This window comes from Ailuropoda melanoleuca, chromosome 9, assembly GCF_002007445.2.
Source record: "Ailuropoda melanoleuca isolate Jingjing chromosome 9, ASM200744v2, whole genome shotgun sequence".
Classification (NCBI taxonomy): Eukaryota; Metazoa; Chordata; class Mammalia; order Carnivora; family Ursidae; genus Ailuropoda; species Ailuropoda melanoleuca.
The window spans coordinates 22,988,538-23,053,002 of record NC_048226.1 but is presented as its reverse complement, the minus strand read 5'-3'; the positions used below and the strand labels follow the sequence as shown (position 1 = coordinate 23,053,002).

General features: G+C 37.0%; 2 protein-coding genes and 3 non-coding genes across 7 annotated transcripts; all 5 read right to left on the bottom strand.

Moving 5' to 3' along the window:
* Positions 1–16,754: 16,754 nt before the first annotated feature.
* Positions 16,755–16,825, bottom strand: LOC117803903. Its single transcript, XR_004628024.1, has one exon. It is a non-coding gene; the product is annotated as a small nucleolar RNA SNORD108 (small nucleolar RNA).
* A 1,861-nt stretch (positions 16,826–18,686) lies between these two features.
* On the bottom strand, positions 18,687–18,753 carry LOC117803902. The gene has a single exon (XR_004628023.1). It is a non-coding gene; the product is annotated as a small nucleolar RNA SNORD64 (small nucleolar RNA).
* Positions 18,754–21,467: 2,714 nt separating this feature from the next.
* On the bottom strand, positions 21,468–21,540 carry LOC117803905. The gene has a single exon (XR_004628026.1). It is a non-coding gene; the product is annotated as a small nucleolar RNA SNORD107 (small nucleolar RNA).
* A 3,502-nt stretch (positions 21,541–25,042) lies between these two features.
* On the bottom strand, positions 25,043–30,648 carry SNRPN (small nuclear ribonucleoprotein polypeptide N). The gene is made up of 7 exons (XM_019793106.2): positions 30,502–30,648; positions 29,125–29,276; positions 27,117–27,228; positions 26,539–26,691; positions 25,958–26,096; positions 25,325–25,450; positions 25,043–25,219 (listed from the first exon to the last, which is right to left on the bottom strand). The coding sequence occupies exons 1-7, from the start codon at positions 30,502–30,504 to the stop codon at positions 25,182–25,184; spliced, it is 723 nt and encodes a 240-aa protein (XP_019648665.1). The 5' UTR covers positions 30,505–30,648; the 3' UTR covers positions 25,043–25,181.
* On the bottom strand, positions 30,513–51,016 carry SNURF (SNRPN upstream reading frame). Of its 3 annotated transcripts, none has more exons than XM_019793109.2 (4): positions 50,875–51,016; positions 42,513–42,608; positions 37,018–37,143; positions 30,513–30,648 (listed from the first exon to the last, which is right to left on the bottom strand). In XM_019793109.2, exons 1-3 carry the CDS (start codon positions 50,886–50,888, stop codon positions 37,038–37,040), a joined length of 216 nt encoding a protein of 71 aa, XP_019648668.1. In that variant the 5' UTR covers positions 50,889–51,016; the 3' UTR covers positions 30,513–30,648; positions 37,018–37,037. The 3 variants fall into 3 exon arrangements, with proteins under 3 accessions (XP_019648668.1, XP_011215348.1, XP_019648667.1); XM_011217046.3 differs by lacking the exon at positions 30,513–30,648 and adding an exon at positions 36,199–36,274 and having other exon boundaries at positions 36,991–37,143; XM_019793108.2 differs by lacking the exon at positions 30,513–30,648 and adding an exon at positions 36,199–36,274.
* Positions 51,017–64,465: the final 13,449 nt, after the last annotated feature.

Here is a 64,465-nt window from a genome sequence, read left to right as displayed (position 1 = left end):
TTAGCCATCAGGGAAATTCAAATCAAAACCACACTAAGATACCACCTTACGCCAATTAGAATGGCAAAAATCAACAAGGCAGGAAACAGCAATTGCTGTNCCTTACGCCAATTAGAATGGCAAAAATCAACAAGGCAGGAAACAGCAATTGCTGTGAGAGGATGTGGAGAAAGGGGATCCCTCCTACATTGTTGGTGGGAATGCAGGTTGGTGCAGCCACTCTGGAAAACAGTGTGGAGGTCCCTTAAAAAGTTAAAAATTGAGCTACCTATGACCCAGCCATTGCACTACTGGGTATTTACCCCAAAGATACAGTCGTAGTGAAGAGAAGGGCCATATGCACCCCAATGTTCATAGCAGCATTATCCACAATATTTAAATCATGGAAGGAACAGAGATGCCCTTCAACGGATGACTGGATTAAGCTGTGGGACATATATACAATGGAATATTACTCTGCTATCAGAAAGAACAAGTTTCAACATCTGCTGCAACATGGGACGGCACTGGAGGAGATAATGCTAAGTGAAATAAGTTAAGCTTAGAAAGACAATTATCATATGATTTCAGTCATCTATGGAACATAAGAACTAGGAAGATCGGTAGGGGAAGAAAGGGATAAAGAATGGGGGTAATCAGAAGGGGGAGTGAAGCACGGGAGACTATGGACTCTGAGAAACAAACTGAGGGCTTCGGAGGGGAGGGGGGTGGGGGAATGGGATAGACTGGTGATGGGTAGTAAGGAGGGCACGTATTGCATGGTGCACTGGGTGTTATAGGCAACTAATGAATCATCGAACCTTACATCAGAAACCAGGGATGTACTGTACGGTGACTAATACAATGTAATAAAAAAAAATTAAAAAAAAAATTCCAGCTAGTCAACATACAGTGTACTACTAGTTTCAGATGTACAATTTAGTGATTCAACACTTCCATACAACACCCCTTTTTCATCACAAGTGCCTTCCTTAATTCCCATCACTTTTTTCATCCATTCCCCTCATACCTACCTCCCCCCTGGTAACCACCAGTTTTTTCTCTGTAGTTAAGACTGTTTCTTGGTTTGCCTCTGCCTCTTTCTTCCCTTTGGTAGTTTGTTTTGTTTCTTAAATTTCACCTGAGTGAAATCATATGGTATTAGCCTTTCTTTATTGACAAATATATGACTGCAATCCACTTCATTGTAAATGGTAAGGTCTCATTCTTACTTTTCGGCTGGGTAGCATTCCATTTTTTATTTATGACTTCTTCCTTCCATTCATCAGTTGATGGACACTTAGGCTATTTCCATAGTTTGGCTATTGTAGATAATGCTGCTATAAACATGGGGGGGCATGTATCTCTTTGAATTAGTATTTTTGTAGTCTCTAAGTAAATGTCTCAAGGCTGAATCATATTTTTAACTTTTTGAGGAACCTCCACACACTTTTCCACAGTGGCTGTACCAGTTTGCATTCCCACCAACAGGACAAGAAGGTTCCCTTTATTTTCCGTTTCCATGAACTTCTCCCTTTATCACACTATATACTTGCAAAAATTCTTTCTGTCCAACTAATGAATAATTGACCACTTCCTTTATTACATTATTTCACATCTGATTATAAATAAGGTAATTAATTGAAAGAATACACAAATAATTTCTCACATTCTACATATACTCCACATCTCTATTTCAGTAAAATTATCTTTGGAAATAATTAATTTTCTCACTAATTATCAAACATTGTAGAATATTCCAAAGTCTGCACCAGTGATATTTTCCTTAGCCTAGCCAAAGCATTGTCCTAAAAAAGCACTTGATCCAGAACCTTCTTACCTGTGGTTCTCAGTTAAGACTTTTAAATTAAGGAAGTCCACAGCATGAGGAATGTTCCTGATATCAGCTGTCCTCAGGTTATCTATAAATTTCTTCTTTTCATCATGTACATCTGATAAGTAAGTATACAATATAGCCAGTTACAAATGAGAGACACTAGGACACACAAGTTAGAATGACTTCAGAATTATCAGGAATAGTGAATGGAGATAAACAAGTAGTTAACAGCACAGTACCTTCTTAAAAATTTTCTCCCCTTTCAGTGAACGTTCACCACAAATTTATTGAAAGATTTTGCACGCTTATTCTGAATAATATTTAAAAAAATGTAAAGACCTTCCTGAAATCCTTCTGACAGACTCAACTACCATAGAAAGTAAAGAATCCATTCTCCAATTACTACCATTAAGAGTAACTTCCAACTTACTCCAACAAAGTCTCCCTCAGACAATGTGATCTAGTCAGTAACCACAAATATGGCAGTGCATTATGAAAATTTACCCTTTATAGAAAGTTCCAATGACTTATTTTAATCATTCATGTGTTTGTAAACCCAAATATAATTGTTTAGCACTTACCTCAAATCCCATCTTCTCCCATATTCTTTTCTTGGATCCCACAATATTGTTTCAGTGTGTAAAACTCTCAGCTGTACTAGAGTCTCTAAATCACACGTTCTTCTGATCACTCACAAACTATTCATAATGGCCACTGGGAATACAAAATTGGATGTAACAGCCCAATACTCCCAAGATGTCAATAAGCAATGATACAGAGAGGCACAAATTGGTTGTATCCTTAAAATCTCCTTTTGTTATTTAAATGTTCCTTTTGAAATATCTTTAAAATTTCAAATGCAGAATGTAGAAGCAGAAGCCGTCCTTCCACTCCCAACTCTTTACACAATGTTAAATTTTTGCCATATGATTTTCCAGACAACTTTCTATTCAACAATTCATATATTCATTTCAGATTGTCAAGTAGCAATATACAGATAATCAGCAATGTTTTGCCATTTAACTTACACGTACGAAAACCTTTAGAAGAATGCTAAAATAGTTCACCATTATAATAACACTGATGAGGAAGCATTATTTAACTCTATAATCACATCAGAATTACATTCCTCAAGAATAGTGAACATTAACATTTCCATTAGAACAACTAGAGGCATATGGACACACCTCTGTAAACACACTATCAGTTGATGTTTGTTCCAAAATGACATAATTTAAAATATCCATTTAAAACACCCTTTCATATCAGAATATCTTCCAGTGTTTATATTATATTCATATGATGAATAAGATATAATCATTATGACCTTTTACGGATGTATATTTCACATGCTCCAATTATTTGATACTCAATGTATAACATACTTTCTTCTTTGTAAATTTGAGACTAGGATAGATAAAATCCCAGCAACAAGTTATACCACTTCAAATGTTTACACACTTGAATTTCAACTTTTATTGCCAAACTGCTGTTCAAAAAATATACTAATTTATGTCTTCATTTATACTTTTTATTTTGCTCTAAGAAATTTTCATAATTTATTACAGTCTACTAAGATGGAACACTTTTGACATTTGACTATCACATAACATATAAATGTAATTATACACTGGGCACTTTCAAAAAGCTCTTAGAAAAATAAAATAAATATTCATAATCACAGAAATTCTGTTTTCAGTTAGATGTATATATACAGGGTAACAGAAGAGAAAACAAACATATAGAGCTAATTATCCATTTTATATTAAAAACAACATATATTACCATAAGTGGGATTATAGAAATGTTTTAAGCTTAGATTTGAAATACTCTTTCCATAATTTTCAAAAAAATAAAATGCAAAGCAATAAGCTAATAAATGATAAAGAGAATACTATCAGATTTATACTCCTAAAACTAATTTTACTATATACAGGTGCTTAACATTTATTTTATATATGTATATGCACATACACATAAAAATTTGCCACAAGTAGATCTATATAACATAATAAAATAACAATTACTTAGCAATACAATTAACTATGAACATATCTGTGATTTTAAACCACAATTCTCTTTCTCAAGTCTCCCTTCTTCTTTCTAAGGATAAAATACACCCTGGGTATTTTCGTTTGTTTTCTAAGTATAAAATCTAATCTTTTCTTGCACATGAGAACCTAACAATCTGAACAAAAAGGAAGCAATTTATCTCTCTGACCCAAAACCCACCTAACAAACATCAAAATGTTACATAACCCTAAAAGAACAATTATTAGTTACTTCTTACACTGACAAAATATTTAGAAAAAACAATTTATGGTATTTGACAATGAAATATTTATAAATGTATACATTGTGAAATTCCATGCATCTGGAAAAACTAGTTATTTATAAATAATATATTCATCTGTTATTTACAAAGTTGTCTTGAATGTTGTCATGCTGTTCAGTTAAATACAAAACTGAATAGCTCGAAGAGGGAGAATAAAATTTCTTATATAACATATTTCCTATGACTAAAAAACATAATGCCCTATTAGCAATACAGCTATAACATTAGGACTTAGGATTTTTAATGTATAATAAATAAAAAGACTAAACAGTGATTAAAATATAAAATTTTCTTTTAGAGAATGCAAGAGTGGAAGTACACCCTTTTAACTTTCTCTTTCCCCTAACAACTCAATAAACAGATACCAAAATATGTATAGCTCAAGAAACCCATAACTGATATCAATTGCAATGTTATTACAACACTTGATAACAATGACTATGAAATTTTACAATGAATTATTTACAAAATTATACTTTGTGAGACTCTACACATCTAGAAAGACTAGATGTTAAAAATTTAAAAAATTGTATCTGCCTATTATTTACAAAGATGTCTTGAATATTGTCATGCAACCAAAGGAACACATACAGAACTGTGTATTGTTCCAAGAGGTAGTATAAAATTTTTTTAAGGACGTCATTTTTATCTCCAATGTAAACAATAACAATAAAAGTAAAATGCGGGAGGGATGAATAGGTGGAGCACAGAGAATTTTTAGGAGATTTAACCATAACAAGCCATGGACTTCAGCTTATGAAGATATGTCAATGAAAATTCATCTGTAGTAACAAATGTACTGGTCCAGTAAGGGATGTTGATAATGGGGGTGACTACGCATGTGTTGGGCAGGGGCTATATGGCAAATCTCTGTACCTTGCCCTCAATTTTGCTGTGAACCTAAATCTGCTCCAAAAAATAATCTCCACAAAAAATGACAAAAGAAGATCCTAATGAAATGCATTATAATACATTCAGAAACATCAAATGAATTCACATGGTATAAGATTTTTAATATACAATTTGTACTTATAAAATGGCATATACTATTCTACTATGAGAATGGGAAAACGCACAATCTTTTCTATTTCTCCTCTTAAGAACCAAACTAATATGATAAATGTTGCACTGCTCCAAGAGCCTGTATATCAGTGATCAATTTCTTTGTCATGCTGATTTTAAAAGACAATAATCCTAACACATTTACAAGGTAAATATTTACAATATACTGTGACATTCAATACATCTAGAAATATTAGATGTTGAAAAATAAATATTTCACTTGCCATTACGAAGTTGTCTTATTGTCATATAACAGATGAACATAGAATTTTGTAATTTAGATTCTATAACCTGTTCTTCAGAAAAATTAATTTCATCAAAAACCTCAGTACATCTGAGAAAATAAGATATACCTATGTCCCCTAAGTAGGCAGAAATATTTTTATATAAAATGGGTAAAATTTAATTATTGCAGTCTAATTTTTCTTCTAAATGAAATTTTGAGACAAAAAACTTTTAAGCACTATGTCCTCCCTGATTATATACATGTGTGTGCATGTGTATAAACGCACACAAATGTTAACAAAAATATAGCTCAGAATCTTTTAAATCAATTTTCAAGTCATTTGTCTTTAACAATCCCATCAATCCATGTAATCCTATACAAGGGTGAACAGTATCAAAAGAAAACTGTTTCTAACCTCTACCATTATGTTCATCAACTATTCTATATACTTCGTAAGTCAATGTTATAAAGTAACTATTATAAATACTACTGTTTAATAACAAACCACAAGGAGCCATCCATACAGAATTTAGAATAATTTGCAAATGTTAAACATGTCAAACATATGGTTTATCAATAGCATGACTGCAACATACACATGACATTCACCATCTCTTTAAACCAAAAATAGTTAAGAAGCAAAAGAATCAAACATTTTTATAGACAATATTGGAAAACATACATCCTTATATCCATATTCCTCACAGCAAGCCATAACATGCAGAGAAATTAATTACTATATTGATTTTTTAAAGTAAGATTATTTAAAAGTATGTTTGTCAGCAATGTCTATATTGAAGTAAGCGTTTTTATGAATAATTACATACACAGCATTCTAGGAATCATACTTAACAACAGAGGCTCATTTTACCATTTCAAATGGTAAAATATATTCAAATATATTCAAATATAAAACAAAAATGTCTGCACATCTGTAACGTTTTATGGTATAAAAACAAAGAGCTGATCACATGTGCATTACTACCTAATAACCCCACACACACCAAGTGAAAACACACAGGTGTGGTCTTGAAACACTTCTATTGGTAATATATTATTTTTTGCCATAGCTTTTCAATGTTAATAGATTTACTGTGTGTGCATGCATGCTGTGTGTGTGTGTGCGCGTGTGTGTAGGGAATATTTCTACATACCTAGGAAATTAAGATTTAATATAAGTTTGTGTATTACATATGTAGCAGTGAAAGGCTTCCTGCTCTGTTCTCAACATTTAACATCCAAAATTTATACTGAAATAAGTAATTATTCAATTTTCATATTTAAAAATATGAATGGCAATAATTTCTGTACTTTAACAAAAAATGTCTAACTAAAAAAATCTCAATAACACAAAGAGAGAAAGAGAAAGGCAAACCAAGAAACAGACTCTTAACTATAAAGAAACTGAGGGTTACCAGAGGGGAGGTGCAGGGGGGCAGAGATTAACTAAGTGATTGATACTAAGGAGTACACTTGTGATGAGCACTGAGTGTTGTATGGAAGTGCTGAACACTATATTGTACATCTGAAACTATTATTACACTGCATGTTAACTAACCGAAATTTAAATAAAAACTTTTTAAAAAGGACAGAAAAATAAATTTAAAAAAACATCAAAATCAAGCCTAACTCATGAAGGTGCTCACTATCTATACTCAATGTTTCTACCTTTAACATTTCAATGAAAATGTATTTCCAAAATTATTGACAGAAATCATATATCCAACGTTTTCTAAAATGACACTGATCTTCTATATCCAGAAAAATAATAATAATACAATCTCCATCACAACCCAAATAGACATGGTATAGTGATTCAATTTAACAAAATAAAATGTTTTCACACTGTCTCAGATTGGTATTCATAAAATATGTGCCTATCAGCAAAACCTATGCAGATGTTTTGAAACAAAAACTAACATCGGTCTATAATTTAGGTAGCAATCTAACAATATCTTCAGCAGCTAAAGCTCAAACTGAAACTCCCTGTATCATGAACCACAAAACAACACAAACAACAGACTAAAGCTGAGTGATAATTACTTGGCCAAAAAGTGTTTGCTATGATTTTTAATAAACACTTACTTTATAGACATTTATACAATACACCTGTGTGTCTATATACAGGCATACATGAAAGAAACCCCTACAAGGATTAAAAGTTTAAAGCAAAACTATTATATATTCTAACGATTATACACAGAACAATCTAACAAAATACCCTGAACTTCAGCTGCCCAATTATTTACTAAGCAATAATCTGACAACTGTTACGGTAATTTTCACTCCATATATAATAAATATATTTACAAAACATGCTGATATAATAGTTCCTTGGCTTTAAGAAAACGTAATAGCTTTGTCTGTCATATACACATCGTATAAAACACTTCTTGGATCAACCCAGCCTCTAATGACCATAGGTCTGACAGACAATTATGAACATCCCCCATAAAAACTTATAATCACCTACACCTATACAACTAGATGTAAGTATTTTCAAACAAGAACAATTCAGTTACCATTAAATGTCAAATTCCACAGACATGAAAACTTTTCTAACCTGTTATGTTTAACCACACCTCTAAAAAAAAGTAACTATGTTTTCTGTTTGTATACAAACATCTGAAAACCATGAAAAAAGGCAGACCACCAGTTACAATGACATTTCCACCATGATGAATCTTACGTAAAACAATGAGATATCGTATTAAACATTTACCACAACCTAAAAATTGAGCCTAAAGATCTGATGAACACACAAAGAGGCTAGATATAATTCCACTTTTGGGAAATAAAAATGTTTATCCTAATAAGGTGGTAGGTATTTACAGAGATGCCTATACATGTAGAGAATTAGATGTTAACAAAAAATGTTACATTATATATAACATTGTAAGAAAAAGTGTAACAATATCTACTGAAAAGGAATTAATGTTGAGAGGCAATTTAATAATTCCACTGGTTAAAACAATAACAAAAACCCACACCTGTTTATTACAATATTAATAAAATATATGTAGATTCCCAATATCTGAACATGAAGTAAAGCCTGGCTGTTCAAGAACTATCTCTGTACATACGCATACACATATAGCTCTCAAAATTCCCTGTTCTCTACCTTTTAAATTCTGCTTTTATTTGTCTGGTACAAAGCAGTCTAGAACTCCTCTCAGTAACCAACAAAATTATATTCTAAAAATTAAAATGCCCCAAATGTCAGCCATCACCATGCTTAATAGGATGTCTTAACACAGTCCTTTATTCTATTATATACAGAGAAAAAAAAAAGCCCATCAAATCCTAGCCCATCAAATATGCATAGAGGCTGGCCTCTTATGCAGGAATTCCATCATGAGAATTAAATCTCATACCATATAAATATTAACATAAAGACCACTTAACAGAGTAACATCTACATCCACATATAGCAGCCTTAACGAAACTTATGTGACAACTGCATACAGAACAATCCCTGCCCCCCCCAAAAGCAACAGCAATAATCCAATCAAATGATTTTAAATGTCCATCATTCAAAGGTAACTTCAATTTCTATAGTCATGTATTAAAAATATCTCTTCTATGGGGCGCCTGGGTGGCACAGCGGTTAAGCGTCTGCCTTCGGCTCAGGGCGTGATCCCGGCGTTATGGGATCGAGCCCCACATCAGGCTCCTCCGCTATGAGCCTGCTTCTTCCTCTCCCACTCCCCCTGGCTTGTGTTCCCCCTCTCGCTGGCTGTCTCTATCTCTGTCAAATAAATAAATAAAATCTTTAAAAAAAAATAAAAAATAAAAAAAAAATAAAAATATCTCTTCTACACATGTTAGTAACTGCTTTCTTAGCAATCACAATGCCTTATGGTTACAAAGCAATTGTATTTGGTTATTTCATATACAATATTCTCAAAATGCACATAAATAACTAGTGCCTTACATTTTTTCACAATTAATGTAGTAAACACTCCCCACGGCCATTTCCTCTTTGTCTTACATAAGCACTCAAACGATAAATACAGGACTGAGTCTATCTTTACAAAATGGCCCATTCCCTTCTAAATTATTTTCCAGAAGGCAGTTTTACCAAACATGTTTTTAGAAACTTCCGTAAGAAACCAGCTCTATTATCACAGCAACCATTTTTAAGTGTCTAAAAACCACAGATTTGTTTATAAATGCAGGCCTCTGTGCTTGAGCATTCGATTCCAAAAAATATTAAGCAAAAAAAGAATAAAATACAATAAAAAAACTATTACATGTTGAATTTAATTCTCTTCACCTCCAAACATCCAGTGAAAAACAGTTCATGCATATTCATCATTTACTGAGTATTTTATATTTCCATTTCAATACCATTACCCAATCACAATTTTCTTAAGTACTGAATTCTTAAGCTATATATGTCCAGTAAATTAGTTAATAGATTAGGTTCCTAGCTGTTTTAAAATGGAAGGTGAAGGAAATAAAAGAAAGAAAACTAATACTTGTGTTTATCACACATGAAATAAATGTCAAATAAGCAGGGCTCTTACTGGTGAATATTTTGATGGCAAATTGACACCCCATAGAAAGAATAATATTGAGATATTTTTTCCAAATCCAAAGACTGCCAATGAAATATAAATATTTGAAAGGCAAGATGAATTTCAGGACAGTATTTATCTTTATTTTGTCTGTGATTTTTTTGTAGTTGGTGAAGCTTATAGCTGAATTCAGGACGGGTTGTCCTTCCCCTTCTTTCCACATATTCCTAGAAGGCTGGCTTATATTCACTTGATTTGCCCATGCTAGACCAATACTACAAATGCCATCCACTTGAAATAATTTCCAATTCGGTATCACACAACTGCATTTTGGGGAATAATTTGGAATGAGAGATGCTGTGCTGATCATGCTGGACCATGAAATAAATAGAGTAGAAGATCTAGAGTGTCTCTACAGGAGGGTCCTGGTCAATGACCCCTTAAATCAGCACCAGGTTTAGACTTCCATAGCAGTCCATAAGTAAAATTGCACAGGATACTCCAGAAGGATTTGAAAACTACAATTTTATCAATGCAGAGGCACTCAAGCTACCCTTTCCTGTTCATGTTATTGGAAGAAAGTTTTGCACATTATCCTATATCATCCTGGATTTTAATCACATTGTTTCTTGGTGCACAAATTTTTCCAGATTCTTATCAGGGGCGTTTTATTCGGGGGATAAAAGTAAAGGAAGATCACGAAATTTATGAATCCAAATGTTCAGTGACTAAAAGTGGAAAAATTCCAGTTTGTCAGTGGCAAAAGATGTTCTAAATACTATTGGTTTATATAATCGTTGTCTTCTTCTCTGATTATTGCTTATTTCTAACACTCTTGAAACATTTCAACTGCAGATTTTTGAAGCAACGTGATGTGGTTTGTCATCTTTTCCAGAAGACTGCTCTGGCAGACAGATGAATTAAAGAATCTGAAGCTAGAAGTAAGGGGACCAGTTAGAAGTTTTAATACAGTCAGAAGACAGCAATAACAACAAAACTGATCTAGAAAGGCAGCTTCAGAACAACCATCTAATGGAGTTTATACAGCATCTACCGTCCAAAAAATTTTCTGAAGTTTCTGGATGAAATACTTGTCCACGTTTCTTAGGCTCCATCCATGTCCATGAATGACAGCCACTTCCTGACCTAGCTGGCACTGCCTTTTTACATGTATGTAAAACTGATAATCAAATGTATCATACAATGATTTTTAAGAATATTTATGAGTGATTTTTAGACATTTCATTTTACTTGCTAGTATTTTCTTCTCTGAATTATCTGTACATGTTTTTGTTACTTTGAATACAATTGTTCCAAGTCTTTTCTTTTAGAGTTGTACAGATGTTTATGCACATTACTAAAACAAAGGGAAGAACCAATATATTTTGCTAACCTAAATAGTGACATTTTCACATCTTTTTATGTGGCCATGCACTCTTACCTACTGACAAGTAAATTGTCTTGTATCCTCAACAACAATGCTCTCTTGATTTCTAAGAGATATGCACCAAGGGCTAATTTCAACTGAACACGTGCTTTTTTAAATATTTAAACATGGAAGATTTATTTTCCTGTGAGTTATACTAAAACACGTAGAAATATCCAATAAGAGTAGACAACCTTAAGGAACACCCTTTTCCCTTTCCACCAAGGCCCCAAATTAAAATTTGGCACTCTCTAAATGACAGAATGGGCAAGCTGACTTTAAGATAATATCACCTACTTTTATGCTCCCAGGAATGTGGCACAATAAAATGTCCATGTTTCGTGACTCAAAAAATTACAAAGAATGAAAAATTTGAGCTTTAATTTGAAGGCAAGCTTTGCCTATACTGTAAGGAAAAATTTTTGTGCCTTCTGTTCATTTATGTATTGATTCTACCAATAGCCATGTTAACAAAATACCAAATAACAAAAATTGCTAACTTTTCAAACTCCTACTAGATTCTAATTATTAATGTTTTGTTCTCCCTATAAGGGAAGAATAAGTCTATGCCTTCTTGTAACCATTTTTATGAATCTTCCATGTTATAATCTTAGACATACAAATATTATTTGTTAAGTCAGGGCTTTTATGCATTGTTTCTCCATTGTGACTTCAGCAATCTTAGAGGAAACAAGTATTTCTATTGTTACTTTGATATCACTTAGAGTCATGATTCACTCAGTTGAGAAAACATGCCATCCGGGATGCCTGGGTGGCTCAGTTGGTTAAGCAGCTGCCTTTGACTCAGGTCATGATCCCAGTGTCCTGGGATCAAGTCCCACATAGGGCTCCTTGCTCAGTGGCGAACCTGCTTCTCCTTCTGCCTGCTGTTCCCCCTGCTTGTGCACTCTCGCTCTCTCTCTCTCTGACAAATAAAACCAAAAAAAAAAATGAGAAAACTTCCCATCTATCTAAAATACAAAGCCATTGTCCAGACAAGCTCACTAGAGAAGGTTATGTATTATACAAAATGTAAATAAGAAAAATACAATGCCCATATTTTCTGCAATTCTTCAAAAATAAGAAAACCAGTTTCACTGCAATAATTTATTTTCAGAAATCCTAAGTTACAATATTTAAAAATCCATCAAAATTCTAGAGGAGAACATAGGCAATAACTGCTTCGACATGGGCCACAGCAACTTCTTGCTAGACAAGTCTCCAAAAGCAAGGGCAACAAAAGAAAAAATGAACTATTGGGATTTCATGAAGATAAAAGGCTTCTGCAAAGCAAAGGAAACAGTCAACAAAACAAAGAGGCAACCCATGGAATGGGAGAAGATATTTGCAAATGATGTTACAGATAACGGGCTAATATCCAAGATTGTAAAGAACTCCTCAAACTCAACACTCAAAGAATAACCCCGTAAAAAATGGGCAGAAGACATGAACAGACATTTCTCCAAAGAAGACATACAAAAGGCTAACAGATCTGTGAAAAAAATGCTCAACATCATGAGCCATCAGGGAAATACAAATCAAAACCACAATGAGATACCACCTTATGCCAGTTAGAATGACCAAAATTAACAAGGCCGGAAACAAATGTTGGCGAGGAGGTAGGGAAAAGGGAACCCTCTTACCCTCTTACCTTGATGGGAATGCAAGTTGGTACAGCCACTTTGGAAAACAGTATGGAGGTTCCTCAAAATGTTAAAAATAGAGCTACCCTACTACCCAGCAATTGCACTATTAGGTATTTAACCTAAAGATACAGAGTAGTGAAAAGAAGGGGCACATGCACCCCAATGTTCATAACAACAATGTCCACAATAGCCAAACTATGGAAGGAACTGAGATGCCCTTCAACAGATGAACTGATAAAGAAGATGTCATCCATATATACAATGGAACATTATTCAGCCATCAGAAAGGATGAATACCCACCATTTGCATAAACATGGATAGAACTGGAGGGGATTATGCTATGTGAAATAAGTCAAGCAGAGAAAGACAATTACCATATGATTTCACTCATATGTGGAACATAAGCAATACCATAGAGGACCACAGGGGAAGGGAGGGAAATCTGAAGGGGGAGAAATCAGAGAGGGAGATGAGCCATGAGAGACTATGGACCCCAGGAACCAAACTAAGGGTCTCTGAAGGGAGGGGGTGTGGGGGAGGGGATAACAGGGTGATGGGTATTAAGGAGGGTACATGTTGTGACATACACTGGGTGTTACACGTAACTAATGAATCATTGAACACTACATCAAAAACTAATGATGTACTATACAGTGGCTAGCTAAACATAATAATTAATAAATAAACAAACAAACAAAATATGCCAAAGCCAAAGAAAAACAAAAAACAAAACAAACAAAAAACAACAAAAATATCCCCTGTAATTTCTTTTACCCACTCCAAGTCACAGAAAAAAAGTTCCCTCATTTCAATTGCAGGTTCCTTATTTGCTATAGCATGGGGAAGTGACTCTGATTTGACCTGTATAATCATTCTTCAGCATTTTCAAGCCTAGAGAAATCCTTGCCTAATTTTTATTATTTAAAAGTAGAAGCAGACAGTCCATTATAATGCTATTCTTAGAGGCAAGGCAAGAAACAACAAATGTTGGAGAGGATGTGGAGATAGGGGATCCGTATTACACTGTTGGTGGGAATGCAAGTTGGTACAGCCACTCTGGAAAACAGTGTGGAGGTCCCTTTAAAGGTTAAAAATCGAGCTACCCTATGATCCAGCAATTGTACTACTGGGCATTTACCCCAAAGATAGAGACGTAGTGAAGAGAAGGGCCATATGCACCCCACCGCAATAGCTAAATCGTGGAAGGAGCCGAGATGCCCTTCAACAGATGACTGGATTAAGAAGATGTGGTCCATATATACTGGAATATTACTCAGCCATCAAAAAGAACGATTTCACAACATTTGCAGCAACATGGATGGAACTGGAAGAGATAATGCTAAGCGAAATAAGTCAAACAGAGAAAGACAATTACCATATGGTTTCACTCATTTATGGAGCATAAAAAGTAGGAAGATCGGTAGGAGAAGAAAGGGAAGAATGAAGGGGGGTAAACAGAAGGGGGAATGAACCATGAGGGACTATGGACCCTGGGAAACAAACTGAGGGCTTTAGAGGGGAGGGGGGTGAGGGATTGGGATAGGCCGGTGATAGGTAATAAGAAGGGCACGTATTGCATGGTGCACTGGGTGTTATACGCAAATAATGAATCATCGAACTTTACATCAAAAACCAGGGATGTACTGTATGGTGACTAACATAATATAATAAAAAATTATTATTAAAAAAACAAAGCATATGGTGTCTTAGTGTGAGTCTTGACAGCAGGACAACTGTCAGTTTATTTTAAAAGAAATAAAAAAGAACAGAAACATAAAAAAAAAAAAACACAGCACTTGGGGCACCTGGGTGGCTCAGTCATTAAGCATCTGCCTTCGCCTCAGGTCATGACCCCAGGATCCTGGGATTGAGGGCACCTTGTTCAGTGGGGAGCCTGCTTCTCCCTCTCCCACTCCCCCTGCTTGTGTGTCTCTCCCTGCTAAATAAATAAATAAAATCTTAAAAAAATAAAAAAAGAATGGGGGCGCCTGGGTGGCACAGCGGTTAAGCCGTCTGCCTTCGGCTCAGGGCGTGATCCCGGCGTTATGGGATCAAGCCCCACATCAGGCTCCTCTGCTATGAGCCTTCTTCTTCCTCTCCCACTCCCCGATTGTGTTCCCTCTCTCGCTGGCTGTCTCTCTCTGTTGAATAAATAAATAAAATCTTAAAAAAAAAAAAAAAGCTTTTAGCCTGCTCTTTCTTTTTAAAAAAAAAGAATGAATGAAAACAGCACTAGAGTCAATGACCAAATACAGCCACCAGAGTATTCACAGCCCTGCTGTAACACAGTGGTTGAAATTTCCCTAGAAAACAGACTCAATCCCAAACTCCACACCAAGAAATCCATTCGTATTGCCAGTTTCTGGCCTACTTGAATGATCCAGAAGTGGATGCTTAAAATAAAACAAAGCAAGGGCACCTGGCTGTCTTAGACAGTAGAGCATGCAACTCTTGATCTTGGGGCAATTTCAAGTTTGAGCTTCACACTGGGTGTAGGTAGAGACTACTTAAAAATAAGATCTTAAAAGAAAAAAACATATGGCCAAATGCAACATAATTCAAGTTATATTGTAGTGTGACTAACAGAACACAAAACAGATAAACCTTGCCCCCAAAGTAGAATTATTACGCAGAAATTACCATGTCCTGGTAATCACACTATTCACTGAGATCACATCTACTTTTGAAATGTTTTAAAAAACATTCATGGTTTGCATGTAAATTTTTGTTTATTGGTCATTTTACCAAATGTGAACGTGGTGAAAATTTGTGTAGTTCACTCATTATCAAAAAGAAATTTACTGCCTCAAATGAAGTACATAATTTAAATGTATACTGGCAATTTGTTCTCTGAATAAAACCCAGGTGCTTTCTACATGTGGTGGTCAAATCATCATCTGCCAACTTCTCAGACCTAGACCTACTGTCGATCCAGAAACTCTCACTCAAACTGCACAAGCCCTTCCAGTGTCTGTTTTTTTATTTTTTATTTTTTATTTTTTTAAGATTTTATTTATTTATTCGAGAGAGAGAGAGAATGAGAGCGAGTACACAGCTGGGGGAAGAGGCAGAGGGAGAATCAGACTCTGCTGAGCAGGGAGCCTGACACAGGGCTTGACCCCAGGACCCTGGGATGTTACTGGAGCAGAAAGCACACGCTTAAATGACTGAGCCATCCAGGCGCCCCAACCTTCCAGTGACTCTTAAAGTGTACTGAAGTTGAAGGAAGTTTGATTTAATCTAAGTTGCCTATAAATATACAACTCTACCCATTCCAGTAAGTGTATAATGAACAGATATTTGATCAGCACATCTTGCTAATCACAGTAATTTCAACAGAGGACGTAATACTGCCTAGTCACCTCAAGAAAAGGCACACAGAATCTAACATTCCAAAGCTGGCTGAAACCTATACACTGAAGTTAATGACAAAGGAGAGAGTAAATGGTAGCTAATTCTGACTCCTAACCTACCCCTACTGGTCCAATATTCCAACAGGGGAACTTTCCTATTTCCAACAACTGAAAGAAACCTAACACTGCTCTTAACTTCCTGGTCTCCATCACACTTCTACAACACTAAGGACATGCTATAATCACTTACATCTTGTCTTTCTTCCTTCTTACCTTCCTTTCATTCACCGATGCTCTTACCACCTACTGTTAACTCATTCCTTCTAATACTCTCTCAACAAAGCACTCTATCATAAATTAGCTTGGCTGAACCCCAGATTCTCTTTGTAGGAATGAACACTATCATCAGGTTCAAGAAACAATGAATCTGATCATCAAGTCAACTCCCCCCCCAAAACAAAAATAAAAACTGAAGAACTGATCATCTTCCAGAGATTTCTATTATAGAGGATTTTCTTTAGATCACTTATAAAGCAGCAGCACCCCAAGAATGGGGTTATTTGGGGGCACCCAGGTGGCACAGTCCGTTAAGAAGCCTACTCTTGGTTTCGGCTCAGGTCCTAATATCACGATTGTGAGACTGAGTCCTGCATTGGGCTCTGCGATCAGTGCAGAGTCTGCTTCAGAATCTCTCCCCCTCTCCCTCCTGAGTGCGCTTGCCCTCTCTCTCTCAAATAAAATAAAATAAAATAAAATAAAATAAAATAAAATAAAATAATTTAATTTAAAAATGAAGTTATTTGGATATGGCTGAGCCAGCAAATACCACTGCACGCTTCCTCACAGTTATTCCTTCCTCAACTAAATGTATGTTTCTAATCTAACTCAGTTAGTAGAAAGGGTAGCTCATGTCTCTCGATTCATCCAGCATATCCCTATTTGGGCACAATCAGGAACACTGAAAGAAGCCAAGCAAGTATGAGGTTATAAATATTCTAAAACTTCTGACAGGGAAACAGGGACTTAGTAAGGGAAATACCTGTGAAAAGATTTATCCAACTTGCTCTTAAAAAAAAAAAAAAGGAATGTAATTTTTCTGAACCTCAAAAGCTTTTCCCTATAAACTATCACTTGTCATGGTATCAACACCCACGTTATTTATACACACACCACACATACTCCTGAAGGTTATGATAACTATTTAAGAATAAGATCTTGGTATATTCAACTATCCATGGTACATTTCTATAAAGGTTTTTTTTCCGAATTACCTGTTTAATTACTACTCAACTCCTTCAAAACTAAAATAGGCATATCACAAGGGCCTAATCATAGAATGCCAATCACAGATAACAAAAGGTCCATTACTCATTCAAGTAAAGATAAATAATAAAGAATAATTTGAGATTAAAGTCCTGATTCAAAACAAAATGCATGGTACTTGGCAAATCAGTTCTTCTCTAGGGCTCAGTATTAACTGCAAAATGCCACAGTCAAAATCACAGTCAAAATTTCTAAATCTCCTTGAATCACAGTCAAAATTTCTAAATCTCCATGTAGGACTTGCTAAGATACAGAAAATAGTACCTTATTAAGAGAATTAGAGTAATCCATCTGATGTATCTTTAGCATTCTGCTTAAGGTATAACTCTTATTTCAGACCAAAGCAACATCTCAACAACAAACTAGCAATAACTTATTCGTGTGATAACTGGAGCTGCCTCATAGTTTGGGGACATGCGTTTGGGAAACAGGAATAAGGCTGGAGCTGAATGATGGTAATAATATAAAAAAAAAAAAAACCAGCATAGTAGCTATCAGGTCTTTACTCTCTTGAAATTATTACTTGAAATTCATAATGAAAAATACAGGTGAGATAAACAAATGTTACAAACATAGAAGACACTCTACAAAAGGAAACTGCAGTAGTGCAATTCAGAACTCACTTCCCGGGGCGCCTGGGTGGCACAGCGGTTAAGCGTCTGCCTTCGGCTCAGGGCATGATCCCGGCATTATGGGATCAAGCCCCACATCAGGCTCCTCCGCTAGGAGCCTGCTTCTTCCTCTCCCACTCCCCCTGCTTGTGTTCCTTCTCTCGCTGGCTGTCTCTATCTCTGGCGAATAAATAAATAAAATCTTAAAAAAAAAAAGATCTCACTTCCCTTCATCTCACTGGAAAAACCTACACTACTGTCCTCCCTGATCTGCACGGTATTGCTCAAAATACCTTGTGAAATCAATAGCCTAAGAACTTATGTTCAGAATGTGTGTGTCCCAAGTACTTGGACTGACTCTCAGGCTAGACTTCAGAGTACTTATACTGAGCTTCACTTCATCATGGTCAGTAATCATAACTCAGCATAAACCAGTTAAGGTCTTTCCCAACAACTACTGCAACTCTGTGAAGGAATTAATACCTGCAGACAGTACCTTTCTACTAATGTAAAGTCTTTTAGCTAAGGAAAATGATCATCTTCGTGTAATAATGTAAGTTAAAGGGAAGCAAATCATTGAACTGACACAGAATTAAGGTAAAAATATGGGAAAAATTAAAGACGATAAAACCCCAGCAATGTGACAGAAAAACATTAATATCTTTGGTATCTTAGAACTAAATAGAATAGTTTATAATCTATTTCTACAACCAAACCATTCAACAAATTGAAAAATGATATATTCAAATAGCTTAAGGACCTAGATTACATTGAAAACATCCACCAAAATATTGCAGAGGTAAGTGAGAATAAATATGAATGGTCAAATAAAATTAAGGCAAATCAAACAGATAAAACACAAAGTCCAACAAGTCCACTGATACAAGGTGTTGACGATTCTGAAAGAGGTATAACATCTCTAACACAAAGAAGCAAAGTGATATGGTAATATAATCCAATCTATCATGGAAATAATAGAGCACACACTCCTTTTCCTGATATAGATCTCCTAATAGACAATAAATTACTCCTATCAGGGAGTGTACTTTTTAATTTCTTTCTGTTATAATAGCACAAATAAGGGGAGGTAGGGGGATGCATTAAATAGGTGATACGATTAATGAGTGCTCTTGTGATATACCAGGTGTTGTATGGAAGTGCTGAATCACAGTATTGTACACCAGAATCTAATATTACACTACATGTTAACCAACTATAATTTATTTAAAAAGGAAAAAAAAAAGAAACTCTCTATATAGGGGTACAAATAAATTTCATATAATATGGGAACAGATATTACCATTTACATCAACATGGATGGAACCAAAGGGTATTATGCTGAGCGAAATAAGGAGAGAGTGACAATTATCATATGGTTTCACTCATATGAGGAATATAAGAAATGGTGCAAAGGATCACAGGGGAAGGAAGGGAAAACTGAATGGAAGTCATTAAAGGAGAAAAACCATGAAAGACTCTCAACTATAGGAAACAAAATGAGGGTTGCTAGAGGGTAGTGGGTAGGGGGATGTGGTAAATGGGTGATGGGCATTAAGGAGGGCATGTGATGTGAACACTGGGTGTTACATGCAATTAATGAATTACTGAACTCTACATCTGAAACTAATGATGTACTATAGCTTGTCTAATTGAATTTAAATTAAAAAATACACGAACACATAGCTCAATGATTTCAGATGTACAAATACCTAACACCTCTGGGTCATTGTGTTATCCTCAACAACTGTAAATCTAACACAAATGATTCAAAATCATCAAATATCTGGCTGATCTATGAGGCTTTTTATTGAATTTTGGCTGTCTCATCTACTTTTTAAGATTAATTTTGCTCACCAAAGAAAATTAACCTAGTCAAGTCTTCTCCTATGAACCACTTCTATTCCACATTACAACTTCCTAAATTATAGGCAAAAAACGTAATGTTAGCAACATGGATTCCAAAGCAAAACCCAAGTGATACTGAATGCAGAAGAAACTATTGGGACTATTTCTTCCAGTCTGCCTCCTTGCCACCAGAGGATACCAGGGTCAAAATAGCACATCCCTTTTAGTACAAGGAAAGTCCCTTGAGGTTTCCTCATCTATCATTTGAGAAGTTGAAAGAAGTATACTGTAGCCAACACCCAGCTCCTCCCCTTCACGGTCTACTCACTTTTGGCAGAGATGGACTTGCTGCATTAACATCTGAAGCTGTTAATCAACATTCACATCTAGAACAAACATATCCTTGTATTTGGATCTCAAATACTGCTCTCTTACTGGGCCTTCATCATCTCACTTACGCAAGAGAGATACACTCACCCCTGTAAAATCAAACAAAACTTTCTTATTTCTACTTTTTGGCCAAAAATGACTAAAAGGTATCCCTACAAACACATTGTCAACTTCATGACAAAGTACCTAGCTTCACTAAAACAAGTCCAGATAAACACTGAGTAGTTTTGACTGGCTCCTATTTAGGAAAAGCTCACCACTTCCGTGTTTAGATTATGGAGCTAGATATTAGATAGGCATAGATTCTAATCACAGACATTCCACTACATGGAAGGAACTATAATAAAACTAAAAACTTGCACCAGAACATTTAAAAAAATTGGTAATGCTGACACATTTCTTAAACATCTACTTTTTGATAGGCTCTATGCCCACTGATCACCGCAGACAACTGAAGAAAAAAAAAAAACCAAAAAACAAAATCAATTGTCTTCAAACACCAATGGTGTCCACTTACCATACTCACTGCATTTCATAACACACGTTCCACAAATATTAGTTCACCTCTTTCCTGGACATCACTTAGATACCTCTAATTCTGGCATTCAATGTTTGATCCAAGAGGTAGTCATCTCCCTTTTACATGTCCTTGCTTCCATCTCAGCATATGTGTGTGCCCTCTGGGATCTAAGGATGTGTTTCCTTTTTTGCTTTCATCAGCATGTATGTTTAAAAAAAAAAGGGAAAAATAATGAGCTCAGAATATCTTATGAAAATTTTAAAAAAGCTGTCTGAGAAACTGGCAATGTATACTGCTACATCTACCATTTCTAAGTATTCAGAGTTTTCGCAGTAAGCCAAATTTTCTACTGAAATAATATTCTCTTAAAAGTTAACTGAGGCACATTGACTGGATTTCAGAGTGTCATTTAAGCTCAAATTTTGAAATCATTATGTTCAGACAAGGTCCTTTGTCATCATGAACCTAGCCAAGGCCTCTATTATACACTATTATTTTTTTTTTAACAAGGTTATTTTACCTGGAGTGGTTTACGTTTGTCCTAAACGCAGCTAACACCATTTTCAGCTTCCTTGTGATACTACTGCGTAGGATCCACACTGACATGTCAGATAGTTCAGTGTTCAAATTCTCTCCTCCTTTCAGAGTCATCAACTATGTGGGAAAAAAAGACCTTCATAAGACTAAAAAAATTGCAATGCAAAAAAAAAATAATATCTTGCTTTACTTATTTACTATAATTCAAATATTGAGCTTTATTATATGAATGGCCAGTCCCAAGGGAACTGGAGTGCAAAGATGAGTAAGAATGTGGCGATGTATTATCAACTAGATAACATGTATTTGAAAACGTCATATACTCTCACAGAGGCTATAAGTGACTACTTGCTGAAATCAATTAACTTTTATTGGAAATGAACACAATAAATTGTTTTCCTAATCTCTGAAATCAGATTATGAAAATTCTAGACAAGTATTACTAGTATCACATAATTACATAAGTTACTTTCTACTACATTATTATTCTACTACAAGTTAAGACCTGCAATAAATAAAACATCAGATAGATTTACAAAAATTACAAGACTTCTGGGCAACCCTCTCGGATCCCCTCCCTCCATGGGAGCTTTGCACCACTTTGCTATCACTCAATAAACCTTGCTTTGCTGCCCAACAAAAAAATAAATAAATAAAAAGAAGAGTTCTGTTATTACCTGCATGTGAATCCTGAAAAAGTTAAACTCACTGAAACAGACTATAATGGTGGTTGCCTTGGGCTGATGGGGTGTGCAAAATGGGGAGATGCTGATTAAAGGGTATAGACTTCTTATTATAAGATGAGTAAGTTCAAGGGATCTCATACACAACATGGTGACTACAGTTAACAGTACTGTATTATAATATTTGAAATTTGCCAAGAGTGGATCTTAAGTGTTACCACACACACACAAATGCTAACTATGGAAGGTGATGGATGTGTTAACTAACCTTGTTGGAGTAATCTTTTCACAATATAGGTGTATAGTAAATGATCATGTAACACATCTTAAAATTACACAATATTATCAATTATATATTGATAAAGCTGAAGCAAATTACAGGTCTTCTAAAATTTTACATGATTGAAGAGTAACGAGTTTATGGAGGCAGGAAGCCACATCACTTTTTACACACTGTTTAGTAAGGCCCAGTTTACCTATCATATCATACAGACACAGAATACCACAAATAACTCAAAACCATGAAAATTTAAGGTAGCATAATTATTAAATCCCAGAATTCTGTTTGAAACTGTTATTTAAACCACAATGAAAAACCCATTTTGATGTGCAATGGGTACATAATTATGAAGTTACTGCTAATAAATGTGACTGGGAAATCAGGAAGTTGTTGCCCAAATGTGCTTTAGATATAAAGTGCAATTCATGTGAATGCAGAATGGGAAAAATCCTAAGGGACAAGTATCTACTGCCATGAATGTTTGAAAACTCTTGTTATTATGTGTTCACAATGGAACTCTGTAGAAGCTTAGATCTAGCAATCCATAACAAAAGATCCACATTCATCTTATACTCCACATGCAATTTACAGGAGTATCTGTGCCAAGTATTTTTTCAATGTACGTTCCCACAATCAAGGTTATCAAACAATTCAAGGAAGTTCTAGGCAGAGAATATTACGGCCAAATCAAAACACCCACTAGAAATAAGCATCTTGCAGAATCTAGAGGTCTTGTCACTCACCTCTACCTTGCAAAAGTGGCCATTAACTTTACTTAAGGAAATATGAGAGAACAGGTTTCCTTTGAATATGATGCACAATCTTGCTCATGCCAAAATCTAAGGACCATCCATATCAGCAGATCTATGCAAGTTTGAAAGCTTTCCTTTCAAAACAGGAAAAAGTACCATAAATTACTCAGAAGTTGGTTTTGAGAGCCAACTGGATAGAAAACAAGGCTCTTTGCATACCACCCACACGATTTAGAGCAAAAGTTCTAAAGTCATATACATCAGAGTCAATTTTATCTTAACAGAATTCCTTTGCCTTCAGAGATAGATAAAGTCCTTTGCCTGGGGCCCTGATAACCAAGGAGTTCCATTGTAACAGTCACAATCTCTTAAATAAATATCACATTTCTCTAATATAAACCAACCGAACCGAGGAGGACCTGGCTACTTTATGTTCCCTTCCTGAGAGTGGTCATCAATACTAGAAACTACTTTGGAAGAGACCATATAAATTTGGTGGCACCAACTGCAGTAATTTTGGGGGTCCTTTTTCCTTGGGAGACTATTAGTTGAAAGGCCGTGATTTAACATATGGAAACTGAAGGGGCACCTGGCAAGCTCACTTGGTAGAGCATATGACTCTTGGTCTCAGGGTTGTGATCTGGAGCTTCGTTTTGGGTATAGAGATTATTTAAAAATAAAATCTTTAAAAAATTTTTAAAAATAAAAAATAAAAGATGGAAATGGTGATACACATACTACATTTTTTGGTAAAATCAAAGGAGAGGGCACAATCAATCTACCAGTCTGATGTTAGTAAGGAGTTCAAACTGATCTTTAACTCATATTTTACAAGCTACTCTTACAATCAATAAGGACTGATTCATTGCCCAGTTGAAAGCTTAGCAGTAAAACCTAAAAACCTCTTCTCTCTTCCTTTTAAAAGTGAGTTCATCACTGTTGCATAACCAACTGGACCTAGATATTTGGGCATCCATTAGCTATTTAACTGGAAGAAACTGTCCACTCCTCTAAGCACTTCCAGTACATCACTAAGTGATGCAATTAGATATTCTGTACTCAAGAGTATAAACTATATTTTAGGGTGTAATTAATTTGTATTTTAAGTAATACAACTTATCCCAAGTATGAAATCTCCCTGGTTCCCAGTACCCAGGCTCTTCCATTCATTTAAAAATTTTTAAGTAAATACTTACTCGTAGGTTGTGATGATTATTCCAGGATATCATCTACTCTGATAACACAAGACACAGGGCACTGTAAAAGCTCATCAACTGAGATAAACATCCATGAAAAGGAATATCTCCAATTCCAAATGATTTAATGAAGTCTGATTCAGTACCACAGTTTCCTTCCATAGGTGGACTTACAAGGCCTTTCATCCCATCCCTTCTTCCCTTCAGGTATGTATGACATAGCAAAGAGGAAGATGCCATATGTGAGTCTTACCCTAGCCACTTAAACCCCTGGTTAAGGGTTTTCTTTTCAAGGTTACAGACTGATACCAGTCAATCAGTCAATACACAAAATCAAAGTTAGGAAGCTTAATCAGGTATCACAACCATTTTATCTTAAGAATTAAAGAGAAAATTATTTAAATGCATTGCTTAACAGAATTCACCACATCCATAACAACTTCGAGACCAGAAAAATCCCAGTCTTCACTTTTACCTCAACAAAATCAACAGGCAAAAAAATGTACAACATACAACAGTACCTCACAGTTTAATTACTCTGTGCATTTATTAGCTAATATTAATGCAGCAAGAAGGGAACAATAGCTCACAAACACTCTACACAGTTTCACAAGACACACTGCAGGGAAAAAAGTGACTTAAGAAGGATCAACAGTTTCCTAGGGTCTTGGTGGACGCATTCCTGGGGGAGGTGGACCTGGGGAAAAAAAAAAAGCAGAATTCCATGGGACCATTAAAGAAAACATCACATAAATATTAAGGGGCCCGGCTGCCACCATCGCACAAAAGTGCAGCCACTCACCTCTAATTCCTGGTGGAGGGGGTCTCATTCCTGGAGGTGGCATGCCTATTGGCGTCCCTCGAGCAGGGGGAAGCCCAATTGGTGGGCCCATGGGTGGTCTCATACCAGGTGGAGGAGCCATAATGCCTATACAAGAAAAATGGTAGAAATAAAGGCCTCATAAATAAGTTGACAGAATAAAATACAAGATAATATTTAAACAAAGGGGGCCAGATACTAAGTAGAGGGTTGAACAATTTCTTCTGGACCATTACCATGTAAGCTATCCCCAACTCAAATAGAGTCCACAGCTTTTCATTAAAAACTACTGTAGAAAACATAAACTAAGCAACTAGTTCAGCACTTACTTTATTCGACAGAGATAGAGACAGCCAGGAAGAGAGGGAACACAAGCAGGGGGAGTGGGAGAGGAAGAAGTAGGCCCATAGCAGAGGAGCCTGACGTGGGGCTCGATCCCAGAATGCCGGGATCACGCCCCGAGCCGAAGGCAGACACTTAACCGCTGTGCCACCCAGATGCCCCAGATAATACAATTTTTTCAGATAACTATACACACACACACACACACACACACACACACACACACACACACACGTATCTCCAAATTTTCTTACTTCTGTATCGATTCCTTACCTGGAGGTGGTGTTGCTCGGCCCACAGGAGTGGGTGGGGTCCCTCGTCCTGGTGGGTACTGAGTTGGGGCTCCAGCAATGCTGGCAGTAGCAGCAACTGCAGCAGCTGCTACAGTGCCTCTTCCCTGTGGAGTCATTACCTGAGAAGGCATGGTCAGATATAGTAAAGGAAAGGCACCACCTCACATTATTTAAACACAAAATAATTGGTGGATACCACAGCCTGTTAAATATGAAATAATTATAGCAATTTTGTATTTCTCCCATTATTTTCATTTTAAAATCTTGGCACACTAATACATTCTCCTAAAACCCTACATTCCCTATTTTAACCTATTAAGTCATTTCAGATTTTCTCAACTCTGATTTACCCATCCACATTTCCCTTTAGTCACCAATAGTGGTAAGCTCTTCTTATCAAGGTGGCTTTAATCCTTTCCCCTCTTAATGTGTATTTGTCTTTCAGCACAGTCTACAGCATATGCTGCTTACATAGTATAGGATGTGCACTCAGGCTTTTAGATCTAGTCAGCCGCTGGGTACTTTCTCTCAATAATATAAAACCTTCTCCTAGTTCCTCACCTGCTGGGATGGCCCCCCAACCCCTCGGACAGGGCCTGCTAATCCAGCAGGAGCCTGGGGAATTGGAACACCAGCTGGCACTCCTCTGCCAGCTGCCCTGCCAACACCAGGACCTCCCGCAGCTCCAGCAAGTGGTACCCGAGCAATGCCAGTCTGAAACAAGAAAAACTATTTGAAATCAAATGATTAACCAACATTATGAATAATCTTATTCCTAAAAGAGCACTCCTTCCTATTATTTTCCCATACCACCTATCTTGTATTAGTTCTATATTCAAAAGAGTAGACAAGTACAGCATGGAGGCATTCAACAGATTAAATGTACGTATCTCAAATTTTGAGTACATATAATCAAGCACTCCCACCCTTATCTAGGTAGTCCCAGCATAAAATAATTCATAAGAAAGTCCTTAATCACCAAATATGGACAAGTAAGCACTGACATTAAGTGCTGGGCACACTTGATTTGACAAATGTATACTACTATTGTGCCTCACTGTACCCTAATTTAGCAAACATCTCAAATAATGTGATGTCCTTCCACATTAATGTTCTGTCCTACCCTACAGCTTCCTTACATCTTTAGGGGGTGGTCCTTCCACAGTCATGGAAACCAAGTTCTCCCCACGTAGTAACACCAGACCCAAAACCCGCTTTTCTTCACGCTCTGGCTGCTTCGCATTCTTTGGCCTATAAATCACAAGTAAACTTTGTTAAGATAAGTTAGCAATCACCCACTAAACTTTACAGTTCATTAAGTATCAACTAAGACAATAACTGATGGAAGATATTCATGCTCAGTTACTAAGTAATGAGAAAATAAAAAAATACAAGAACACTAGACTCAGTAACATAAGGGTAAATTGTAAAGTACTTTTCCTATCAAAATTTTCCAGAATGTTCCCTCAATGTTGTATTTCAGCAAGATTAATTTCTTCTTTGTTAAACACAAATGCAAATTATGTGGCTAAAACTTTTAAGACAAGTGAAATGTGTTTTCATGTTAATATAGGGTGTAAATTTTTTTAAATCATTTTTTAAGTAAATCTAGATGACAGACAACTAAAATAGTAACAATAACAGGCAATGAGGTCATACCAAATGATAAAGAGAAAAAAAGGCTTTGAGTAAGAGACGCTATGCATTCCTGGACTTACCACTTACTATATAACCATGGAGAATTAAAAACAAATTAACAACAACAACAAAAAAAAAAGAGGAAACTTGTGTAGTCACAACTGTCAGCAGCAAAAATCATTCATGAGGCATATATTACATAATACATGTAAAAGCAATTGACAATGCCATTCAACAATCCTAAGTATTAACAGAGGATAATGCACAATTTAAAGCATTATGCACGTGAAATAATTCCTATAACTTAGTGAGAAAAGTGAAACATAGAAATTAATGCCTAAAACTCTCATCAACTACCTTTAAAATTTTCAGTATCATAGGGTTTCTTGTATTTTAGGAAAAAAATCTGGATTATTTACACACACACACACACACACACACACACACACACACACAAAGTAACACTGAAATATCCACCATCCTAGAATATCTGAAATAATCCTACTTGGCGTGCAGGGAGGGACTGAGAATACATGAAGAGGGAAAGATGATGGTTATGTTTTTTGCCCGGGAGGAACTGACTTAAGAGTACAGCAGACAACTGGTGCTGAGCATCACCTTTTTCTTCAAATTTAATAAAAGCTTTGTGAAGTAGGCAAATTAAGCTTCTGGATAGTTTATCATTGACTGTGGAAATAAAGTAAATCAAGCCAAGAATCTAGGGTGATGCCTCGCAAGTTCTGCCCCATGGTAAAAGCCTGAAACAAAGCCATCTTGAATGTCCAGAGATCTTTTCAGGCACCAACTCAACTGCTCTAAATGAAAAGTCAACTGAGTGGAAGTAGGATGCCACTAAGATCCACCAATTTCTGTGATCTTGTTGCAGATAGTTAACAGCGTCCTGTGAAAGCAGCTCCCTGGTCACAGATAAAAAGAGGGTAGCATAATGTGGTAAGGCGCAAATACAGAAGTTATTCCTGAAGAAATGAAATGGGCAAATCACAAATACAATAAGCGAAGAAGGTTAAGAATGGACACCAAATCAACACTGCACATGATGATTTAGACAAAACAAGGAGTATGTGCAAAGGGGCTAGGAGAAAAAGTGTTAAACCTAGTCTGGAGTACTCTAATCATATCCCAACTCCTCAACCATTAAGAGCAAACTGTCATTCTTAAGATTCCTTCACTCTGAAGGAATGCTACAGAACCTAACCTATTCATAACATTTCATAACTTTTTAAATAAATTTAACTTGATATTCTGCTCATATTGTGAGTTCTATTCCAAATTAAGTTCATGAGTATGTTTGCAAACTTTAAACAGTATTGTAAATACAGTGACTTTAAGCCTGGGAGACCCTGATCCAATTAAGTGATGGTTTAGGTGGTTAGGCAATAGACTAGCCCTGCCACATTTTCCCCTCCCTCCTTCAGTTACCCTCTATAATCCCTTACTCTATTACCCTCTCCCTCAGTCTCCCACTATCCAGACCCAAAGTGGTCTTACTTGATCTTTCTGAATTCATCACAATCACAGAGGATCAAGTTCATATGCTTGTCAAAAGCCTTAAAGGTGCCAATGAAGATTCGGCCATCTTGCAAGATACATCTCATCCTATAGTCAATGTGCTGCAGCATCTTGCTGCTCTTTCCCACAGTCTGAAAGGAGTAAGAAAAGTTGTCAGTCATCAGCTTGTCTGCAATTACATTATAACCCTACCATGTCTTCCTATTCCTGTATCAATCCAAACTTGGTTTCCTTAACGCATCTTTCCTCCCATGTTTTCTCCAAAAATCCCTTCACAGTTTCAAGATACCGGTACAAATTTAGGCCCAGGACAACTATACTTCTCTGTGGAACCCTCTACTTCTCAGAATGTCTCCCTATGCAGTTTCCCACCATCCTAATATTTCCCTAACTATATTTCTTCCCCAACAGATTCACGTACCTAGTTTCATGTTAGTATTCTGTCATTCTAATTCCTTTCCTTTCCCAATTTTAATCCCAAATCCCACCCCCTTTCAGACCACTTGACCTTGTGGACTATTTCTTTTCCCCTAGACACAGCCAAACGATGAGAAATTCCTACCTCCATCAGAAACTTTCCAATCCCCATTATCCTAATGAAAATACAAACTACTATTTAGTTCCCCAACTACCTTTATCCTAGTTACATCACGCCTCACATCCCCTCCCGTTCAGAACTTGGCTCAGTGTTTCTCAAACTTCAGTTTCCTTTACCCTACTAAGTCACCTTTTAAAAATATTTTTATCCTAAATCATCCACTCCACTGAAACTTTAGTATGTTGATAATACTCTATTTATATACTGTAGTCGTTAGGAAGACCACAAGCTATTGTAAAATCTAATATTCCTTCCACTTCTCCAAATCAATTTTTGCTGCCTTAAGATTGCTTTTCTGTTGGGAACACATGCTGTAAGTTATCTAAACTTTAACAGAACCACAAAACCGATTAGGATGTTTTATCTTTAGATTGTTTATTATTGTGTGTGTATTTCTCATATCATGAATTGCTAAACTCCTCCATTTTTAATGTAGAATGCAGACTTTACGTCTGTTACAACCTGAGTCTTCCACCCACTGGATGGTCCCTTGCTATTATAAATCATAATGAAAACTCTCTTCTGTATTTTCTCATATGTAAGATCCCTCTTAAGATGGTTTCAACCATTTATTCCCTACAATAGGAGAACAGACATAGCTCTTCTTCAGCTGGTATGTCATACAATGAGATACCATCTCTAAAAATTGATTCCTTATTCCTGACATTAAGAACCCAAAGACACCCCACACTCTGGTAAATCATTATATTAGGCCCTTCCAGTAGCTTTTCACTCTTCTATCTTAATGTACATCTTACCATGGTTGCTGTTCCACCAAATCCAATGTCCACAGTAAGGTTTCAGGATCCTTAAGACCTAAGGGAAGGCTACAGATAAAGGTATGACGCAGGTTCTCCTACAAACAATGCAAGCTTGGGGCAGAAGCTTCAAACAGTAGATGGAGCCTGCAGAGGAAAGCATGATCTAGCTGCACTGCGATCTACCATGTTTAAAAACAGGCAGACAATTTTTCATGAAAATCATTTTAACAGGAATGTTCAAAAGACTTTCCATTGTCTTACACCCATCAAGTAAACATCAAATTTCACTATTCCCTTACCTTAATTCTCCCATTTTATGCACCTAAAATTGACAAAGTTTATTAAATTTTTGTTTCATGCAGAAATTTTTAAATGATTCAAAAATTATTTCATTTTCCATTCCAAAAATTGTGATCTTTTCTCTTTCCATTCTTATTTTAGGTAGTGCTTCATTTTCTGGTCCCAAGTTACCACCATGTCATCTCAATTTCAATACTTTGATAACCTTAATTTAGCTATCTGAATTACTGTTCTGAGTTACATTAAAACTTTTCCTTCTTAGCTAAACCACCTAAATGTTTTCAACTTCAATCTCCCCCCCACTCCTCAGCCCTGCCAAAACTGCTTCAAAATAATGTTAGATTATCTTTCTTTACCAAGAATCAAATGCATTACCGTGTACCTGCTTATGACTTCCTGCATTAAAGTAGGGTACAACTGAGTACTTGTTTATATAGATATATGGGCAACTTTCTTAGTAATCAAAAAAAACATGCATTATTACAACAGTAGTATTTTTCCCAATATACTAAAGGAAATGCTCTTGATCTGGCAACCAAATATAGTCAAAATTGGAAAAGGGTCTCAAACTACTAATTATATGTATTTGAAAAGTAAACACACAAATTAGACTTGAATGGGAATTTGGCTTTATGCATAAAAGTAACCCCATATCATACACAAAATCTGATATAATTTTACTTTTAACAGTACAGACATTTCCAGTAAAATTGTTCTCCTTGGTTTTCAACAGAAACACTTTTCAAAGAGCAATGTACACTGGTTAAGTAAATTATGACTTATCTATTTCAGGATGTGAAAATAAAATAATTAAAATAGTGGGTATGAACTGTAACATCAAAACAATAAGGTAAAAGAATGTTTTGAGGATACAGTTTTCCATGTGGAACTATAGGACACTAGATCAGAAGAGAACAAAATGGTATCAAAGAAATAATTCAGTTAAGGGTGATAAGATGTAGATTACAAAAATCTGATGGTAGTTAAATGCATTTGTATGAGAATCTGGAGTATCAGGTTGTCTAAAAAATAGATTCATTATTATTCAGAACATCTCCTAACCTTTGTTCTCCAAATGCATACTGTCATGTACCATTTGTGCATTTTTTCTGAACGACAATTTACCTATATCCTCAGCATGGTTCATTCTTCTCTAACATTTATCTTTTTTAAAAAAAAGATTATTTATTTATTTATTTATTTGAGAGCGAGAGAGCACACAAGCAGGGGGGTTGGGTGGGGGGGGCAGGGAGGGGCAGATGGAGAATCAGACTCCCCACTGAGCAGGGAGCCTGATGTGGGGCTGAGCTGAAGTCAGATGCTCAACAGACTGAGCTACCCAGGCGCCCCTCTAGCATTTATCTTAACTGACTATGATATCTATACACTTGCTACTTCTCCCATCTACCTAATTTTCGTCTTCAAATGACATCAGGGATACCCCCTTTTGTAGCATCCAGTATTTGTACATGAATTAATGTTTTGCATAAAAATGACATGTAAAGATCTCAAAAAATCTTTTCAAATCAGCAGACTGATGTACCCTCCCTTCCCCCAAATAAATGTAGTTTCTTTTTATAATTTAAATTCAATTAGCCAACATATGAGTAGTTTAAGGCCTATAATATACATGTTCTTAATCTGGACAGGACTATCTATAAAGCAGAGTCTAAATCCTATACTTGGTTATTTTTAAATTAGCAATTTTCATTTTTTAGCAATTTTCATTTTTATAATATTGTGTCTATTAAGATATAAAGTCTTCAGCAATCCACTGTAACAGAAAATTATCTACAGAAATTGAAAAAATACACATAGATACAGAAAGTAAATTAAATGGTAATCTGAAGTTGAGAGCAGAAATAGGGAATGTATGTAAATAAGCATGAGGGATCTTACTTTGGTAACACAGCATCCTAAAAGCACGTGGCAATGGTTGCAAAAGTCGGTAAATTTATGAAAAAATTAGGTGCATTTTATGGTATATAAACTATACATCAATAGAGCCATTTTTAAAATGTAAAACGTCAAGACGTTCACATAATGTACAAAGTTGATAACATTACTTTTTATATCTCCATTAGTGAAAAAAACAAACAAAACAAAAAATACAAAAAATGCTAACCATTCAACAAGACACTATTACTGGAATACATCTCCTCTTCCATCAACAATGGAGGCAAGCTACCAAACACTGAGCCACAAGATTGTGATTATTAGAACAAAAGGGAAAAAAAAAAACATAAAAACAATAGGGCTAGATTTCAAGACTTCACTTAAGGGGGAAAAAATGTAATTACTGAAAATTTTCTTATTTAAAGATTAATGCAATGGAAGCCCACATCAAATGTGTATTTAAGGTGAATTTGTACTGAGTCACCTTTCCAGTAAAAATTTAAAATTCAGAAGCAAAATGTTTACCTTCAGATGCCAAAAAGATTTGAGTACAGATTTCCCTATTAGCTTCAGTTTAAATGTTCTTCCACAACTGGCATTTCAGTGAACACAGAACTATCAGGCCTAATTCATAGTTTAACTACAAGAAACCAACAAATTCAAACATTTCCTTGTATAGAAGAAGGGCAAAAAGGAAAGGCCAGTTGCAGTCTTGTTTCTGTCCATCACCTAACCTGTTGAGTTTCCAAACCCCTTCCGCATCTACTAAATGTTGTTTATCAGTTATCAAGTATAAATGTGTACCTGCAGATGTGAGTCATAATCTAAAGAACTGGAGACCTAAAGAACTGAGAACACGGACACGTAATATAATATAGAATATTCTATATAAATATGAGATATACACTTTATTCATAACTCAGAATAGGGACTCACTGAAGTGGTTAAGACAAACCCTCCTTAACGAACAGGACCTAAAATTTAAAAAGTTATCTCTTATCCCTAAATCTAGTACACCATAATCATGACTGCTTATAAGGGAAAGGATGTTTCACTTTGGAGACTGACCAAATTTATCTCCATAGCAAACGACAGCAAAATGCTTCATGAAGAGCATAAGAGCAGTGACGTCATACTACGATGATGAATTAGCAGTTATGATAAATCTCCTTACATCAAAAAGCATATAAACAAATAAATGGCCTCAAGTCCCTGACTCAAACATCCTGAGATTCCTCACAGAATTTCTTCAACTTTTGGAAAGCCTGGATTTTCAAATGATTGAACTTTATAAAAATGTAAGTGAAAAGATAAGATGGTCAACTTGGCCACGATACATACAACAAAAGAGAAATCATATAATAATGGTAATGCATTAGTTCACATTCAAATCTGGTAAAATATCACGCTCTTCACAGAAAATGTGTAAAAAGGAGAAAATACAAATTGGAAAAGTATTCATCCACAAAGCAATGCCAATTAAAACCACACACACACACACACACACACACACACAACCAATTTTCCATTTTTGGAATTTTTTATTTATCAAAGGAAAAAAAATGACACCAAAGATGGTACTGAAAAACTAGCACTAGTAGTAATTATTCTTAATAGCAATCAACGATGCTTACGATGTTGTCAGAAGTAATGTAACAAAACATTTAAGAGTCATACTAATATGTATACCCTACAGTCCACAACTGGATTCTTACTGTAATAAATTTAAGATACCAAATGTCTCTTTTAAAATATAGAGTATAAAAGCATAGCAAACTAGAAAAAAAAAACAAGTACAAGGGAAAAGCAAATCATGAATGAACTATCATTTATTCATTACAAAGGGAAATTATGATGACTATAATAAAATGAGGAAACATTAGTGATATACATTTAAGTGGAATAAATACAAAATAAATTCATTTAAAAACATGATTCCAACTAAAAAAAGCAAATGGGCAAAATGAAAGAAAATTCAACCCTATGCTGTGGTTAAAAGATGGGTTTTAAAATCTTTGGCTTACTTCCCCATTCTTCTTGTCTATCACTTGGATGCTCTGGATTTTTGTTTGTTTTACTTTTTGTTTTTGTTTGTTTTGTCTTGTTTTTTGGACTTGTTGATTTGGATTCACTTCCATTTTTAAAAATATAATTTCTGAAAAGAGCAAAGGGTTTTTTTTTCCAAATTCTTTTATTATGTTCAGTTAGCCACTGTATAGTACATCATTCGTTCTTAATGTAGTGTTCAATGAGTCATTAGTTATATACAACACCCAGTGTTCATCAGGGTGATGGGTATTAAGTAGGGTATGTGTCATGATGTTTTAGATTTTTATTGTAAAAAAGAAACATACCAATTGTTAAAATGTCTTTAAAAACTACCCATCTACATTTATTCTTTAGACATGATTCTTTACCATGATTCTTAGACTTGATCCCTAACCCAGAAATTCATCTGGTTCCCTACCCTGTAATGTTTACTTTCATATACCTTCCATCCTATAACCCCTTTCTCTTCATCACCTTTTATAGTATCACCAGTTCCCCATTGTCCCAACTTGGTGCTTTCACCTTTAAATGTGATTCTCTAAGAAAGATGCCAGAGAACGTTCTTTTAAGGGAGAAGATAGTATTTCAAGCTTTGCCTGCCATTCAATATGTCCCAACTACTTCAATCTGCTGCTGTACTGACAAATACAGCCACAGACCATACACAAATGAAAGGACATGGTTGTATTCCAATAAAATTTCCTTTAGGCAAACAGTCAGTGGGCAAGATACTTTACTAACACTGCTCTAAAATAATCTTAGTAACCAGTGCTGTTTAACTAGCACTTGAGACTACAATAGAACATAGCATCAGAAAATCAGATGATCCTATATGCAGATCATAATGTATGATTTAAATATAGGGGTGCTTGGCTGGCTCAGTTGGTAGAGCATGTGACTCGATCTCAGGGTCGTCAGTTTGAGCCCCATGTAAATAAATTAATTAATTAAATTATAATTAGGAACTTACAAGAGTGTATTAACTGCACTGAAGATCCAAAAAATTCCTGGTAAAAAAAAAATTTTGCTTTTCTCAATTAATTATTTAAAAATGGCCTTACTTCTGGGGAACAGCTAGGGACAATGATCAGATTCCACTGTTCAAAATCAATTCCATGCCCTGCAATCAACTCCAGGTAATTACTGGAGAATGCTGAGTAAAGGATTCAGCAGGGCAGAATTCTTCTCAGAAAATTGTATTCTATCTTTTAATTTAAAACAAAATAGTGGCTGTAAACAGGCCTAATTAATGTGAGTTGAGGGGTAATATATACCAAAACGGAAATAAAATCTAGAAAAAAAACTCATCTATAAGCCTCTTGTCTCCTAGTTTCTAAAAAGTGTATTAAACCCTTTGGACTACAGGCATTCAAATCTTAAAATTTAAAAAAAGGTCACATAAAACATAAAAAGACAGACTATAAATAAATCTACATCACATTGAAAAAATCATGGGTAATATTTTTATTACATTGTCAGCTGAATCAAATACATCAATACATTGTCAGCTGATTCAAATACATTGCTGAAAACAAAAAAGTGAAAAAGACAAAACAAAAAAAAAGGAATAATTAGTAAATATGCATGGGAAATTATTTAGCTTATCTGATTATGAATGTGATGTGTTATTTATAATTCACTAGGCACAAATGGTATGTAATTAAAACCACCAATACATGTGTAAGTGTATCGTAACTGGCATTCCATTTTTTCAGGGCAACAGAGACTAATACTTTGTAATACAATTTAGAAAATGTACCTAAGCTTTTATTTCTGGTTCAGTTTATTTTCACATCTGCAAATCTGAGGAAATGATCCTATCTAGTATGTTATGCTCAGCAGTTCACTGAAGCTTTACTGAAACTACCAGGAAAAAGATGAAGTTTCTCAAAAAAGGTAATTACAAAACATTCATTACCAGGATATTCAACAGCATTTATAATGCAGTATTTTTTTATAATATTAATTGGAAAACCAATAGAAATTACATACAAATAAAACTACCTAAAAAGCATGTACTACAGTGACTGGGAAACTTGTGTCTGGTTAAGAAGACCAAGGTCCTACTGCTGGCTTTTACTTTTTTAATCTTTCTGCAATGTGCTTATAACATGATTTCTTTTATTTAAATTCAATTAGGAAATTTTTTAGAAAAAATTTATTTTAACATATCCCAAATAATTAAGTGACCTCCGAACACATTATTTACTTATTCCTAACTGTGACTGAATCAGTTCTAACCTGGTTTTTCACTTGGAAATCAGCTACCTGGATGTTCCAATACTGCTTTAACCACCTCTTGGTGTCTCAGCTAAGAATGCCTGTCTCAGTTCTGCCTGGAAATCCACCACAGGTACTTGCTGCTGCTGAGATCGCCTTGGGTACAGCTGACACCTATGACAAGAACACAATACATAAAAATTAATACAAATGGAAAGAGATTTGCCTATGGGCAACAATAAGAAAGAAAATGTGGAGACTCTTACATTTAAAGAGAGCCTCAATTAGGGTCAGGGCTTCCTATTATCTTGTGAAGAGACTATAAGAAGAAACAGGAGTCTCTCTGTACACAGAATGTGCAAGGAACAGAAGGATACTCACTACTTTGGGGATACTACCCAAGAAACTTTAAAATAAAAAAAAATTCTTTTGTTTTAAAAAGCCCCGTGGAAAAACCATCAGAACCATATGCATTACTGACTTTCCAATCCTATCTCCAAACAATTCTTTAACCCTTAGTAAGAAGACAGAGGCATTTGCTAGGCATTTCCAGTAAGACACTAAGGCTGATATCCATACTAAATACCCCAAGGAGTAACCACCTGAAACAAGGAACTACCAGAGCCCAGGCTTTTAGGCTCTCAAACTATATAAACTGACTACCTATTAGTTGGAAGGGAATTCCAGACAAATGTCCTCAACATATCCCTATGGATCAGTAATCTGGCTGTGAATCTGATTCTGTGAATAATGATGTAGGAAGTGTTACCAGTTAATAAGACAATAAGACAATCGTAAAACAAAACCAAAAAAATCTCCACCAATTCTGCCCTTAAGTGTGTGTGTGTGTATACAAGTGTGTGTATACATGTCTATTTATGAAACTACTCAATAGCAGTAAGACTTGGAAATGGGCCCAAAAAAAGGTATTCCACTATTTTTCTACAGTTTTTACATGACATTTTTAACATTCTGTTATATAATAAAGAATCGGGTTGGACTTTGTCCATGGCTCATGGGAGGTCACCTCTACATTCTCTAATTTACCAAGTGTTAGAACTATCTTCATTATTCTTGGTGGGCCCCTTGGATCATACCTGATTTAATGCTAAAAGACGATTCAGGATAGGGGCTGGCCAATCCACAAAGACCAACTATGTGATTAGAGTGTAGGGCTGTGGCCTGACCTCTTGGGAAGTGATGGCATCAAGGGAGACTGAGTTCAACCACATGATCACTGATTCAATCATGTTTAAGTAATGAAACTCTAATAAATAAACTCTAGAAGGCAGGGTGCCTGGGTGGCTCAGGTGGTTAAGCGTCTGCCTTCAGCTCAGGTCATGATCCCAGGGTCCTGGGATCCAGGCCCATGTCAGGCTACCTGCTCAGCAGGGAGTCTGCTTCTCTTTCTGCCTCTCCCTCCCCCCTGCTCCTGTTCTCTCTCTCACATGAATAAATGAAAACTTAAAAAAAAAAAACTCTAGAAGGCACCCCAAAGTTCTGGTGAGCTTCCTGGTTGGTGATATATATACACTGATGAGCTGAGAGTGTTACAACCTAAGGACATGAAGTTATGGATCTTGCCTATGACTGTACGTCTGGCTTATCTTGATTTATAGCCCCTACAGTAAACTTAATAGTAAGTATAGCACTTTTCATGAATCATTCTAACAAATTATGGAACCTGAGGAAATACTGGAAACTTTGAATCTCCATCCAGCTGTTCAGAAGTGCAGATGGCCTAGAAAGTCTAAGACTTGCAGCTGGTATCTGTATTAAGGGTAATCTTAGGGAGGGACTGTACCCTGTACATGTCAAATCTGCACTAACTCCATTAAGAGTCTGAATTGCATTGCTCATGCTTTTAAATTGTCCCACTTTTATTTGGGTATTCTTAGTTCCAATATTTCATTACCAAATGGCAACTTAAAGTCTGACCTAATATGGTTCTAAAAGTGTTTCAGAGAAAAAAAAATTATATCCTTTGGCTTTTTTAAACTCCTATTGGAGTGTTCCTCTTGGATTTAACCTGAAACTCAGCTGCAGACTAAACTAAAACTAATAAAATAAAATGCAGTACACGTAACATTCAGTTCATAAAATGCAGAATATAATTTAGAAAGACATCTAAAAGCGTACACAAAATAGACTCTCCAAAAAACTCTCCAGCCCCAATCTCCAAATTCTCTCAAATTCATAATACATCAAGAAAAAGGAAAGACATTCACCAGCCCCAAAAATCAAAAATTGATTTACTTTATAGGTCTACTGGAAGACGGTATAACCATCAATTCCAAGAATATAAACCAAGGAGCTTCTATTAACAATTATTGTTGGTCTGTGAGAGGTTTTGTCTGCATCATTTTGCTTTTTTTTTTTTTTTAAGATTTTATTTATTTATTCGACAGAGATAGAGACAGCCAGCGAGAGAGGGAACACATGGGGGGAGAGGGAGAGGAAGAAGCAGGCTCATAGCAGAGGAGCCTGACATGGGGCTCGATCCCATAAAGCCGGGATCACGCCCTGAGTCAAAGGCAGATGCTTAACCGCTGTGCCACCCAGACGCCCCATTTTGCTTTTTATTCAATTTTGCTTTTATCTTGGATGGAACATGAATCACAAATCTTAATTAGCATTAGAACCAGTAACCACATAATTTCTCAGGAATACTAACTTTTAGCACTTAGGGTTTGGGAAAATGTGGGATATTGATGGGTTATCATTAAAATAGACTATAACTACTAACTATCCCAATTCTGAGAGAATTCTGAGCATATGTATCAGTATGCAAGGCTTAGCGAGTATCAATACTGCTTGCCCATTTTATAATCCACTCTCAAAATGGAAAGAAAGGACTGGGGAAATTACACTATTTCCCTAACTCAAAACTCCCCTCCTCCATTTAGCACCCTGTAGTATTTACACATAATATAAACAGCAGAGGTCAGGAAGTGAATTTATTTCTTCTTTGAAAGCAATAAAATGTCTCCATAGATTTGGACAAGAAAATGACACCTAAAGAGGGCTTAAAGATGAGAATGAGATTACCTGTTATGCTGGTTCACACTGGTCCTGCATAAGATAAAGGCTCTAACAAAATTTAACTATGATAGAACCATTACCCACTAACAAAAGATCCCCCCTCAAGAGAATACCCCATACCTCAACCACAATCTCTAAACAACCTCAAGATACTTCCCAAGACTCTGGGTAAAAATGGCACTTTTAAAAGCTTTTAAGTTACAAAAGACATTACCATACAAGAGAAAATTAATAAGGCAAAAAGTCTATTATAAAGGACAAATTATAGGGGCAATTGGGTGGCTTAGTTGGTTAAGTGGCCAAACTCTTGATTTTGGCTTAGCTCATGATCTCAGAGTTGTGGGGTTGAGCTCTCCTAGGGCTCCATGCTCAGCAGGAAGTCTGCATAAGATTCTCTCTCCTGCCCCTCTCCACCCTTACTTGTGCATGGCCTGCACTCTCTTCCTCTCTCAAATAAATCAATCTTTTTTAAAAAGAACAAATTAGGGGCGCCTGGACAGCTCAGTCAGTTAAGCGTCTGCCTTCAGCTCAGGTCATGATCTCACAGTCCTGAGATCAAGCCCCACATCAGTCTCCCTCCTCAGTGGGGAGGCTGCTTCTCCCTCTGCAGCAACCCCTGCTCGTGCTTTCTCTCTCTGTCAAATAAAAAAATAAAATCTTTAAAAAAGAGCAATTTATATAGACTATCCATTCACAATACTTCATTTAAATGAATTCCCAAAATAAAAATGTAATAAAATAATGAGCTCAGATGAATAAACAGGGAAAATGGAGAAACTGTTAAACTCACCAGTAATTTAAAATGTGCAAATGAATATATTGCATGTTAAACTCACCAGTAATTTAAAATGTGCAAATGAATATATTGCAATTTACCCATATATAAAATGAGCAAATAACAAAAACAGAAGACAATATTCTACCCCTATTTTATAATAGCTTTTTTAAAAAAGCTTTATATTTGAGGAACTGAAATGTAAATAATATTAATAAGGAATATTAACTTTCAAATTGACTGCCATTATCTTTGTTAATAGCTAGGAAATGCAAACCTATCCATCAGTAAGCTAATCATAAATGCAATTGTTATTAAACCACCCATCTTCTACAATTTGTAAAATAAATAAAGTATTTATATGCATTGACATAGATCCCTAAGACCTACTGCTCCAGAATAAACCTCACATATGTAAAGAGATCACAAGTATGCCTCCCTCCCTCTCCCCCCTTCCATGTGTGCATACATATGAAAGAACAGGAAAAGGTCTGGAAGTATAGACATCTACATATCTGTGGATTATCTCTACGGAGGGAAGGGGATGAACTGATGGTCAGTTGAAGTAGATTCTTTCTATGTCAAAGTTATGTGTTTTATAAAGTGATTATATTCATGTATTTTTAATATTTGTCATTTTGGAAAATAAACAAGTAAAACAGCTTTGGGAAAGGAAAAAAAAAGGTACCTACTAATTCTGTCAAGATTTGTGATAATAACAAAATGCGAGATCCAATAAATACTATGTATCAGATCATTAAAAATGTTGGCATATTTTGTATTAAAATCGCCCTGCTGGAAACATAAATTCAAAAGTGTGTGGGAGTGCCTGGGTGGCTCAGTTGGTTAGGCATCTGACTCTTGATTTTGGCTTGGGTCATGATCAGGGTCCTGGGATGGAGCCCTGTGTTAGGCTCCATGCTTGGTGCGGAGTCTGCTGGAGATTCTCTCTCTCTCCCTCTGCTCCTCCCCTCACTCACTCTCACACTCTCTCTTCCTACATGAATAAATAAATCTTTTAAAAAGTTAAGAAAATAAAAGTGTATGTATCTATGTGTAGATATCCTATGTAAGGACAGGAATAAATGTATACATTTCAAGTTTTTTTCTAAGATTTTAGTTATTTGAGAGAACACAGGTGAGAGCAGAAGCAGAAGGAGCAGCAGAGGGAGAAGGAGAAGCAGGCTTCCTCCTGAGCAGGGAGTTGAATGTGGGTTGTGGGGCTCAATCCCAGGACCATGGGATCATGACCTGCGCTGAAGGTAGTCGCTTAACCTAATGAGCCACCCAGGTGCCCCACATTCCAAGTTTTTAATTGGATAAATGTATTAACTGAAAATTAAAATCTGAATAATGCAGCACACATACATAAATTAGCATTTGGTCAATGAATAAAAAATTTTTCAAACATAGAAGAAGTGATTTAGTAACAACACAAATAAAACAGAAATAATGTAAATATCATAGTTGAAGGATGTAGAATTTTACTGATAAAACCTACCTACACAATTGGGAAAAAATGCATTTTATTAAAATTTTTAACATAAGTTAGTACTACATGGACGGTTAAGGTTGATTTAACTGTTTTGCTGTATCTTCTATATTATAAACATTGGTTTCTCTCATTAATTAAATTGATTTCAGTACCCCCTCACTGCATAATAGCCTGTTCAAATCTGAACAAGAATTCTAAACTAAACTGGTTCTCAACCCAGGCTATACTCACTCTTGGTTGCTCAGTGAGGCTGTCCTTCTACGTTTGACTTGGATTTCCACCTCTGGTACGTGCTGTTCCGTAGTCCGTCTCAGGTGTAAGCGGTCCCTGAAGCAGAAAGAGGAATTTATTTCATAAGACTTCATCAACTTTCAAATAACCACTTATTTAAAGGCTGTATTTATTTTTTTAAATATTTATTTACTTGAAAGAGAGCGAGCGAGAGAAGAGAACAAGCAGGGTGAATGGCAAGGTGAACAAGCAGGGTGAACGGCAGAGAACAAGCAGCATCCCCGCTGGGCAGGGAGCCCAATGTGGAACTTAATCCCGGGACTCCAGGACCATGACCTGAGCTGAAGGCAGACACTTAACTGACTGAGCCACCCAGGCGCCCCTAACAGCTGTATTTAGAACTGTATTTAATATGATGGAGTTTTTAAAGTACTTGTAGTCTAATTACAACAAGGTACGGTAGTAGCATACAACAATTGTACCTCAATAAAAATGGGGGAAAAGAAATGAGGCAAAATTTTAATGAGAATATCCTGCAATAGTCAGGATCTATCCTAAAGCCACTTTCTCCCTTTAGAAGCCCCTTAAAATCAGGGTGGCCTGGGTGTCTCAGTCAGTTGAGCATCTGACTCTTGGTTTCGGCTCAGGTAGTGATCTCAGGTTCTCAGGTTGGTGAGATCAAGCCTCATGTCAGGCTCTGTGCTCAGCAGGCAGTCTGCTTGAGTTTCTTTCCCTCTACTTCTACTCCCACTCACAAGCACCCACTCTCTCTCTCATAAAAAAAATAAATAAATCTTTTTAAAAAGCCCCCTGGGGCACCTGGATGGCTCAGTCAGTTGGGTGTATGCCTTCAGCTCAGACCATGATCTCAGGGTCCTGGGATCCGGCCCCACATTGGGCTCCTTGCTCAGTGGGGAGCCTGCTTCTCCCTCTGATGCTCCCCCTCCTTGTTCTCTTTCTCTCTCTCAAATAAATAAATAAACTCTAAAAAAAAAAAAAAGTCCCCTGACATCTGGGAGAAAACTGGGGGGGGGGGTGTATATCAGAGAATTAAGCAAAAATATTTATTTACACTTATTTTTACATGCAAATCTATATGTTTAGAGATATACTTATATGCACTAAGCTACTACCTACATACCCTGAAAAGATAGCAATATTGATTCCAAACCTGGTTTGAAAATATTTTTAAGATATTTTTAATTTATTTATTTGAGAAACATAGAGCGAGAGAGCGAGAGACAGGAGTTGGGGGTGCAGAGGGAGAGGGAGAAGCAGATTCCCTCTGAGCAGTCTGATGAGGGACTTGATCCCAGGACCCTGAGATTATGATCTGAGCCGAAGGCAGACACTTAACCAACTGAGCCACCCAGGTGCCCCTGGTTTGAAAATATTTTATTAGAACAGATCCTTTAGTACAATGGAATAAACCATAAAGTTTAAATTATAAAATTTCTACTTAAGCAAACTTCTGTGCAAATGTTTTTTTTCCTAGGATCTGCAAAACAAGAAATAAAAGTGATGCTTAAGCAAAAAATTAATACAGAAGACCAACATAGCTACCACCGTCTTATGATCTGCTGAACAGCTCACAAAATGGCTGCTCAAGGGATCTTAGCACGTAATCTCCCACCTGGGCAGTCCATGTTAGAAACTACAGGAACCACTCTTAAAGCTGCAATTTAACAATGCTAATCAAAGAAGACAGAAGAAAAAGCATTTTACAAAAGTCATGCAATGGACTATTTCCACGGCAGAATTCAAAGGAAGCATCCCCAAAACTAATTTTTGAACCCTTGCTATTTTCAAATTCATGTTAGATTATGCAAAGTAACCCAATCAAATAGCTTTCCCAAGTTGTTTTACTGGTTCAAAAACTTTAGTGTTAAAAAAAAATTAGTGTTTTTATCAAACAATAGAAATCACTTAAAAATCACATATGTACATATCAGATTTTTTAATGATAAAAGTACATAATTTGCTAATCTCCTTGGCCTTTGATTAAGCAATGGTTTCTTAGATACCTGAAGTACTAGAGAAAGGAATCCATACATTGGATTTCATCAAAAGTAAAAAACGTATTTGCTTCAAAGGACACTATTAAGAAAGTGAAAATACAACTGGCCAAATGGGAGAAAATATTTGCAATTCACACAGCTCATTAAAATCCAGTATCCAGAATACTGAAGAACTCTTACAACTCAATAAAATGAAAAAATTCCACTTAAAAATGGGTGAAAGCCTGGAACAGATTGCTTTCTGAAGACATATAAATTTATATCAACACAAAAGATATTTAATATCACTACAGTCATTGGCGAAATGCAAATAAAAACTACAAACATACCACCTCACACCTCAGGAGTGGAGGAGGAGGTGGAGAAACTGGTAGTGGGAATGTGAAATGGTGGAACATCTGGCACTTCCTAAAAACGTGAACCATGTAGTTAGTATTTGACACTAACTGCACTCAAAAGGGGAATAAATATGTATGTGCTGCTGAAGCAAGCACAAGAGGGGTTAAAATAGAAAATATATATATATATTTGAGTGCAAATGTTCCTAGCAGCATTAACTGTAAGAGCCGAAAAGTGGAAACAACCCAAAGTACAACCACAAAAAATGGACAAACCAAATATGGTGTGGCATGGTATATTCAATACAATGGAATGTCATTCAGTGACAAAAAGGAATGATTTATTGATGAAACATGGCTTCATAAATATATTTGTAAATATTATATTAAAATTATATAAAAAAAGAACTATCATAGACCTCCATATTATAGACCATAATTAAGATTACTCTAATAGTAAAATTGAAAATATGCCATTACCAAAAAATTTAAAACAATAAAAATCTTCAGTTCCTTTATCCCTTCACAGCAGTTGCTCAGTATGAAAAGGTCTAAGTTCATAGGAGAAATGAAATAGCACACAAAATTATTCAATTTTCTAAATCCACTTATTTTTTTCCTGTTCCTCTTTTCTTTTTTATTGTTACGTTAGTCACTATACAGTTCAATTTTCTAAATCCATTTTTAAAGCTACATGTAAAATCATGAAGGAGCAGCACTGCTTTCATAATATAGGAAGTTTATTCTAAATATACATACATGTGGGTGCATTTATAATCTTCCTACTGTATTTCCAACCTAGAAACCAGCTTTCAGAAAATAAGCATTTAAAGGAAAAATAGAGGTGCCTGGCTGACTCAGTCAGTGAAGCATGCAACTCTTGATCTCAGGGTTGTGGGTTCAAGCCCCATGTTGGATGTAGAGATTACTTCAAAATAAAATCCTAAATAAATAAGTAAACAATAAAGGAAAAAAAGAGGGGGTTTGTTGGCTTAGTCGGCAGGGTATGTGACTTGATTTCAGGGTTGTGAGTTCAAGCCCCACATTAGGCAGAGAATATCCTTTAAAAAGTTAATTAAAATAGGGAAAAAGTTATATGTGCACAATGTTCATTTTCTGCTCCAAAGTTACTTTCATTAAAAATAATAATAATACTAATTTGGAAATACACTGAGAAGCAACAAGTGATGAGATCACACAATATTTTTCCAAATAGCCTAACGTTCTGTCAAATATATGCCTTACATCCTGCCAAAAACCTAGTAAAACTCAACTACTCAGATCTCAAGAATGAAAAATTAAAAAAGAAAATGTGAGGTAATCTCAGTCTACAGATCTTCCCATAATCATGAGAAAATCAGTGCCTCTAAACCACAACTTGTGGAACCATCAAAAAGAAAATTCTAAGCCAGCCAGCATTCAGGCACTGAAGACCAAAGAAATGACTCCCTTACACAACCTTTGTTAGTTAGAGACAACCTTAACCATCAACAACTCTTAAGCTTTCTGCCTCTGGGCCACAAAAATAGAAGGGGCGAAGGAGACCAGAAAGAAAGCCTAATGTACACTGAAGAAAGGTAAAAAATCTCATTGTCCCTGTCATGTTGGACAATACTCAGACCCTGCTTAATTCAAGGATTCTTTCTAAATATAGCTAAGTAGCAGAGTACAGTGTCAAAGTAAGAGATTAAACTCAAAATAGACTAAAGACCTAAATGTGAGACCTGAAATCATAAAACTCCTTAATTAAAATATAAGCAGTAATTTCTTGGACGTTGTCCTTAGCAACATTTTCCTATATAGGACTCCTCTGGCAAGGGAAACAAAATCAAAATTAAACTATAGGGTCTACACGAAAATAAAAATCTTTTGCACACCAATGGACAACATCAACAAAAAGAAAAGGGAACCTACTGAATGGAAGAAGATATTCGCAAATGATATCTAATAAAGGGTTAATGTACAAAATATATAAATAACATAAAACCCAACACATGCACGTGCGCGCGCGCACACACACACACACATCAAATCCCATTAAAAAATGGGCAGAGGAACTGAAAAGACATTTTTTTCAAAGATACACAGAGGGCCAACAGACACATGAGAAGATGCTCAACATCACTAATCAACAGGAAAATGCAAATCAATACCAAATTAGATTTCACCTCACACCAGTCAGAATGACTAGTATCAAAAAGACAAGAAATAGCTCTTAGTAAGGATGTGGAAAAAAGAAACTCATGCACTCCTGGTAGGAATGTAAACCAGTGCAAAAACTGTAAAACAGTATATACGTTCCTCAAGAAATTAAAAATAGAAATAGCACATGATCTAGTAATTCCACTTCTGAGTATTTACCCAAAGAAAACAAAAGCACTAATTCAAAAACATACATGCACCCCTGGATTGACTGTAGCATTATGTATAATAGCCAAGATATTAAAGCAACCATCTAAGTGTCTGTCAATAGATGAATGGATAAAGATGCAGTATATAAATACAATATTATACAACTATAAAGAAAATTTTGCCATTTTTGACAAGATGGATGGACCCAGATGGTATTATGCTAAGTGAAATAAGTCAGAGAAATTCAAATACCTTATTATTTCCCTATATGTGGAATAAAAAAAATAACAAGCAAACAAAGAAACAGAAACAGACACCCAAAAGTACAGAGATGAAAGTGTTGGGGGGGGGTTGGCAAAATAGGTGAAGGGGAACAAATTTGAGCATATTCAAAGTAAAGGGCAGGAATAAAGATGTAGCATCACCACACATGGGTAAAGTATTTCAGCAATGAAATATAGGAGAGATGCCCTGGGCAAACCAAGATAATACAAAGTAAACTGAATAAACCCAAACCAGACAGTACCTTGCCTTAGATAGCAATACAACAATCCCTGGACTGTTTCCTTGCACTAAACCACAGAAACGGTTCACACTGCCTTTTCATTTTTGAAAAGCCCTGATACTAAGCCAAATATTCAGTGGGCAGGGCAGAGACCTTGAAACCTCAGAGGTCTTTCCAAAGGGATCCGCCATATTGAGATCCTGAGCCTGTGTGAAAAACTACAAAATGGCTGACCATGATAATAGATACTCATTTTGCAAATAGCTAAAATGATCAGAAGTTAAAGCAAAATATAATTATTTGAAGCAGTATGTGTATGCAAGTAGGAAAAAATGAGCAAACCGTTAAGTATCACAGAATTCCAGCCTTCTGCTATTTTTAAAACTACTCAAAAAGAAACAATTCCACAGCAAAGCTTTCCAAGGCTTCTGGGTTTACGTTTTCCTTAATTACATTCCAACTTAGCACAACCATATTGTTTGTGATAGAGAAAAAAAAGAAAAAGAAAAAAGGCAAGCCCACCAACGTTCTGGAAAGAAAAACAAAGTCCTTGAAAATGCTCCCCTACAAAGGTGGAAGAACACAGATCACTGGAATAGTTACTTTGTTAATTATATATCCTCACCAAATTTTTATAGTAGCTCCAACTTTAAAAATGATGGATCAAAAGCATCACTTTAAAAACCTGACTGGGGCAAGAATTCCCTAATCCAATGTGTACTTACAGCCTTTTAGCATTCTACTTTTCTGATTCTCTGTTCCCCTTCACCAAACAAAACTTAGAGGTCTCAGCCCCTAAAAACCCTGGAGGAGCCCTGATCCCCAATTTAAGGAATCTGTGTATAAAGGCGGCATCACAAAAAGAACATCCACAGATTAAGAAGTACGACAGACCTTAAAGGTGATGCAGTAGTACAATTATCAAACCTGTGAAGTGTAAATCGAATGTAATAAGGCATTTTCTAAATGGTTACTGAATCCCCTTTGAATATTAAGAACAATTAGACTGCTTATAATACAACCCAGGTAATCTACAAAAATGAAAAGGTGGGCCTCTCTAAAAAGTCAGAGAACACTTAAAATCAGCACCACTGATAGAGACTGCCTTAAGTAGTAGCACTGTGGGTCATGGGATGACTTCGCCTTTCGTGCCCTGCCTGTAGGCCCATCTCTCCCTTCTACGGCGCAATAGAAAGGCAAGGGCACAGCATGGCTGCCCGTCTAGGCAGGCACAGAATGTACACATCCATTGCCCCGTTGCCCTCTCCACTCCAATGTAGCCTTATGGGGAAGGGGTGTCCCAAGGTACAAGCTCAGCAAATCCATGTCTTCCTTCCTTCCACCCACTGCAGCACAAGAGGAAAGGAGCAGCCGTTACAGCAGACAGGTGAAGGGGGTAGCTGCCAGCCCCACCAAGCGGACGCTACGCAAACCCCCTCCCCTGGTGCCCGCCCCATTGCCGCGCGGAGACTGTGTCTTCCCAGTTGCGCCTGCGCACCCAAAATCCCGCACCCTTCCCCACTGCAGCACTTTGGGGAGGGGGCAGCGGCCCGCGTTGCCAGCCTCCTCCCCTCAGCACTGCGCTTTGAAGATGCCGCCGAAATTGCTGCCTGGGAGACGCTGCAGAGACCACCCTTCCCCCATTGCGGCCCTGGGGGAGGGGGAGGCTGCCCCCCACTCTGTCACGCCTGCGCAGATCCACACATCTGCAGCGGCAGCCATCTTTGGCGAGCCGCACAATGGTCGTGACGCGGCAGTGGACCCCTGAAAACCTTATTCCCAATGCAGGGAAAATCAGTGCAAAAAAGACACGCCTCTGCAGTGTTACATCCCAGAACCCGGCGTGACTCTCACAAGTTCATAAAGCAACCTCTGCACACCACATCCCTAATCTTACACCAAAACCACAAAGGAAAGAATTATAAAGGAGTAAAATATCTAAAGACAAATCTGCAGCTATCCCTTCAGGTGAGCAATGGATAGCAGGTTCACCCTAATACAAACTCTTAAGACTGCCTCAGATCAGAGAACAACTGAATGTTCTTCTCTTTTTCTCAAACTAAGGGTTGTGGACCACTTGGTGCCCCTTCCATCAGCCCACCACCAGACGCCTGGTCCACCGCCCCCGCCCCCTCTTACCGCGCTCGCTCATTCAACCACCACCATGGCGGCCACTCTTCCAAGGTTCCCACACACCACCATCACCGCCCCCACCGCCACCCAATCGCCCCTCCTGTCAAGAACATAATGGCTGCCTTGCCACCCCCACACATACCATATCCAAGGTGGGTCACCCCTTTCACCGTGCCACCCTCTTTGTATCACCCTCACGGTAGCCTCTCTGCCACCGCCCCCAAACACCGCCATGGCATTCACCCCACCGCCCCTTACCACCTCCGCCTCTCCCTACTGCCACCATGACGGTCACTTCGCTGCCTCCCCCCACCATAGCCACCATGATCACCTTACTAGTCACCCTGCCATCTGTTCCATATCACTGCTACAGTGGCCACCTCGTTGACCACCGAACTACCACCACTGCCACCGTGACTACCCCCTTACTTCCGTCACCACCAAGAACAGCTTATACTCCCTCCCACCACCACCACGGTGGCCACCATTGGTACAACCACGATCACATCATAGAGGACACCTCACCCTAAAGACCCCTCCTTATCACCACTGCAGCCACCCTGCTACCCCCCCTCCAGATACCACTGTCACCAATACCGGATGCCCTACCATGTCACCCTCTCCTTGGTACGGTGGACTCCCCACTGATCCCACACCGTCGAACCTTCCCCTGCCCTTCGCGCCATAGCCTTCACAATATACCCTCCCCAACCACAGTCATAGCCTCAGATCTCAAGGACAAAGGGCCACTCTAGAGAGGATCTGATGGGACACGATACAGTGGCGTATACCAGCTGCGATACGACACGACATGGTCAGAGCACCGTCCACGGAGGTACAACCAATCCCCAAACCTTCAAAAGTGTCCCATTCAGTTCTCCAGAACAAAGAACTTTAGAGCCCAGATTCCCACTATATACAACAATACTATTAAGTTCTGCAAACTTGGAACACTGAACAAATAAAAATGACTATTCCCCAGGTTGTCTCTAAGGCAACAGATCCACACAGCTAACCTGGCCCGCTCCATCGCGCTGCTAGCCGCTCCTCAGAACAGACCGTCAGGCATCTCCGGCGACCAGTCCACTCTGTGCTTGAGTCACTGCAGCAACACCCAACTAATCACACCAGTCCCACCTGCGCATGCGCAGCAAAACGCCCCTCCGGCTTTGGCTGCGCAACCGCAACAGTTTGCCGCAGTGCTGTGGTACTGCCGCAGTGCGGGGGTGCCAGCGCGCCTGCTGACTGGAATTACCACGGCCTGATGTCTACTGGACTCCAAATAACCAAGACTTTAGCGCCTTAACAGAGGGACTCCAGGGACGACACCACCACCCTGGCGTTCAATGGCACGATCTCTCTTTTTTTTAATATGTGTAAAATGGTGAGGAAATAATTCTTGGTTCCCCAACAAATATTTGCAGACACCATGGGCCAAACAATCCTGACTTAAAATTATCTTCATGTCTTCCTACACCATGTCAGAAATGCTGATTTGGAAAAGTTAAATTGGTGCAAAACCACAGTCAATCCGATATTGCTAGATAATCGAAGCCCGGTCTAAAAGGCAATCCCTTTTAAAAGATACATTATTTGAATTTGGTGCAATTTCTTTCCCTCTTTTTCTGCTTTCTACGGGTTTGGGGTGTTTTTGCTTTTGTTTTTGTTTTGCAAATTGTGAAAATTATGCCAAAACAATCATAATGTAATTAAACTCTTCAATACAGAATGGATAAGTAACTAAATTGGAAAAGTTGTCTACTCAATTCGTATAAAATGAAAAATGAACTTGGATTCCAACATAAAATCTTTACATAGGTATATTGAAATTTTTGCCAATAATCAGTGATAACTGGAGTGGGGAAGATAGCGCTTTCCCACAACAGGAATGAGCAAGTAGATACAATGATTTTTTTTTTTGTCCCCAATAACACCCTCTACAGATTTAAGAGACACTTTGATAACTCCAAAATTGTTACAAACGTGTAACAGGGAAAAAGACAATGCTAAGGAGAGGAAGTTAAGGAAATAATCCTGAAGCTGTATTTGCATAGAATTTTACATAGCTTTGCTATTTTCTCAATTCTCCATGTCAAAGAACTGAGAGTGAGGGTGGGCTAATGGTGACTAAATGGCTAAAATCCCCTCTCCATCCCCCTAAGCTAATGCTCTCTTTCCAGTCATCTTCTACTACACAAACAACTGTGAAGAGACATGTCAATACAGACATCTATCATAATAAAATCTTGAAAACTATGTAATGTACCTCATGAAAGATATATAGGCTAAGTAAAATTTTACCTATATATAGAAATAATAATAGACTGATATATATAAATATAATTCAGCTCATATAAAAAATGAATCATTTGAAATTATCAATATTGAACAGGTTTTGATCTACAAAATTGCACTAATAGTTCATTTTTACACATTCTTGTGAAGTAACATAGAAAGGAGTTCATAACATACTACTCCAAAATATGCCACTCTGGCATATTATTTTTAGTTACTCCCCTATAAATAGAAAGTCAACTCTGATCATGGGAGTGGATAGCAAAATATTATGTAAAATTAATGCTATGTGAATATTTTATGTAAATATATGTTTATATTCACGTTTAAAAAAATGTATGAACCAATACACAACACTATAGTGTTGAAAACCATCCTTGGACTCAGACTTATTTGATCCAAATTCTAGTTTTGAAACTTGAGAGCAGTGTTACTTTAAGCAATTATCTAACTTTCGGTGTCTAATTTTTTTTTTTTAGTCTGTAAAATATGGAGGAATTGTACTTATCTTATGCAATGATTTGACAGCTAAATGAGTTAATATGCATATATAGAACAGGGTTTGATTCAGACCAAAAACTATAAAAGTGTTAGCTCTTCAAACAGCCCTAGACAGCTAGACAGCTACACAGATGTGTCTCCCAACAATTCCATTTTTTCCAAAGTCTAGACCTATCCCCAAGTCATACTCTAGAAGGTATAAGCTTAAGGGACAACAAATATGGAGTAAAACTATTCTGAAAATTAAAAAAAACAAAAAATAAAAAACAAAACCTTTTCTCTATACAACTGAAGGTAAAGAATCTGCAAAACTGATCACACTCCTCATATACAAAAATTAAATCAAAATGGATTAAAGACTTCATGTAAGAGTTTAAAATATAAAACTCTTAGATGAAAATATGGGTGTAAATCTGTGTGACCTTGACTTAAGTAAGCAACATTTTCTTAGATAGGATACCTAATGTGCAAGCAACCAAAAAAAGAAAGTGGACTTCATCCCAATTACATAAAAGTTTTTGCTTCAAAGAACACTATTAAGAAAATAAAACGACAACCAGCAGAATGATGGAAAATATTTGCAAATATCATATAAAGGAAGTCTTACAACTTAACATAAAAAAGATAAAATAAATTATACTGTGAAAGAGTTGAATAAATAATTCACCCAAAAATGATAAACAAATGGCCAATCAGCACATGAAAAGATGTTCAACATCATTAGTCATTAGGGAAATGCAAAAGATTAGCTCGATGAGGTGCCACTTCACACTCAGTAGGAGGGCTATAATCAAAAAGACAATAACAAGTGTTATGGAGGATATGGGCAAATTGGAACCTTCATACTTTGCTGAAAGGAATGTAAATTAGTGCAGCCACTTTAGAAAAAAGTTTGGTAATACCTAAAAATTTAACCATAAAGTTATCTATGACCCACAACTCTAAGTATATAACCAAAAAGAAATGAAAACATACATCTATGCAAAAATTTGTACATGAATTTTCATAGCAGTCTTATTATAACAGAGAGAGGAGATAACTCAAATGTCTATCAGCTGATGAATGGATAAACAAAAATATGTGGTATGGCATATCTATAATATAATATCATTTAGCCATAAAAGGGAATGAAGTATTGATTCATGCTGTAAAATGGATGAACCCTGAAAAATGTTAGTGCTAAGTGAAAAAATCCAAACATAAAAGGCCACATTTTTATATGAGTCCACTTACATGAAATATCCAAAAGAGTCAAATCCATAGAGACAGAAAGCCAAGCAGTAATTGTCAAAGAATAGGGGAAGGATGAATATGGAGTGACTGCTAATGGTTATTGGGTTTCTTTATAGGATGATAACATGTTCTGGAATTAAATAGTACGGATGTTTGTAAAACATTGTGAATATACTAAAAAATGCTGAATTGTACAATCTTAAAAAGGTGGATATTATGCTGTATACATTATAATTTTTTTAAATTTCCAACTGAGGGAAATTTTACAAAATACCTGAAGAGTAATCCAAAAATTGTCAAAAACAAAGTCTGGGAAGTTTTCTGAGTTTTGTTACAACCAAGAAGAGCCTTGAGAGAGGAGTCCTAGATGTGATGTTATCCTGGATGAGATCCAGGAACAGAGAAAGGACATTATGAAGAGACTGAGGACATCTGAATAAAATATGAACTTCAATGTTGGTTCATTAATTGCAACCAATGCACCATACTAATATAAGATGTTGATAATATACAGGAATATATGTGTGAGATATAGAATAACTGCACTATCTTTGAAATAATTATGTCAATATAAAGCTGTTCTGAAATAAAAAGTTAACTAAGAAAATAAACTGATCAGAAATTACATACAAAAGTTTCCTAACATGGTCACCTACAAAGGAGAAGGTTGGTGGACTGGGTAGAAAGGAGATGTACCACTGAAGTATCTCTAAGTCTATTTTTTTCATTGTCATTTGAATTTATGAACTGTGCCAAATAAAAAGCAAGCAATCGAATGATACACAAAAAGCTGCTTAAGGACACTTGTCTGGCAAAATATATGATAAAAAGGTTAGAAGAGACAGGAGAATCCATTTGCGATATACTTAATATATATACCTACTACAGCAAAAACTCATAGAAATCAATAAGGAAAAGAGAATTTCAAAGAAAAAAGGGCAAGGTTGTTCAGTCATTGTATGTATCTGCTCTTTATGATCTCTCTACTCTCTCCCTGAGGCAGATCTCTCTACCTGGGTGGTCCTTCCCTCCTTCTGCTTTTGCCACAGTCAAAACTACACAGCAGGTAGACTCCCCACTTTGGCCCTTCTAATTCCTCTGACTGCTCCCTCCCTAGCAGTGGAGCCCATCAGGAGGAGTAGGGGGCAAGCAGGTAAATAGGAAGAGATCAAGAGGCAGCCAGCCAAAAGAAAATATTTAGATTCTAACCATAGGCCTTCCAATTCACACACACACATTCCGGTCCTTAGAAAATCTGCTGCTTGGGCAAGGTTTGCATAAATCCCAAGGGCATTATTCTGAATTTTCTTGCTTTCTGAAATAATCCAAAAAGACAGTGATAAGTTCAAATATACAGACTTGACGTTTTCTAAAGTAACTCAGTCAATGTTAGGGGAAAAGCTCGAGGAAGGGAAAGAACAAAGAAAAAGTTTGTTTTGAAAGTGGATTTCTTTTTTTTTAATAAAACAATATTTTTAATTATATTATGTTAGTCACCATACAGTACATCCCTGGTTTTTGATGTAAAGTTCCATGATTCATTAGTTGCATATAACACCCAGTGCACCATGCAATACGTGCCCTCCTTACTACTCATCACCAGCCTAGCCCAATCCCCCATCCCCCCTCCCCTCTGAAGCCCTCAGTTTGTTTTTCAGAGTCCATAGTCTGAAAGTGGATTTCTGTCTGGCGTTTGTTATATTGTGAAATTATTATATGGTGAAAATGTATATAATTAATACAGCATTAATAAATTTTCATAGAAAAGTGAGTGATAGACTGTGATGGTTTTGACTCATACAAATTGCTTTGTATTTCCTGAATGTGAGGGGAGTATAAAAATCCTGCCCAGGTTTAAAAATAAGATGTCCTGCTACTTGGATAAAAGCCCCTTGGAGAGGGTTAAAAAAAAAAAAAACAACAAAAAACTTTAAAATAAAATAAATACAACCATATTACAGAAGAAGGTATAAAATTTTTTAAATATAAAATAAGATATTATGAAGTTTTGTTGGTGGGACCACTAGATAATCTCCAGTCTATCTTTTCTGCCATTAGAAGGACTTCTGTGGAAGTCTTTAAAATATGATATCTGCCTTTTTTATTCAAAAACACTTTTGCTAGTATGAAAATCAAGGTCATACCCCCTTAAAATAACTTTTTTGAAATTTTTATTCCAACATATCAGAACTAAAACAAATATAAAAGTTTAAATCATAAAACAAGATGCAAATAATTTGAGATACAGGTAAAAGGACTTCATATCTTAAACATTTGTGGAAAGTGGACAATATTTGAAATGATACTGCAGAGAGACTGAAGTCCTTTTTATGACAAAATTTAAAATTCAGAAGCAGAAATTCAAGGCAATAAAGACTACCTGGTTTGAAGTCTGCATTGTATGTTAGCAGCTATTTTTCATTATTCATTTATTTATTTTACAAACACATATTCTGCTTACTATGTATCAGGTAATTTTCCAGGTATTTTACCATTAATCCAAATAACCACCATATGAGTTGCTTTGTATTTCCATCCCTCTTACATATTAGGAAACTGAGGCCCAGAAAGGTCCAGAATGACACCGAAAGTCACACAGTTCACAAGCAGTTGAACCCTAATTCAAACCCAGCACTCTGGTTATTTTGCCCCTGCTCTTAACCACTACCCTATGCTGCAGTGACTATTATGGGCAATGACTCTCACTGTAATTCGAATTCCACAAACCGGAAGCCCAAGCAGAAAGCTGGGTGAAAAGACAAAACAGAACACACACTATGAGCACGAAAGCCCAAGACAGCGCCTAGAGGCACATTGCTCAAGGCACTGGGTGGCAGCCTTTCCCTACAGGCACAATCTATTCATAGGAAAACTGACCAGGAGGTATTTTTGCCATAGGCTCCCTTCCCCCAATCTGGGGAACTGCATCTTGAAAATCCCAATACCAGCTCCAGAAGAGGCTGAGCAGAGGAAGGAAGTACCTACTCCTCTGGAGAATATTCCAGCAGGTTAAAAGTAACAAGACACTCTTCCACCCATGGTTTTTGCACACACTCTCCCTGTATCCAGGCTTTGTGCAAGAACACCCTAGATGCTCAGCAAACAACACCAAATCTCATCCATACTTATACATTTTTAAGTAGTTGGGAGGGAATCAAAAGAAAGGCAATTTTGTGACACATGAAAATTACATCAAGTTCAAATTTCATTATCCATAAATAAAACATAATTAGAACACAGCTGAATAGAAAAACCCAGTGTTTCCTTCCTGAAAGGGAAAAGTCCAGTTCTCCACTCCTGTGTGTTTCTCTTTTACTCTCACACTACTACCCCATTCACTTGGAATACTTCACTTCTGATACTTCTGTCACCAAATATGTGGGGAGTTTTCTCCCACCAAATCATTCTCCATAACACCAGCCAGGTGTTGTACAATTCAACTCAGCTCTGGTACTATCCTACCTGGAAGTAGTGTCAAGATTCTACAGTTAAGACTCGGTCCAAGAAGACTGCTCCCAGCCACTCCAGATGCCAATTGCAAGTAGCAGGTCCAGAAGTTCCCCCACGTCTGTCTGGAGTGGCTACAAATCAGGGATTTCTGTGACCTTCTGTGCCTTTTGGTTTAATTAATGTGTTAGAGTGGCTCACAAAACTCAGGGAAACATTTATAGTTGACCCTTGAACAACACAAAGTTGAACTGCATGGGTCTGCTTTTGATAGGTGGATTTTTTTTTTCAGAAAATAAATTAGAAAGATTTTCGGAGATTTGTGGCGATTTGAAAAAACTTGCAGGTGAACCATGTAGCCTCAAAATACTGAAAAAATTAAGAAACAAACTGAGGGTTATAGAAGGGAGGGGGTGGGAGTATGGGGTAACTGGGTATTAAGGAGGGCACGTATTGTGATGAGCACTGGGTGTTATACACAACTAATGAATCATTGAACACTACATCAAAAACTAGCGGTGTACTATATGTTGGTTAATTGAACATAATAAAAAATAAATAAATAAAAATAAATACCAATGCTTTCTAATAAAGGAAAGAAAAAGTGTTGTAAGAACATGTACATGTAATGTACAAAATAGGTGTTAATCAACTATTTGTTATCACTAAGGCTTCTGGTCAATAGATATCAGCACCCCTAATCCCCACATTGTTCAAAAGTCAACTGTACTTACATTGACCAGTTTAATTAAGGATATGATAAAAGGATACAGATGAACAACCATATGAGGAGATACCCAGGCCAAAGTCTGGGAGGTTCCTAAGAGCAGAAGCATTTGTCCCATAGCTTGGGCTGTATCATCCTCCAGGTACATGGATGTTTTCACGAACCTGGAAAAGCTTAGTACCATACATTGGGGATTTTCGTGGAGGCTGCTTTAGGGAGGCATGATCAATTATTAGCTCCATTTCTAGCCCCTCTCTCTTCTCTACAGAAGTGGTGGGTGGGGCTGAAAAATTCTAAGCTTCTAATCATGACTTCATCTTTCTGGTGGTCAACTCCCATCCAGAAGCCATCCAGGAACCCATCCAAAGTAGCCTCCTCAGAACAAAAGATGCTCTTAGGGAAGGAATTTACAAGGGTGTTAGGAGCTCTGTGTCAGGGATGGGGTTGAAGACCAAATATTAAAACAAGAGTTGCTTTTAGTGTTCTTATCACTCAAAAAATCACAAGGGTTTTAGGAGCCCTGTGCCAGAAACTGTGAGCATGTGTGTATATATATTTTTTTCTTTTATTAAAGTATAGTTGATACATATTTTTATCTATTATCTCACACAGCCATACCCATTTGTTTATATATTTAACTATGGCTACAACTTCACAGTTGAATTGTTACAACTGATGGGGTTCAGGCCACACTACCCCAGACTATGGCACCTTGGCATATTGAAACATTTAAGCTAAAGGAGTTTGAGAAAAAATGCAGAAGAAAATAAAGTTCACTTTGGGGGCACGTGGCTGGCTCAGTTGGTTAAGCACCCCTCTTGATTTCAGCTCAGGTCATGATCTCAGAGTTGTGAGATATAGCCCCAAATTGAGCTCAGCACTGGGCATGGAGCCTGTTTAAGATTCTCTCTCTCAGGGCGCCTGGGTGGCACAGCGATTAAGTGTCTGCCTTCAGCTCAGGGCCTGATCCCGGTGTTATGGGATAGAGCCCCACGTCAGGCTCCTCTGCTATGAGCCTGCTTCTTCCTGTCCTACTCCCCCTGCTTGTGTTCCCTCTCTCGCTGGCTCTCTATCTCTGTCAAATAAATAAATAAAATCTTAAAAAAAAAAAAGATTCTCTCTCTCTCCTCTCCCTCTGCTCCTCCCCACCCTCCCTCTCTCTCTAAAAGAAAAGTTCACAGGGGCACCTGGGTGGCACAGCGGTTAAGCGTCTGCCTTTGGCTCAGGGCGTTATCCCGGCGTTATGGGATCGAGCCCCACATCAGGCTCCTCCGCTATGAGCCTGCTTCTTCCTCTCCCACTCCCCCTGCTTGTGTTCCCTCTCTTGCTGGCTGTCTCTATTTCTGTCGAATAAATAAAATCTTTTAAAAAAAAAGAAAAGAAAAGAAAAGAAAAGAAAAGAAAAGTTCACTTTCATCTCCTTCTGCACTATTCTCTGAAATAGGACAGAGAATCCTCATGCGAGAGTTACTTTCCCTATGCCTAGAGGGAAAATGTATCCTTAATTCCAAAGACGAAGACAAAGGGATGCCAAGAATCCAAACAAACAGACCTTGCTAAATTTCTCCCAGTTTGCTACACTAACCTCATATTCTCTGAACTATCATATTCTTCCATGACTGCCCACCTTTCATCAAATCTGGCAAAAAATAATCATCTCTGTTTCTTTGGATCCTCATTTCCTTAGAAATAAAGGCTTTGGGCCACATAAAACTTACATTAAATAAATAAATAGATGATAGATAGATATAAAATTATTTTAAAAAATAAAATAAAACTTACATTAATTTTCAGACCTAGCCAGCAGTCCTAAGAGGCTTGAGGAAAACTTTTCCTCCCCTACATAGCAGAAACCAGATGGTCCACAAAACAAAAATATTTACTATCTGACTGTGATGGTAATTTTGTGTGTCAATTTGAGTAGGCCATAATATCCAGATATTTGGTCAAACATCAACCTGTATATTTCTGTGAATATATTTTTAGATGGGATTAATATTTAAATAAGTAGATTTAGAATAAAGCAGATTACTTTCTGTAATGTAGGTGAGCCTCATTCAATCAATTAAAGGTTTCTTGTGGGTTTTTTTTTTATTTTGTTTGTTTGTTTTGTTTTGTTTTGAGAGACAAAGTGTGCACAAGTCAGGGGTGGGGGCAGAGGGAGAAGGTCAAGCAGGTTCCACTCTCAATGGAGCCTGACTTGGGGCTCAATGTCATGGTCCTGAGATCATGACCTGAGCCAAAATCAAGAGTCAGAAGCCTAACAAACTGAGACACTCGGACACCCCTCAATTGAAAGTCTTAAGAGAAAACAGAGGTCCCCTAAATGGGTATTCTGCCAAGTAGACGGACTTTGGACTCAAGCTGCAACACCAACCCTTCACTGGATCTCTAGCCTCCTAGCCTACCCTGTAGATTTTGGACTTGCCAGCCTTCAAACCCACATGAGTCAATTAAAAAAAAAAATTAAGATTTTATTTTTAAGTAATCCTTACACCCAATGTGGGGCTCCAACTCACAACCCTGAGATCAAGAGTCACTTGCTCTTCCAACTGAGCCAGCCAGGTACCCTACATGAGTCAATTTCTTAAAATCAATGTCTCTCTTCCTTTCAAAATAAAGGGGCAGAGAGGGACACACACACACACACACACACACACACACACAAACACTGCCAGACTGACCAAACAATACACATACCAAATTGGTTCTGCTTCTCAGGAGAACCCTAATACAGATTTTTGTACATAGAGTGGTTCTAGAGGAACAGAATCTTAAGGATGGATTTTTGGAATTGGTTCTGGGGTTTCAGTAATTAGTTCTTTTTTTAAAAAAGATTTTATTTATTTATTCATGAGAAACAGAAAGAGAGAGAGAGTGAAAGAGAGGGAGGCAGAGGAAGAAGCAGACTCCCAGCTGAGCAGGGAGCCTGATGCAGGACTCTATCCCAAGACCCTGGGATCACGACCTGAGAGAAGGCTGACACTCAACTGACTAAGGCACCCAGGTGCCCTGTGTAATTGGTTCTTTAAGCCGATTAGGCTTAAAGGGTTCCATATCTAATAGTAAAGAGAACATGGATAGTCTATGGTATGATGTAGGAATGGAGATATGCAAAATATAAACTTTGGATACCCTAATCACACACTTACAAGAGGCAAGATTCTGGGTGACTGTGTATATAATACACTCAGTTTTTTTTTCTTTCTCAAACTAATAAATAAAATGAAATTGGCTGATTATAGTTTCCCTATGATCATATGATAAAGGAAAACTCAGGCCTGCAGAATATGCAGACACCACCCAAAAGTACACAGCTGCAGCACTATGTCCCTTTTATGTAACATTCCTGAAGGACCACAAAAAAGTGGTAAAGGGAATTCTTTCCAGTGGGCAGAACTTCTAGCAGTACTCCTAGTTGTTTACTTTGCTTAGGAGAAATGGCCAGACTTGTGATTATATGCTGATTGTTGTGTGATAGCCAATGGCTTGGCTGGATGGCCAGGGATTTGGAAAGAACATGATTGGGAAATTGGCAATAAGGAGGTCTGGGGAAAGGGCATACAGACAGACTATTCTGAATGAGCAAACAGTGTCAAGATATTTGTGTCCCCTGTGAATGCTTACCAAAGGATGAACTCAGCAGAGAAGGATTTTAATAATCAGGTTAACAGTATGACCTATTCTGAGGACACCAGTCAGCCCATTTCCCCAGCTACCCGTCATCACTCAACAGAACCATAAAGAGAGAGATGATGGTAGCAGGGACAGAGGTTATGCACAGGCTCAGGAACATGGACTTCCACTCACCACCGTTAACCTGGTTGCAGCCACTGCTGAGAACCCAATCTGGCAGAAACAGAGATCAACACTGGGTCTCTGATATGGCACCATTCCCTGGGGTGATCAGCTAGCTACTTGGTGGCAGGCTGATTCCATGGACCCCTTCCATCATAGAAAAGGCAACAGATTGTTCTTCCTGAAATAAATACTTACTTTGGATATGGATTTGCCTTCCCTGTGTGCAGTGTTTCTTCCCCAACTGTCAAACTACCATCCATAGATTTATAGACTATCATATCCACTGATATGCATTGTTTCTGATTAAGGAACTCATTTCAAAATGATGGAGTTCAAGACCTGCTACCCCCAAGTATGTCACCTTAGCATATTGAATATTTGAAAATGACGGAGTTTGAGGGAAAAAAAAAACCAAAATCAGGAAGTTCACACATACTCTATCCCCCACTTCACCCTTCTTCCCTAAAACAGGCCATAAAACCCTCCCAATATCCGGAAAAAATAAACACCCTTACCTCTGAACACAAAGGGATACTGAGAAAAATCTGAACAAACAAGACATATTACATTTCCCCATATTTACTGCAATTACCTCAGAAGTCTTAATGTATTCCTCCATGACTGCCCACTTTTCAACAAACCTACCATCAATATACTTGGGTCTGTTTCTTTGGGTCTTCATTTCTTTATTAAGGCTCCCATGTTACATAAAATTTATATTAAATGAATTTACATGATTTTCTCCTGTTAATGTACCTTTAGAATATTTAGGTCCAGGGAACCTGGGTGGCTCAGTCAGTCTGCCTTCAGCTTAGGGTCCTGAGATTGAGCCTCACATCGGGCTCCCTGCTCAGTGAGGAGTCTTCTTCTTCCTCTTTCTCTGCTCCTCCCTGCCACTTGTGCTCTTTCTCTCTCTCAAATAAGTAAATAAAATCTTAAAAATATATTCAGATCCAGCCAGAGACCCTAGAAGGGTCAAGGAAAACTTTTTCCTCCCCAACAACAGAAAATGAAGTATAGCAATGGTTGGAATTCACTCATCTTACCATGTTTCCCACTATCCTAAAGCTGCTGGCTTGATAGAATGGTAAAACGGCCTTTGAAAGACTCAGATGCAGTGCCAGCTAGTGGCAATATCTTGCAGGGCTGGGGCAAGGTTTTCCAGGAAGATGTATATGCTATGAATCTGCATTTAATATGATACAGTTTCTCAGATAGTCAAGACTCATGGATCCAGGAATTAAAGGGTAGAAATGGGAGCGGCACTGTTCCTTATTAATCCTTGTGACCTACTAGCAAAGTTTTTACTTCCTGTCCCTATGACCTAGGCTTTTCTGACCTAGAGAATTTTGTTCCAAAGGGAAGGATACTGGGGTGCCTTGGTGGCTTAGTCAGTTAAGGATCTGCCTTCAGCTTAGGTCATGATCCTGGAGTCCTGCAGTTAAGCCCCGTGTAGGGCTCCCTGCTCAGTGGGGAGTCTGTTCTCCCAATCCCTCTGCCTCTTCCCCTGCTTGTGTTCTCCCTTGCTCAGTCTCTCTCAAATAAAATAAGTAAAATCTTAAAAAAAATACTTCAAAAAGAAGACAAAGAGTGATTCCACTGAACTGGAAGTTAAGACAGCCGCCCAGCTACTTTGGTCTCCTTCTGTCTCAAAAACAACAAATAAAGGACCTACTGTGATGGCTGGGGTGACTGTTCCTAATTACCAATGGAAAATTGGACTACTAATCACAAGAGAGTTAAGGAAGAGGACGTTTGGATGACAAGATATCCCTTAGGACATCTCTTAGTATTACTATATCCTATAATTAAAGCCAATAAAAACCTACAACAACCAGGAAAGACTACTCATGATCCACAATCCTTAGAGATGAAGATGTGGTTACACCACCAGGCAAAGAACCACAACCAGCTGAGGTGCTTGCTGAAGGCAAAGGGGATACAGAATAGGTAGTGGAAGAAGGTACTTTTAAATACCAGCTAAAACCACAGGAAGGAGGACAATAATAGTAATAAGTATTTTCTCTCCATTTTGTTATATGTGTGGGTGGGTGTGTGGGTATATGTTTTATTTAGGTATCATTAACTTTACATCATAGTATTTCAGTTGCAGGATAGTAAGGAAAAAAAGTTAAGATCACTCAAAGACTTTATATTTTTTCTGGGGAAAGGGTTAGTGAGTTTTCAGTTTTACGCAAAATAGCTATATCATGTTAGGCATTAGTAGTACATTGGTAATATCTTTATTTGGAGATTAAGTATGTTTGTTTAGGAGAGGAGGGGCAGGGGAAGAGAGAGAATGCTTTTTTTAAGATTTTATTTATTTTTTTTTTTAAAGATTTTTTATTTATTTATTCGACAGAGATAGAGACAGGCAGCGAGAGAGGGAACAGAAGCAGGGGGAGTGGGAGAGGAAGAGGCAGGCTCATAGTGGAAGAGCCTGATGTGGGGCTCGATCCCGTAACGCCGGGATCACGCCCTGAGCCGAAGGCAGACGCTTAACCGCTGTGCCACCCAGGCGCCCCAAGATTTTATTTATTTTTTTAACTATTTTATTTATTTATCTGAGATAGAGTGAGAGAGCACAAACAGAGCAGAGAGGC

Coding starts and splice junctions, on each gene's coding strand:
- SNURF (XM_019793109.2), bottom strand. Junction 37,144..42,512: donor GCCTCACTGAGCAACCAAGA/GTGAGTATAGCC, acceptor TTCTTGTCATAG/GTGTCAGCTGTACCCAAGGC.
- SNRPN (XM_019793106.2), bottom strand. Junction 26,097..26,538: donor TTGGGGGGCCATCCCAGCAG/GTGAGGAACTAG, acceptor ATGCCTTCTCAG/GTAATGACTCCACAGGGAAG. Junction 25,220..25,324: donor CCCTCCACCAGGAATTAGAG/GTGAGTGGCTGC, acceptor TTTTTTCCCCAG/GTCCACCTCCCCCAGGAATG.